The sequence below is a fragment of the Centropristis striata genome, chromosome 22, assembly GCF_030273125.1.
Source record: "Centropristis striata isolate RG_2023a ecotype Rhode Island chromosome 22, C.striata_1.0, whole genome shotgun sequence".
In the NCBI taxonomy this organism is placed as follows: domain Eukaryota; kingdom Metazoa; phylum Chordata; class Actinopteri; order Perciformes; family Serranidae; genus Centropristis; species Centropristis striata.
The window spans coordinates 31,652,568-31,721,456 of record NC_081538.1 but is presented as its reverse complement, the minus strand read 5'-3'; the positions used below and the strand labels follow the sequence as shown (position 1 = coordinate 31,721,456).

Genomic DNA, 68,889 nt, shown 5'->3' with positions numbered 1-68,889 from the left:
TCTGTCTCTCTAAGCTCCTCCACCTGTCTGTCTCTCTAGGAGCTCCTCTAACCTGTCTGTCTCTCTAGGAGCTCCTCTAACCTGTCTGTCTCTCTGCAGGACTGGGTAAACTGGATCATCCGGCTCTGATGCAGCAGTGGTTCCAGTTGGTCCAGCAGAAGAACTCTCTGGTCCGCTTTGAATCTGAACTCATGATATTGTGAGTTTCTGAGCTTCTCGACAAGAAACTTTTTAGTTTTGGTCCAATATGTTGACATCCCATAATTTATTCTGTAATTTATGGACAAACTAAGCACAAGAATGTATCAACAGACTATAATAAAGTTCAGGTTCAAGTTCAGGATCAGGATCAGGATCAGGATCAGGATCAGGACTGTGTGGATCAGGATCAGGTTCAGGATCAGGATCAGGATCAGGTTCAGGATCAGGATCAGGGTCAGGACTATGTGGTCCAGGTTCAGACTCTGGTCTCTGCTGTGTTTCAGTGCTGGGGAGCTGGAGCTGGAGGACCGGCAGAGCCGCCTGCAGCAGGAGCTCCGAGAGCGCATGGCGGTGGACGGTAAGACCAGATCACTGCAGGTCCTGGTCCAGGACCTGGACCTGGACCTGGTCCTGGTCCTAGACCTGGACCTGGACCTGGTCCTGGTCCTGGTCCTGGTCCTGGTCCTGGTCATGGACCTGGTCCTGGACCTGGTCAGGGTAACAAGGTGTGTGTGTGTGTGTGTGTGTGTGTGTGTGCAGACCACCTGAAGGAGGAGCAGCAGCTCCTGGAGGAGCGTCTGATCCTGGAGGAGATGTTGGAGGTGGTGGAGCAGAGGAACTCTCTGGTGTCTCTGCTGGAGGAGCAGAGGCTGCAGCAGCGCCAGGAGGACCAGGACCTGCAGGAGGTCATGGAGCGCCAGGGACTGGGCCTCAGCTGGACCTGAGCCGGTCTGGACCTGAGCCGGTCTGGATCAGTCTGGACCAGTCTGAACCGGTCTGGACCAGTCTGAACCGGTCTAAGCCGGTCTGGACCTGAGCCGGTCTGGACCAGTCTGAACCGGTCTGAACCGGTCTGAACCAGTCTGGACCTGAGCCGGTCTGGACCAGTCTGAACTGGTCTGAGCCAGTCTGAACCGGTCTGAACCAGTCTGGACCTGAGCCGGTCTGGACCTGAGCCGGTCTGGACCAGTCTGAACTGGTCTGAGCCGGTCTGAACCGGTCTGAACCGGTCTGGACCAGTCTGAACCGGTCTGAACCGGTCTGAATCAGTCTGGACCTTAGCCGGTCTGGACCGGTCTGGACCTGAGCCGGTCTGAGTGAGGAGGTCTCTGCCAGGTTTCGTCTGGTTTTGGATCTTTGGACCTGATGAGAACCGACCTGGAACAGAAACAGATGAACCGAGGGAACAGAGCCGGTCTGAAATGGACCCGAGGTCCATCAGAACAGTCTGAGGACCAGAACCAGCAGCAGTAGAACCGTGTGGTGGTGAAGGGGGGCCAGCGGGGACTAAAGGTTAATAACTGCAGGAACTGGTCTCTGATCCAGTATTCACCTCAGAATCATCATCTCACCCTTTGAATGCTTTCTGTTTTTTTAAAGATTTGTTGGGTTTTATTGAACAGAGTGAAGGGGGAGACCTTAATGATGTCATCAGACAGGCTCCGCCCCCTCCTCTCATTAAACTGACATCATTAATTAGTAATGAGTCATTAAACGTTCAGCAGCTTATTAAAATCATTCACACATTTAATGTTTGTGCCAAAGCCGTGAAACCAAACTTTACCTGTTTGCCTTATTTCATCCAACAATAACTGTATTATTATTATTATTATTATTATTATTGTTATTATTATTGTTATTATTATTATTATTATTATTGTTATTGTTGTTATTATTATTATTATTATTATTATTAACCCTCTGGGTCCACCTTAATTTAACCCTTTCATTCCCTTCGGGCACTTCCAAAAAAACGTGATAAAAACTTTACAGATTAATATTTTCTTCTACTTTTTTCTGTTTAAACCTCTTAAACAACTTCCTCCCCGATCAAAAAACTTCCAAACATTCAAAGACTTTGATGATTTTAACCCTTTAAATGCCAGTTTGATTACATGAAGTCACTGATGGTTTTTATGAAAAAACACAAACATATAGTTTTTTATCATATAATAAATAGTTTTTGGCTGTTTTGATCAGGACTGAAGTTGATTGAAAGATTTAACCCCAAAAAGTTTAAAAAAAGATATCAGTAATATTTTTAGAGGTTTTTTTAGAAGTGGACATGTGCCATAAAGGGGTTTTACTTCTTAAATCTGACACAAAAACTAAAAATGCATCAAAATCAAATTTTGTTCTTTATCTTTGATATATCCAAGTCTGTGATAAAAACCACTGCCCCAGCCAAAAATATGGAAAATAACTCAATTTTTGTGTTTTTTCTTTGAAAACAGTGACATCATGTAATCAAACTGGTACTTAAAGGATTAAAATCCTCAAAATCTTTGAATATTTGGTAGTTTTTTGAGCCGGATGGAAGTTGTTCAGAAAAAAGTAGAAAAAATGATTAATCTGTAAAGTTTTTATAGCAGTTTTTTGGAAGTGGACATTTTCAGCTTGAAGGGTCTGAAAGGGGAGTAAATTTGTACACAGCGTATAATTATTATTATTATTATTATTATTATTATTAATAACAGTTTGAAGTCATGTGACTGATGATCTGAACAACAAACAGCCTTCTGACTTTTATCCTGTTGTGAAATAAATGATTTACATCTGATGTCTGTCGTTTCTGTTGTTTCTTCTATATATGATTATAGATACACATAATGATATATGTTTATATTTAGACTCTTTAACCCTGTGGAGTCTCTAAAAGCTCCAAATAATCAGACTTGTTGCCTCCATCAGAGTATAAAACAAAGCAGCGTGGAGCCCTACTGTACATTTACCTCTAAAGTTCTGGCTGTAAACTCCATGAGGCCAGTTTCAGTTTGATGATGATATACCAAGTAAAACTGGAGACAAGCTCAAATAGATTTAGTATCAAATGATAGAACTGGATGGAACCCTCTGATATGGTAGATTTGACACCTTTGCTCACATTTGACACATTTAACATTCTTTATTGAGCATGATAGTGTTTTGAAAGTTAAAAAAAAGGTTCAAAATCACATTTTATGTTGGACTAAAGGACTAAAAAAGAGACAAAGTAACAGGCAGGATGACTCCATAGAGTTAAACAGGTGAATGTTTCTACAGTTGGTGCTGTGGTTCCTCTTCCTCCTCTTCCTCTTCCTCTGCAGCGGTCGGTTTGTTGTTGCAGCAGACGATGTTTCATCAGGAACGACTTCACATCGTCTGCTGCAACAACAGACACGTTGGTTTCTTCATCACAGTGAAACTTTAAGCAGCTTGTTGATCTCGTGTTGTTCTGATAATATTACTGTCATCAACAACGCCACAATGACCAAATATGGACATTGTCAACATGCTGCAGTAAAGTTGATATTGTAAACAAATATTCATAGAAACAGACTTTCTGACAGGAATCTAGAAATATCATGTTTTCTCTGTTATTTAGAATGAGACATTCAATGACTTCATCTTTTTTAGGCGTTTTTAAACATTTACATTTCCATCAGATGTCTGTCGTTTCTTTTCTTTCTTCTCTGACAAACACACCGTTGAAACCAGAAGTTTACGTTCATTATATAAAAAGACACGTGTGCTTTTTTCTGACATCAAACAATCACTTTCTCTGTTTTAGCTCGTTTGGATCACACAAAGTATTTCTATTTGATAAATAGAATAATGACAGGAGGATGTTTTAGACCATTTTTTTATTGCTTTCTTCAAAGTCAGAAGTTTACGTACACTAACATTATTATGCCTTGAAACAATGTGGAAAGCCCAGATGATGATGTCATGTCTTTGGAAGCTTCTGATTGGCTGATTGACAACATTTGATTCTTTGTGTAATAAGTCAAAAGAAACCAACCAAGACATCAGGAAGAGAAAGTCTGGTTCATCCACCATCATCTGTTCAAATAATTATACCCAATATAATATAAAACTTCATTCTATAAGTATAAACACCACGGGAACGCCAGGAAGGAGACGGTTCTGTCTCAGAGATCAACCTGTTCATCAACCCAAGAACCAACGCAAAAGACCTTGTTGAGATGCTGGCTGAAGCTGGTAAGAGTGTGTATATTATATTATATTATTATATTATTATTATTATCCAGTGAAACGAGTCCTGAGACTGGACTGTTTCATTCTGCCACCAAGAAGCCGTCACTCCAAAAGCCACATAAAGAGCCAGATCAGAGTTAGTAAATGTCCCGAGGATGTTTGGAGTCCTGCTGTCTGATTCAACTCAATCTGACTGTTGGCCATCATGGCGTCGTTCTGTCGGGAGGAAGAAGGGGAAGAACAGCGTCCAGACTGAGGAACAAACATGGAGCAGAATACAGCAGCATGCTGGTGGTTGTGTTGCTGCAGGGGGAACTGGTGCACTTCACCAAACAGAGGAAGAACATTCTGTGGAAATAGTGAAGCAACATGTGAAGACATCAGCAGGGAAGTTAAAGCTCTGATGCTCCACATAGAAACTCCTTCTAATGACCAACATGCTCTAAAATCACCTTGTGCATTAGAAGAGTAGTCATAAAAAAGGGTTTTATTCAAAAAGTAAGAAATGAAAAGAAAAAATGAGGATGTATGATGATCAAAAACAAGTTATTTGAGTAAAACCTGGAATACTGAATGATGAAATTAATTTACTGCAAAGATATAGAATATAAAAACTGGTACATATCGGGTCACTTTAGACCATGTTGGGCATCAAAGAGTTAAAGCTTGGTGGGTTTTCCAAATGGACAATGACCCGAAACATACTGACCAACTGGTTACAAAGTGGCTTCAGGGTAACAAAGTGGCCCTCACAAAGTCCTGATCCCAAGAAGAAGAGTTCTGGACTCCAGACCGGTTCCATCAGGAGGAACGGGACCAAGTCCTGATCCCAAGAAGAAGAGTTCTGGACTCCAGACCGGTTCCATCAGGAGGAACGGGACCAAGTCCTGATCCCAAGAAGAAGAGTTCTGGACTCCAGACCGGTTCCATCAGGAGGAACGGGATCAAGTCCTGATCCCAAGAAGAAGAGTTCTGGACTCCAGACCGGTTCCATCAGGAGGAACGGGACCAAGTCCTGATCCCAAGAAGAAGAGTTCTGGACTCCAGACCGGTTCCATCAGGAGGAACGGGACCAAGTCCTGATCCCAAGAAGAAGAGTTCTGGACTCCAGACCGGTTCCATCAGGAGGAACGGGATCAAGTCCTGATCCCAAGAAGAAGAGTTCTGGACTCCAGACCGGTTCCATCAGGAGGAACGGGACAAAGTCCTGATCCCAAGAAGAAGAGTTCTGGACTCCAGACCGGTTCCATCAGGAGGAACGGGACCAAGTCCTGATCCCAAGAAGAAGAGTTCTGGACTCCAGACCGGTTCCATCAGGAGGAACGGGACCAAGTCCTGATCCCAAGAGGAAGAGTTCTGGACTCCAGACCGGTTCCATCAGGAGGAACGGGACCAAGTCCTGATCCCAAGAGGAAGAGTTCTGGACTCCAGACCGGTTCCATCAGGAGGAACGGGACCAAGTCCTGATCCCAAGAGGAAGAGTTCTGGACTCCAGACCGGTTCCATCAGGAGGAACGGGACCAAGTCCTGATCCCAAGAAGAAGAGTTCTGGACTCCAGACCGGTTCCATCAGGAGGAACGGGACCAAGTCCTGATCCCAAGAAGAAGAGTTCTGGACTCCAGACCGGTTCCATCAGGAGGAACGGGACCAAGTCCTGATCCCAAGAAGAAGAGTTCTGGACTCCAGACCGGTTCCATCAGGAGGAACGGGACCAAGTCCTGATCCCAAGAAGAAGAGTTCTGGACTCCAGACCGGTTCCATCAGGAGGAACGGGACCAAGTCCTGATCCCAAGAGGAAGAGTTCTGGACTCCAGACCGGTTCCATCAGGAGGAACGGGACCAAGTCCTGCCGACTGCTGGACCAGCTGCTGGAAGGATCCAAACCTTCTGAGCCAGTTTAAAGTCAATGCTACCAAATATTAATGAAATGTATGTCAACTTCTGACTTTCAAGAGACTAATTAAAACTTGTCTAAAATCTCTCTCATTATTCTGCCATTTAGCAAATAGAAATCATTTTGATAATCCTTATTGACCTAAAACAGGAAAAGTTTAATCTGGTTTAATGACATTTAGTGAATGTAAACTTCTGGTTTCAACTGTATATATTATTGATACATATAATGATATATATTTATATTTAGACTCTTTAAACAGGTGAATGTTTCTACAGTTGGTGCTGTGGTTCCTCTTCCTCCTCTTCCTCTTCCTCTGCAGCGGTCGGTTTGTTGCTGCAGCAGACGATGTTTCATCAGGAACGACTTCACATCGTCTGCTGCAACAACAGACACGTTGGTTTCTTCATCAGAGTGAAACTTTAAGCAGCTTGTTGATCTCGTGTTGTTCTGATAATATTACTGTCATCAACAACGCCACAATGACCAAATATGGACATTGTCAACATGCTGCAGTAAAGTAGATATTGTAAACAAATATTCATAGAAACAGACTTTCTGACAGGAATCTAGAAATATCATGTTTTCTCTGTTATTTATGTGTATCAACAGACTAAAATGAGACTTTCAGGCTGTTTGAACATTTCACCATTTCTATGACTTTTTTTAGGTAAGTAAATAAATTTGATACATAAAGCGCTTTTCACAGGGAAAAAAACACAAAGTGCTTTACAAGGGTATAAAATAACATACAACAAGAAAACATAGTTAGAGCCTGGACGTCGGTTATAATAGTTTTGGATTTTTCATTAGTTTTATTTTTTTTTTATTATTTTTTTTTTAAACAATATATTTATTGACATTTTCTTACATAACAAAACAAAACAAGATTACAAATGGACTATACACATACACATCACAAACATCCACTTCTCAGCCACAGAACATTTCATAATTCAATGCCCTATACAAGTAGGTACATGAAGTCATTAATCCTGATTTAAGGTTTACTTAACTGACTGTTTATTCTTCTTCATTGTCAATTGTCAGATCAATACCGTTAACAAACACTTTAAACGGTTCCCATATTTTTTCAAACAAATCCTGCCTTCCTTTCCGTATGTATGTCACTCTCTCCAAAGGAAAAGTTGTGAGCATTTGCCTCACCCAATACATAGCATTCATTACATTACATTACATAGCATTCATTACATTACACTACATTACACTACATTACACTACATTACATTACAATACATAGCATTCATTACATTACATTACATAGCATTCATTACATTACATTATAATACATAGCATTCATTACATTACATTACACTACATTACATTACAATACATAGCATTCATTACATTACATTACATAGCATTCATTACATTACATTATAATACATAGCATTCATTACATTACATTACATAGCATTCATAACATTACATTATAATACATAGCATTCATTACATTACATTACATAGCATTACATTACATTACACTACATTACACTACATAGCATTCATTACATTACATTACATTACAATACATAGCATTCATTACATTACATTACACTACATTACATTACAATACATAGCATTCATTACATTACATTACATAGCATTCATTACATTACATTATAATACATAGCATTCATTACATTACATTACATAGCATTACATTACATTACACTACATTACACTACATAGCATTCATTACATTACATTACATTACAATACATAGCATTCATTACATTACATTACATTACAATACATAGCATTCATTACATTACATTACATTACATTACATAGCATTACATTACACTACATAGCATTCATTACATAACATTACATAACATTACATTACAATACATAGCATTCATTACATTACATTACATTACACTACATAGCATTCATTACATTACATTACATTACATTACATTACATAGCATTACATTACACTACATAGCATTCATTACATAACATTACATAACATTACATTACAATACATAGCATTCATTACATTACATTACATTACATTACATTACATAGCATTACATTACACTACATAGCATTCATTACATAACATTACATAACATTACATTACAATACATAGCATTCATTACATTACATTACATTACATTACATTACATAGCATTACATTACACTACATAGCATTCATTACATTACATTACATAACATTACATTCATTACATTACATAACATTACATTACATTACATAACATTACATTACATTACATTACAATACATAGCATTCATTACATTACATTACATTACATTACATTACATTACATAACATTACATTACATTACAATACATAGCATTCATTACATTACATTACATTACATAACATTACATTACATTACAATACATAGCATTCATTACATTACATTACATTACATTACATTACATAACATTACATTACATTACAATACATAGCATTCATTACATTACATTACATAGCATTCATTACATTACATTACATTACACTACATAGCATTACATAGCATTCGGTCTGCTGGTCTTTTCCCAAAACATTGCAATGGCTCTTTTAGCGTGTAACAGACACATATCTATTAATATTCTTTCACTTTTGTTGTATTTGTGACCTTTTGGATAAAGTCCTAAGACAAAAAGTGGAGGATCCATTGAAATGCTTTTTTTTTATTGCCTCTTTAACCTCCTCCCAAAAAGATTTTATCTTAGTGCATTGCCACACACAATGGAATAATGTCCCTTTCACCTCAGTACATTCTGTACACACATCCGGGATATTCCTATTATATTTATTTAATTAACTGGTGTGATATAAGTTCTCATCAACCACTTCTACTGCAATAGTCTAAATCGAGTGTTGATTGATTGGGTGTGAGCCTTATTACATATAGATTGCCAGTCCTCTAATGATATGTCTGTACCCAGATCTTCCTCCCACGCTTCTCGTTTATGATCTGCATTCTCAGCCGAATTTGATAAAAAATAGTTATGTAGCTCTGCTATAGCACCTTTACTTAAGCTGTTTTTAGATACAATTTTTTCCAAGTTAGAAATTGGAGGTCTGGTTAAAAGACTATTTTGGCTCGTCCTAATGTAATTCCTAAGTTGGAGGAATTTAAAGAAATGTTTTTTATCTATGTCATATTTATGCCTAATTTGTTCGAATGATAACATGTCATTGGAGTTGGGCATATACAGATCTTGAAGTTTTTCTAGTCCCTTTAATGCCCACTTTCTAAATACGGCATCTGCTCTTCCTGGTATAAAACGCTGATTTCCCCAAATAGGAGTGTACTGAGATAATTGACTAGTTTCTACAGTACATTTTTGTACTTCAAAGCATACTTACCATATTTTTGACAATCGGGTTAGTGGTTTGTTTTATCAATTTTGCTGCTGTCTCAGAGTAAAAATACAGGGGTAAAGGCAAACGCAAACCTTCATCTTCCATTTCTTTCCATTGTGGAATATCTCTTGTTGCAAAATAAAATGTAATAGTCCTTATTTGTACTGCCCAATAATACCATGTTATATTTGAACACTTTAAACCACCATTACTATGTGGTAAGTGTAACAGGGATAGTCGAATTCTAGCTTTGTTGTTTTGCCATATGAAACCAGTAAATAACTTTTTAATTCCCTTAAAAAAAAACCATCAGGTGGAGACAACGGAATATTCTGAAATAGGTAAAGTATCTTAGGGAGGATGTTCATTTTTATAATGTTGATTCTACCAATCAAGGATAAGGGCTATTAATTGACTCTGTTATTTCTTCTTATTTATTTATTAGAAATTTTAGAAATGTATTGCCGCATCCAAATCTTTCCATGATATTAAAGAGATAAGGCCACTCCACCTTATGGAAAGCTTTCTCAGCGTCTAAAGATAGGAGGGCCTTATATTATAAGACATTATAGAATCCTTGGCGTCCCTGAATGAACCCATTTTGATCTCTATGAATTATACTAGGTAATATTTCTTGAAGCCGTCTTGTTAAAACTTTGCACAAAATTTTGAGGTCAGAATTTAATAGGCTTATTGGTCTCATATTATTTTTGGGCTTTCCTGGTTTTGGCAAACAGTGTTATTACTGCACCGGTCATTGATTTTGGTAAACTACCACTTTGGAATGCTTCCAAAAACATTTCTAGTAATGGCTAGTAATTTACCTCATGTATGAATTATAGCATTTTAAGTAGCCATTTATTTTTATACTTATTTATTACATCACATGTCCTTGTTCTTGTTTTTGTCCGTGTTTAGCTCGGTATGTTTTAAATGTTTTTACTCATGTTGTTTTGTGTTATGATTGTCATAACTATGCACCTTATGCAGTGGCACTTTACAATTCGTTGTATAGTGAACTATATAATGACAATAAAGACTATTTGATTTGATTTTGATTTACCGTGTGTTCCTGCATTTTGAAATAGAAACACTGAATTATGTATGAAAAAAGTTGACAAAGAGGAAAACGAAGGACATTTTCAGTATAATTTTAGTTAGTTTTGTAACCACACAATACAGTTTGTTAGTTATCATTTAAAAAAAAACTCGTTTTTATTTTTATTTCAGTTAACGAAAATGTTTTTTCAATTTTAGTTTTCGTTAACTATAATCACCTTGGTTGGACGTCTAGTTGACCAGGTAAGTTTTCTGCTCAGCCGTTTCCTGATCGCATTAAAACAGTCTAAGAGTCGAGATAACTTAAAAACTTCACTCGGTTTAAATGAGAAACAGAGTTGGATGTCCGCATATAAATGATAAGAAATGTTAAAACTGTTTATGACCTGTCCTAGGGGCAGCAAGGACAGAGAGAACAACAGGGGCCCCAGAACTGAGCCCTGTGGGACCCCACAGGACAGAGGGGAAGAGTCGGAAACAAAATCACCAACAGAGATCGTAAAACTTCTAAAAGTAAGACAAGAAGAGGGATAGCTTCATTCTCTAATCAGATCCAACAGATCTGGAACACTGATTGGTTTAGAACCAGAACCGTGTGAGATGGATAGGGGCCCCAGGATGAATGTATTCTAAAACTGTTGTTTTTATAAAAACAGACGGTAGTTCTGGTTCTCTGGGTTCCTCTGACCCGGTCCACCATCAGTCCGTCTTGAAAAAAGGAAAGAAACAAGACGACTTTCCTTAAAACACATTTTATTTTTTCTTCTGCCCCGAGAACATTTACAGACAGAACAAAACCAAACAGTCAAATTATTGACGGGGTTCTTGGAGTTCTGGTGGTTCAGACCGGGTTCTGGTGGTTCAGACTGGTTCAGACTGGGTTCTGGTGGTTCAGACTGGGTTCTGGTGGTTCTACAGACTGGTTGTGCTGCTGGCGTCCACCTTCAGGTCCTTGGCGACGAGTCCGGCGGTGACCGGGTGCATGGCGGCTCGGTGAGCCTGGAACATTCGAAGCGCTTCGTCGCGGTACTTGTCGAAGTTAAACACCTCTCTGAAAGAAAACAGAACCTCGTGAGAGACAGAAAAACAAACATTCAACGTGTGAAACTACGTCACCATATCTAGTGTATAGTAAATCAATCAATCAATCAATAAATCTATTGATATGATCACCTGAAGAGCGGCCTGGTGAACTTCATGCGGCCCTGCTCCGTGGCCATCTTCATGGCCAGGGGGACGGCGTCCTCCCACCTGGACCGGACACACAGCCTCAGCCACCTGCAGGGACAACAGCCAATCAGGAGGCTTCCAGCCAGGGAGGAGGCGGGGCTTAAAACATACCTGTCAAGTATCCCGTTTTGGCCGGGAAAGTCCCGTATTTTACCCTTCTGTCCCGCATTAGTATTTTCCGGTAAATCTCCCGTATTTTATCCGGCCCGGGTTCGAATCCGACTAGGATAATTTTCCCTCCGTCTCTCCCTTTCACTCTGAATATCTCTCTATCAATAAAGCTGTAAAATGCCCAAAAAATATCTTTAAAAGCTGGAGGTAGTCAGCGTGACGTCCCCAGAGGGTTTTGACTACCTGATTAATCAGGTGAGTCTGATTATTGTTGTCAGACACACCCGGATGAATCCGTTTGTCCGATAAAGTCAGACAGGAAACAAAGCAGCTGCTGAAGTTCAGTAGTAGAGCAGCTGTAGTTTATAAGTGGTTGGCGGGTGATTTTATCTTTCTGTACACCTGTCTTAACCTGTAAGGGGTCCTGGAGCTGGTTGGGGGGCGGGACGGCTCGCGGCGGGCGCCGGAAAATTTCCTATATTTTCAAATCCAAAACTTGCCAGGTATGGTTTAAATCCTGGACTCTTACCTGGAACGGATCTCTGAGTTCATGCTGGCGTTGAGATCATAAACCTCCTGCATCCTCTTCACATGGGTCAGGGGGAGCGGGTCCTGGGGACACAAGACCAAGAGGACTGAAGTGGACTTTAAGTGAAGTGGACTGAAGTGAAGTGGACTGTGGTGAACTGAAGTGGTTTACCTCATGCAGCAGGAGGGACAGGAACTCGATGACCTGGTGGGACGACAGCGTCTTCAGGTCGGACTCTGAGAAGCTGCTCAGGTCCTGGTCTTTGGCCTGAAGGGGGACGGAGGTTAGACTGAGACCACCACAGAAACAGAAACCGGTCCAGGAGAAACCCGCTTCATTTAGACAAGTCTCGCTAATTTAAGTAACCGCAGTAATTTACTTATACCGCTCGGTAACCGCGGTAACTTACTTATACCGCTCGGTAACCGCGGTAACTTACTTATACCGCTCAGTAACCATGGTAACTTATACCGCTCAGTAACCATGGTAACTTATACCGCTCAGTAACCATGGTAACTTATACCGCTCAGTAACCATGGTAACTTATACCGCTCAGTAACCATGGTAACTTATACCGCTCAGTAACCATGGTAACTTATACCGCTCAGTAACCATGGTAACTTATACCGCTCAGTAACCATGGTAACTTACACCGCTCAGTAACCATGGTAACTTACACCGCTCAGTAACCATGGTAACTTACACCGCTCAGTAACCATGGTAACTTACACCGCTCTGTAACCATGGTAACTTATACCGCTCAGTAACCATGGTAACTTACACCGCTCAGTAACCATGGTAACTTACACCGCTCGGTAACCATGGTAACTTATACCGCTCAGTAACCATGGTAACTTACACCGCTCAGTAACCATGGTAACTTACACCGCTCTGTAACCATGGTAACTTATACCGCTCAGTAACCATGGTAACTTATACCGCTCAGTAACCATGGTAACTTACACCGCTCAGTAACCATGGTAACTTACACCGCTCTGTAACCATGGTAACTTATACCGCTCTGTAACCATGGTAACTTATACTGCTCAGTAACCATGGTAACTTACACCGCTCTGTAACCATGGTAACTTATTCCACTCCGTAACCATGGTAACTTACACCGCTCAGTAATCATGGTAATGTGGTTAACTGAGGAGCTAACTTTAGCAGTCTGTCAAATCATTCCCAACGGGCCGAAACAAAATCCCCAAAGACAGATCCACCAGGTCTCTGATGGTCTCTGGTGGTCTCACCTGGATCCACCTCTGGCTCAGAGCGATGCAGGCGTCAGCCAGCGTGGTGTCGTACCTGAAACACAGGACGGACAGGTGAGACAGACAGGTGAGGCCCTAACAGGTGAGACAGACAGGTGAGGCCCTAACAGGTGAGACCCTGACAGGTGAGGACCTTCACTCACTGAGGTTTGACCGGGGGCATCCCAGGGGTGAACATCCAGGCGTTCCAGTCCACCTTGTTCAGGATGTCCACCTGAGAGACGAGACACAGGTCACAGTTAACAGACAAATGAAAACAACCAATCAGGATCCAGAACCTCGACAGGTGTCTCACCTTGTCCTTAAAGTAGGTGAACAGGTAGTTCTTCCACTCGTCGGTGGTCACGCTGCCGTACGCAAACATCTGGATGTAGGACTTCACGAAACCCATGAACACCTCTGAGGACAAACCCACAGGTGAGTCAACACTGAGGACCGGACACTCCCAGGTGTGTCTAAGGTGTGTTCAGATCTTACCTGGCCCCCCCATCAGCTCCTCCAGGTGGTACAGCAGAGCGAAGCCTTTCTCATACGGCACCGAGGAGAAGGCGTCATCAGGGTCCACCTCCTGCAGGCTGGGGACCAGGTTGGTCAGGGGGTTGTTGGCCCCAAAGGTGTTCACCTGGGGGAGGACAGACAGGTGAAGACAGACAGGTGAGGGAGGGGACAGACAGGTGAGAGAGGGAGGACAGACAGGTGAGAGAGGGAAGACAGACAGGTGAGGGAGGGGACAGACAGGTGAGTGAGGGAGGACAGACAGGTGAGGGAGGGGACAGACAGGTGAGGACAGACAGGTGAGGGAGGGGACAGACAGGTGAGGACAGACAGGTGAGGGAGGGGACAGACAGGTGAGGACAGACAGGTGAGGGAGGGGACAGACAGGTGAGAGAGAGGACAGACAGGTGAGAGAGGACAGACAGGTGAGAGAGGACAGACAGGTGAGTGAAGACAGACAGGTGAGAGAGGACAGACAGGTGAGTGAAGACAGACAGGTGAGTGAAGACAGACAGGTGAGAGAGGACAGACAGGTGAGTGAAGACAGACAGGTCCAGGTCTCACCGAGTCCTGCAGGTCTTTCCAGCCCCCCATAGCTTTGAACTGTCTGAAGTGTTCGCTGATCATGCTGCGTCCGATCATCCGCTCCAGGTAGACGGTGTGACCCTCGTTCAGCCTGAACAAACAAACAAACAAACAAAACAAACAAAACGTCATCCAGTCATGTCTTCATGTTGTTCGTGTTGTTGTTTGTTCGTTCATGTTTTTTGTTCACATTGTTTGTTTATGTTGTTTGTTTATGTTGTGTATTCATGTTGTTTGTTTGTGTTTGTTTGTGTTGTTGTTCATGTTGTTTGTTTGTGTTTGTGTTCATGTTGTTGTTTACCAGAAGTGCTCCCAGGTCTTATTGGTCACCAGGTTTCCGGTCCAGCTGTGGGAGATCTCGTGAGCGATCACCTGACGGGAGATCAGCAGGTAAACAGGTGAGCAGGTAAACAGGTGGACAGATAAACAGGTAAACAGGTAAACAGGTGGAAAGGTGGAAAGGTGGACAGGTGAAGTGTTGATACTCACGTTGGACAGAGACTTGTCCCCCGCCAGCAGCGTGGGCGTGGCGAAGGTGAGACAGGGGTTCTCCATGCCGCCGTACGGGAACGAAGGAGGAAGAACCAGGATGTCGTACTGACCCCAAACATACGGACCAGCCAGGTCCTCAGCTGTCCTCAGCATCAGCTCAGTCTGAGGGACAGACAGGCAGACTAGTCAGGACAGACAGACAGGGGGACAGACAGGTCCTCAGCATCAGCTCAGTCTGAGGGACAGACAGACAGACTAGTCAGGACAGACAGACAGGCAGACAGACAGGCAGACTAGTCAGGACAGACAGACAGGCAGACAGACAGACAGACTAGTCAGGACAGACAGACAGACAGGGGGACAGACAGACAGACAGGAGGACAGACAGACAGACAGACAGGTGTCTCACCTCAGAGAACTCGAGTGCTGCTTTGTCCACCAACTCTTTCTCGGACCAGACTCGGGACCTCGGGCCGATCTCCCTGTCGACCAATCAGAGCACAGAATCACTGTTAACCTGCCGATGACATCATGACGGTGACATCACGGACAGGTGAGAGGGGGCGTACCTGCTTTCCATAGCGCCGACCACGATGGCGATCAGGTAGGACGGCATGGGCACCTGAGGTCAGAGGTCAAACATCAAAGCGTTAAACTGTGACATCATCAGCATGGTTTAACAGGTTTAACCCTTTAATGACAGTAGAAGAAGAACTGACCGGCTGTCTGAACCGGTAGATGATCCGGCTGTTGTCCTCAGGATCCACTTCCTGTCCGTCTCTCATCGCGCTCATCACCGCCACCAGGTCCTTAGGGACAGACACCTGGCAGACAAAACACAGGGCATGATCAGACCCAAAACACACCTGGCAGACAAAACACAGGGCACAAACAGACCCAAAACACACCTGGCAGACAAAACGCGGGACGACAGGGTTAGGGAGGGTTCCTTTCACAATTGAACCGATACGGTACCGATTCCCAGGTACCGGGTATCGGTACTCAACGGTACCAATTTTCGGTACTTTTGCGTTTGTTTATGTGGTAATAAATGTTTATTTGTGTGAGTGAGTGAGTGAGTGAGTGAGTGAGTGAGTGAGTGAGTGTGTGTGTGTGTGTGTGTGTGTGTGTGTGTGTGTGTGTGTGTGTGTGTGTGAGTGTGTGTGTGTGTGTTACCTGAGCGTAGTACGTGTGTTTGACTGACGGTGTGTCCTGACAGGGAATCATACTCCTGCAGTGATGAGCCTGACAGACAGCACACAGGGACAAATTACCCACATTACCATTACTATCAATATAAAAACATGTCCTGTGGGTTATTTTGCCCTGCTGGAGACCTTCAGGCAGGAAGACAAAAACAAGAGTGAAGAAACTTATTTACTTAAACATGATTATTTTCATTAAAGCTAATTTACACTTATATAATAATAATAATAATAATAATATCTAAAATAATCTGCAGTAATCAGATTACTTTACAACCAGTAACATGCTTTTATTCTGAAGTTTATAGATCAAAACAGAAATAAACTCATTCATGAAACGTGAAGCGTGATGTCACCAGTCGATGACATCACGGCGTCCGACCTGCAGACGTTTCATATTAAAGTTCATAATAAATCTTTTATTTATTCTTATTTTGAAAAGCGGCTGCAGGTTATTGAGCCAGAGAAGAAGAGTGAGGTCACCTGACACTGGCTGAACAGGTACGGCTGCTTCTTTCCCGCCGTCTGCGCAGGAGAGAGCCACTGCAGCGCATACGCAGCCGGAGACGTCTCGTAGACGACCTGCACCACCACCTGCTGCCCCCTGCACACACACAGGCTCTTATTGTGAAGGGCTGGGACACACACAGGCTCTTATTGTGAAGGGCTGGGACACAACATGCTCTTATTGTAAAGGGCTGGGACACAGCAAGCTCTTATTGTGAAGGGCTGGGACACAACATGCTCTTATTGTAAAGGGCTGGGACACAGCACGCTCTTATTGTGAAGGGCTGACACGCACGCTCTTATTGTGAAGGGCTGGGACACACACAGGCTCTTATTGTGAAGGGCTGGGACACACACAGGCTCTTATTGTGAAGGGCTGGGACACACAACACGCTCTTATTGTGAAGGGCTGGGACACACAACACGCTCTTATTGTGAAGGGCTGGGACACACAACACGCTCTTATTGTGAAGGGCTGGGACACACAACACGCTCTTATTGTGAAGGGCTGGGACACACAACACGCTCTTATTGTGAAGGGCTGGGACACACACAGGCTCTTATTGTGAAGGGCTGGGACACACACAGGCTCTTATTGTGAAGGGCTGGGACACACACAGGCTCTTATTGTGAAGGGCTGGGACACAACATGCTCTTATTGTGAAGGGCTGGGACACAACATGCTCTTATTGTGAAGGACTGGGACACAACATGCTCTTATTGTGAAGGACTGGGACACAACATGCTCTTATTGTGAAGGACTGGGACACAGCACGCTCTTATTGTGAAGGACTGGGACACAACATGCTCTTATTGTGAAGGACTGGGACACATCACGCTCTTATTGTGAAGGACTGGGACACAACACGCTCTTATTGTGAAGGACTGGGACACAACACGCTCTTATTGTAAAGGGCTGGGACACACAACACGCTCTTATTGTGAAGGGCTGGGACACACAACACGCTCTTATTGTGAAGGGCTGGGACACACAACACGCTCTTATTGTGAAGGGCTGGGACACACAACACTCTCTTATTGTGAAGGGCTGGGACACACAACACGCTCTTATTGTGAAGGGCTGGGACACACAACACGCTCTTATTGTGAAGGGCTGGGACACACAACACGCTCTTATTGTGAAGGGCTGGGACACACAACACGCTCTTATTGTGAAGGGCTGGCGGGACACAACACGCTCTTATTGTGAGGGCTGGGGACACACACACGCTCTTATTGTGAAGGGCTGAGACAGTAGGAGGAGTGTGTACCTGTTGAGGTCAAAGGGCAGCGTGACCTCCAGCGGTGAACCCTTGAAGGTGTGTTTAGGGCCCGTAGTAAACTTGGCCGTCTGTCCGTTGGCGCTGACGGAGACGATCGTCAGATCTCTGGAGTCTAAAGTCTGAAACACGTCAACATTCACCAGTCAGCATCACCTGACCCAGGGTCAAAGGTCAACCAGCTGGTAGACACCTGGAGACCAGGGTCAAAGGTCAACCAGCTGGTAGACACCTGGAGACCAGGGTCAAAGGTCAACCAGCTGGTAGACACCTGGGTCAAAGGTCAAAGGTCACAGTAACACATTCTCCGTTCAACATGTTCACAGTTTATCTTTATGGTTCGTATTTATAGTCGACATATTAATAATTTATCTTTACGACTCGTTTCTGATCAATAAACTAAAAGTTTCAACTTCAAGTCAAAGTCCAAAAAATTCAACAACGTCACAACAAACAGGTTTAATTATTAATATAATAATATTATATATATTATTAAAGATAATTATTAAGATATTAAACAGAATATAACCAACAGTTTAACTGACTGATTATTGATGATTTATTAATGTGATTATTGTTATTATAGTTACTAAATCAATAACTGACACCAGACAGATTTACAGTTTCCTCACATTTGATCCTGTTTATAAACAAGTTTAACATATTTAATGAGTTCATTAATTCTCTAAAGATTTAACTTTAACAGTTAAAATAACAAAATGAAATATTAATAAAACTGACGTCAGATTTAATGATCAAAACATTAATAACACTATATTATATTATGTTATATTAAATTTTATCATTTTATATTATAACATACATTATATTTTATTAAATCATAACATATTATATTACATTATATTAAATTATATTATACAGATTTCTGTTCATTGAACTGACTTCATGTCAAACTTTATTCATAAACATTGTGACTTAAAGTTGGTCTTAAATCAACAACATAAAGAAGTAAAGTATTAAAAATGAAGCCGAATTACAGCCTGAACTCTAAATAATCATAATTATTTTTGTTTATTAACTTCTGAATCACAGATTTGATGATTTCAGCTGATTTCAGTAGAATTCTGATTATTTCTGGGTGATTCTGCAGCATCTAACGGGGCTCCGCCAGACTCCATTAAAAAACATCGTCATTTAAAGTTTGTCTTAAATTAAATGAACAATATAAAGAAGTAAAGTATTAAAAATGAAGCCGAATTACAGCCTGTAGTCTAAACCATCAGACTGTTTTAATTTTATTAACTTCAGAATCACAGATTTGATTGTTTGAGCTGATTTCAGTAGATTTCAGATTATTTCTAAACATCATGATTTAAATCAATAATATAAAGAAGTAAAGTATTAAAAATGAAGCCGAATTACAGCCTGGACTCTAAATAATCATAATTATTTCTGTTTATTAACTACAGAATCACAGATTTGATGATTTGAGCTGATTTCAGTAGATTTCTGATTATTTCTGGGTGATTCTGGAGCATCTAACGGGGTTCCCGCCGGACTCCATCCGGGTTTCAACTGATTTAAGCGCTGCGGCCTTCAGGGACCTGAGACACGGTCAGAAAGCAGAGAACTGCTGATGGCTAGCGGCTCCGGTACCGTACCAGCGTGTTGAACCGGTCCTCCAGAGCCTCCACCGTCAGCGCCACCGAGCCGCTGATCACCTGCCGGGGGAAGTCCACGCGCAGCTTCAGGTTCAGGTGTCTGGTGACGCAGCGGGCGGCGGAGGAGAAGCTGCAGGGGTCCACGGGGGCCATGTTGTCCGGGATCAGGAGACTCTACCGGGACACTGAGGCTCCGCTCCACCCGGCCCCCCTCTATATACCCACAGGAACATCCGGGACCCGCCCTTCACAATAAGACACGCAGCGGAAACACCGGCTTTTATTCTGAAACATCGAGAAGTTCTACAATGTATTCTATCTATTTGTTTAATAAATATTTTTATCGTTTATTTTGTTTTTTAATTGCTCAGTTGTTTTATTGCTTTTAATTTAATTGTGTAATGATTTGTTTTAATCGTTTAACAAAATAAAACACGTTTTATTTATTATAAATTTATTATTAAATTGTTTTATTTATTATTATTTATGTATCTCCTATTATTAATTAATTTATTATTAAATGGTTTTATTTATTATTTATGACGTATTTCCTATTATTCATGTATTTATTATGAAATTATTTTATTTATTATTCATGTATTTATTATTAAATAGTTTTATTTATTATTAAGCAGTTTTATTTTGAGACGGTTACATTTTTCCCCATTTTTTTTATTATTGCACAATTTACTTTTTTACTATTAAATATATTTACTGACACGCTGGAACCTGTTTTTGATGTTTTAAAGTATTTGTATTAATATTTATAATTTAAATGTTATAAAAATGATCGTGTGAGTCGTGATGCGTTTACTGTAAAAACGAGATAACAGCATCGCGAGTTAAAGTTCATCAGATTTTACTTGATTTCTCTGCAGATTTCTGATAAATTGCCATAAAGTGAAACAACCATCAGGAGGTTGTCGGTTCAGATCCACTGACCCTCGTGGTGCGTTCACTGTCTGTAAAGGGTTACCTGCAGAGTGGTTTGATTTATTATTCATTTATTATTGAATGTTTTATTTATTTATTATCAAATGTTTTTATTTATTATTCACTCATTATTAAAAGGTTTTATTTATAATTCATTTATTTATTAAATTGTTTTATTTATTATTAATCCATTTATTACATGATTGATTTATTATTAAATGGTTTTATGTATTATTCATTAATTTATTATTAAATGTTTTATTTATTATTAAAAGGTTTTATTTATAATGCATTAATTTATTATGAAATGGTTTTATGTATTATTATTCATTAATTTATTATTAAAGTTTTATTTTGAGACGATTAAATTCATAAATAGGAACCTTTATCCAGTTATTATTAATTTACATATTTAACTTGATAAATGTAAAAGAAGAAGAAAAAAATCAACGAGTCTCAAACATCAACAACAACATTTATTTTATTTTTATTTTATAAGTTAAACATTTGGAACAAAATCACGACAATCAAACATCGAGATGTTTTCTCAGAGAAAAACTTTAGATTCATCAGGAACAACAAGAGGAATGAAGAGAACAACAACAACAACAACAACAACAACAACAACAACATGACACGGCTAGAGATAATACTTTCATCATATTAATATTAATAATAGTAATAATAATAATATAACATCTATCTGAAGTCCTCGGCGGAGAACATGATGGAGACAGTTATAGATAATATAATAATATTAATAATATTATTGTTATTGTTATTATTATTGTTATTATTATTGTTATTGTTATATAGCATCTATCTGAAGTCCTCGGCGGAGAACATGCCCTTGGCGCGGCGGAGGATGGAGTCCTTGGAGGCGTCGTACGGATGCTCCTTGGACGGGATCTCCAGCACGGCGGGGATGGAGGTCATGTGACCGTCGATGGCGTGGCGGATCATCTCGGCGATGAACTGATTGATCAGGATGATCCCGATGTCTTTACGGGACAGGAAGCTCCTGGGGACAAACAAACAACAACACAGTCACTAACAACAACAACTAGAAGAATAAAAACATAACATCAATAAATAATAATTACTAGAAAATAATAACTACAAAAATGAAGAAATATCTTTGTAAGAGCGATCTGAAAAAACTGTTAAATATATTTTTCTACAGAAATCTTCCTGTGTTTTTAATATGGGAGCCAATGAGGCTGTTGGTGGTGTTGGTGGATCATCTGTGCGTCCTACGCCCAAACTATAACTCTGACAGCTTTACCAGAGGATTGTGAGGGAGAAGACTAATTTTCCTACGTTTCTATGTATAAATTATTTCTGTAGAGTGGAATTTGCGGCCTGGAGCGCAGTTTTCAAATTTATTTTTTGACAGTTTTACCTCTCCCTCTACACTCTGGTGATGATGTCACACACTGTGACACGAACATTCCGTGCAATACACACCCATTATAATCTCAGAATTTCTCCAAAAATGATCATGGTCATTGAACAGGGATTGATAAAAAACTATATGACCTATCGAAACGTGGATTACTACACCGATACACAAGACTTGTGTCTACTGTTTAAAGTTTAAATGGAGTCTCTAGGTGAAATTATGCCGGAGAAGTAGACGTTTGAAAATCTCCAATTATTGTTCTTTTTCGCTCATTTTCTTTCGGCCGTCCCATTCATTTCAATGCTAAATTTTGGGCAGTTTTTCGCAACTTATGTTGCGAAAAATTCGTATTCTGTAGAGGAAAGTAATAGCACACCGATCCCGATCAAACCGCACGTTTTGATATATAATTTGTCCTGCAACTCTTCAAGTTGTAGGACTAGTAGCGGGACGAAATTGCGTCCGGAAGAGGAAGAAGAAGAAATCCACAGTATAACAGTAGTGCAGCACTGGTCCCTGCAGATATTGCTGGATGGGACCAGTGCTAATAATAATAATAATAATAATAATAATAATAATAATAATGTAGTTCAGTATGTTTGTCCGATCGCTGCCGTTATGATTAATTAATTAATGATTATGACATTAATCTAAAACGATCAGATCTTTTATTGTAACTTATATATATTATATATTGTTATTATATAGATATTGTTGCACACTGAACATGTTTTATTTTGGTAAAAAACTGTTTTGTTCATTTTCTAGATGTAATTCTAACATCATTTATTAAAAAAACCTTCAATAAATGCAGTAAAACTATAATCTATTGGACATGAACATGTTTATAGAATATTCATCGTGTTTCATCTGGTAAATGTCCGTATTAAACACTGAGATATTAACAGAAATATTATATAATATAAAATATATAAATAATATATAACTAGACTCTTCATCTTTTTTCACCATTCAAATTGTTTCATATTTTTGTCGACATGTGAGTGATATAATATAAAAGTCTGGTTATTGTTCATATTCCTCATCTATTATTCTCTATAAATAAAAACACGCCTCTTTTTATTCTTATGAATTAATAATGTAAATTAAAACAGTCACTGAGAATTAATATATAAATATCTGTTGTTTACTATTTAATATTAATCTAAACAGCTCATTAATGTGTTTACATGATAAAACTATAAACAGATCAAATGTGTTTGTTGATATTCTGTTTGTTACGAACACGAAAACTATTAAATTTAATATTCATTAATAAACATTAAGAGGGACAGAAATATTAAACTAATTATGATGAAGTTTATAAAACATCACTAATAAAAAGCTTCATTAGTTAGTTAATTAATATTATTATTATTAATAATATTATTTATTATGATTGGGAAGTGAACAAATTAACTCTTTAATTCCCTGATTCCTGGAGGTCAAAGGTCACCGACAGAGACTCAGAACCACCAGAGAACCATTTTAGAGTCACTTTGTGGCTTTTTGATTGATTTCTGGTCTTGTAGACCAGCTGGTCTGGTTCGGGGTCTGGGTTTAGGGTCTTAGGGGGTCAGACGGGTTTTAGGGGGTTCTGGACTCACTTGAAGGTGTCCTCGATCTCCGTGATGCTGGTGTCCTTCTCCACCACCAGGAAGTTCGGTTTGCGGTTCTTGTTGAGTTCCCCGACCCCCCCGAGCAGGAACCCGGTGCAGGTGTCCTCGTCCCCGATCACCGCGATCAGCTTCCCGCGTCCGGCCATCGGATCGATGCTTCTGATCGGCACAGAGAGTCTGGAGTCTACGGAGAACCAGGAGGATCCGGTTTACGGAGAACCAGGAGGATCCGACAGATACAGAACCAGGGGGATCCGGGTCAGGCGGGGATCGAACCTTTGATCAGCGGGGATCCGGTCTGTGATGGATCCGGTCTGCAGGGTTCAGGTTCTGGTCTGGAGTCTGCAGGGTTCAGGTTCTGGTCTGGAGTCTGCAAAGGTCAGCTGACTGTCAGCTGATCTTACATCACCGCTGCTCTGACGTCAGCACGTAAAAACCCCTTCAGGTGTCGTCTGTAAATCTCACTCACTTTAAACTTTAAGGTTTTTTTCACATTTAATCCGTTTTTGAACCGATCAGCAGCTTCGATCAGCTGTTTGTTTACATGTAAACATATTAAATGCATCAACAACAACAACAACGACAGTAATGTGTTTTATTTATTTTCCGTCTCTGTTTTTTCCCGACGGTTCCTGAACGCCTCAAAAGTCACGTGAGAAGTCACAAGACGGAAATGACGCTGAGCGACAGTTTATAAAGCAGCAGAAGAAGAAGATGGTGAGTTTAATGTTTGTTGGTTTTATTATGTTATTAACACGAGACTGACCGTTATTAGCAGCTAACAGCTGGTAACTCATAGCAACCAGTTTACTGACGCTGCTAGCCGTTAGCCTGTTAGCCTGTTAGCCGTTAGCCTGTTAGCTCCCGGATCAGTGAGATAAACATCGATGCAAACTCATCAGCTAAAAGATTAAACGCTCTAAATGTGAATCATTCTGCCAACTTCAAGTCTAGTTTTGAGTTTATCTAGCTAAAAAACTCCAAAATCATATTAATAAATGCTCCTTTTGACCAATAAATCATGTTTGTAGTCTGATTTAGACTTAATAGGCCGTTTTATCTTCATTCATAATCAGGTTTCAGCTCATTTATGATGTTTTTCTCTCTTATTTTAACAACAGTGGCTCTTTTTTAAATTGTGACAGGATAGGATTATTTTTTGTTTATATTTGGTCAAATGTACTTTAAATTGAACAGCAGAGCATACAATTAATTTAAAATAATTTAAACAGTGAAAATAATTGAGTGGTCTATTACCATTTTTGTTATTGTGACAAATACGTCACATCCGGTTTTTGATTTTCAGGTTAAAAGCCCGATATGACTTATACGTCTCAGCGGAATTTTTGTTACTTGTTTTACATTATGTTACGTTACGATGCGTTACGATGCGTTACGATGCGCTGCGTTGCGTTGCGTTACGATGCGTTACGATGCGTTACGATGCGTTGCGTTACGATGCGTTACGATGCGTTGCGTTACGATGTGCTACGTTGCGTTACGATGCGTTACGTTGCGTTGCGTTACGATGCGTTACGATGCGTTACGTTGCGTTGCGTTGCGATGCGTTACGATGCGTTGCGTTACGATGCGTTACGATGCGTTACGTTGCGTTGCGATGCGCTGCGTTGCGTTGCGTTACGATGCGTTACGATGCGTTACGATGCGTTGCGTTACGATGTGCTACGTTGCGTTACGATGCGTTACGTTGCGTTGCGTTACGATGCGTTACGATGCGTTACGTTGCGATGCGTTACGATGCGTTGCGTTACGATGCGTTGCGTTGCGATGCGTTACGATGCGTTGCGTTACGATGCGTTGCGTTACGATGTGCTACGTTGCGTTACGATGCGTTACGATGCGTTACGATGCGTTACGTTGCGTTGCGTTACGATGCGTTGCGTTACGATGTGCTACGTTGCGTTACGATGCGTTACGATGCGTTGCGTTACGATGCGTTACGTTGCGTTGCGTTACGATGCGTTACGATGCGTTGCGTTACGATGCGTTACGATGCGTTGCGTTACGATGCGTTGCGTTACGATGCGTTACGATGCGCTACGTTACGTTACGATGCGTTGCGTTACGATGCGTTACGATGCGTTGCGTTACGTTGCGTTGCGTTACGATGCGTTACGATGCGTTACGTTGCGTTGCGTTGCGATGCGTTACGATGCGTTACGTTGCGTTGCGATGCGCTGCGTTGCGTTGCGTTACGATGCGTTACGATGCGTTACGATGCGTTGCGTTACGATGTGCTACGTTGCGTTACGATGCGTTACGTTGCGTTGCGTTACGATGCGTTACGATGCGTTACGTTGCGATGCGTTACGATGCGTTGCGTTACGATGCGTTGCGTTGCGATGCGTTACGATGCGTTGCGTTACGATGCGTTGCGTTACGATGTGCTACGTTGCGTTACGATGCGTTACGATGCGTTACGATGCGTTACGTTGCGTTGCGTTACGATGCGTTGCGTTACGATGTGCTACGTTGCGTTACGATGCGTTACGATGCGTTACGATGTGCTACGTTGCGTTACGTTGCGTTGCGTTACGATGCGTTACGTTGCGTTGCGTTACGATGCGTTACGATGCGTTGCGTTACGATGCGTTACGATGCGTTGCGTTACGATGCGTTGCGTTACGATGCGTTACGATGCGCTACGTTACGTTACGATGCGCTACGTTACGTTACATGTCATTTAGCTGACGCTTTTGTCCGAAGCGACTTAAAATAAGTGGTCCAACCTGAAGGTTCTAGTTCTAGACCACAGGAGTCACAGAAGCCAAGTAGATCCTCAGAAATTAAAGATGCTCTAGATAATTACAGCTTAAACTATAGTTTTAAAGGCAGAAGAACCCAGAAACTAGAGAATAAAACGCCTTTTAACAGGTCAGCCGAGTCAAATCAACTAGAATCAAATCAAATCCAACAATAGAGCCAGAACAAACAGAAGAGAAACATTAAAGCATAAACTTTACCAGAAACCAGAAGCCAAGTAAAAATGCACTTTTATATTCATTTGTTCAGGAAATTTGTTCAAAACAGGTTAAAATCCAATAAAGGACATTAATGGATTAGAATTGTTAAACGGGTTTAAACTTAGCCACGTAACAAAAATAAGCTTTTATAATTAGCTGCTGTGGGTTCCTATGGGTTAAAACTATGAGAAGTTTTGGTTCTGAGCTGTAAAGAGTTAATATCTGTAGAGGAATATTAATAATATTAATAATAATAATAATAATAATAGTTGATCCTCTCTGATGAATTCAAGCTTGATTCAGGTTTTTCTCCTCAGACAGTTTAATGTCAGCAGAGTTTATATCTAATATAATAAATATCTAACAGCAGATTAAAGATGATAGTTTAAACCAGATTAAATCACAGATATTAAATAATAATGTGAACAATGTGAAGTGTCGAGCTCGTCACATGTTCAGCTGTTGACAGTCATAAAAACTTCACAGTAACTTAAACTTTGACCCCAAAGTGGAGATAAAAACAAGATAAAAACAAGATAAAATGAGATAAAATGAGATAAAATCAGCGTGTGGTTGGTGAGTTTTAGTGTGTAAACCACATCAGACTGTTCAGATTTATCTGGAGGAACAAAACCAGATCCATCATTAAAAAACAGATTATGTAACATACGAAACATTAAATAATACTTTCAAAATAAAATGCCAAATTCATTTGATTATTGAAAAAGACAAAATATGGAAAACTGTTTATATATATATATGAATCATCAGTGGAGTTTTATTACTGGGAGGAGGAGCCTGTTTTCCTTTCTATAACTCTGGCATGAATAACGTGTAGATTAGAGCTTCATGATTATGGCCAAAATGATAATCACGATTATTTTGATCAATATTGTAACCACGATTATTAATCACGATTATTCATATGTATTTTTACTGCACTACTTTTAAACAAACAATAGGAACAGTTTTTAGTGTCTGGTGCTTGTTGTAAACAAACAGAGATCGCTCAGTGAAGCACATACACACTGTACTGCTACAGAGCTAACTGTTAGCCTGTTAGCACATACACACTGTACTGCTACAGAGCTAACTGTTAGCCTGTTAGCACATACACACTGTACTGCTACAGAGCTAACTGTTAGCGTGTTAGCACATACACACTGTACTGCTACAGAGCTAACTGTTAGCCTGTTAGCACATACACACTGTACTTCTACAGAGCTAACTGTTAGCCTGTTAGCACATACACACTGTACTGCTACAGAGCTAACTGTTAGCCTGTTAGCACATACACACTGTACTGCTACAGAGCTAACTGTTAGCCTGTTAGCACATACACACTGTACTGCTACAGAGCTAACTGTTAGCCTGTTAGCACATACACACTGTACTGCTACAGAGCTAACTGTTAGCCTGTTAGCACATACACACTGTACTGCTACAGAGCTAACTGTTAGCCTGTTAGCACATACACACTGTACTGCTACAGAGCTAACTGTTAGCTTGTTAGCACATACACACTGTACTGCTACAGAGCTAACTGTTAGCCTGTTAGCACAAACACACTGTACTGCTACAGAGCTAACTGTTAGCCTGTTAGTATTATCCCTTCCGGCTCTGCAGCTGGGAGAGACTGCTGCAGGAGGACTGGGCCGCTTTGACTTGTTCTTACTCTTCTTACCGAGCCTCCGGCCCCCGCAGCTCGTTAAGAAGAGCCTCCGGCCCCCGCTGCTCGTTAAGAAGAGCCTCCGGCCCCCGCGGCTCGTTAAGAAGAGCCTCCGGCCCCCGCGGCTCGTTAAGAAGAGTAAGAACGAGTCTCCAAAAGTCTCCAATAACACCAGAAAAAGTTGCTGGATTTGTCTCCAGTTGCTTTTTTGAAAAAAAGTCTCTAAGGGGGTCTGAAAAGTCGCTAAATATAGCAACAAAGTTGCTGAGTTGGCAACACTGCTTCACCAGCTTTTACAAATGGCGTGCTGTTGTGGCGTCGAGTTCTACGTCACATCCTGCTTATTTATTATTATTTATTTAGGAGGAGAGACGCATTTTAAAATGGAAATATCGCCGACGATCAGGTTAATTTAATCGTGGCGGCCAAAATCGTGACACGATTAAAATTCGATTAATTGTGCAGCCCTAGTGTATATTGTCAATTGTTATTGTGAATAATAACATTTAAAAAAAGACAAGCTAGCTGTTAGCCTGTTAGCTCTGACTGGTCTCTCTCTGTTGTTTCAGACCACGGCTGCTCTGACTGCAGGTCTGGACCGGATCCCTGACCAGCTGGGATACCTGGTCATCAGTGAGGACGGAGTCCTGGCCGTGAGTCACACACACAAACAAACAAACAGTAGATCAAACAAACAGTAGATCAAACAAACAAACAGTAGATCAAACAAACAAACAGCAGATCAAACAAACAAACAGCAGATATTCAGCTTTCAGTCGTTTTAACTTTCTGTTCAGCAGAAAGTCAAAAGGAAACATTGTTGTTGTTATTGTGACCCCTGACCCCTGACCTCTGCAGTCTGCAGGTGAGCTGGAGAACGACGAACACACGGCAGGTGTGATGATGCAGATGGTTCGAACAGCGAGTCGGTTCAGGTTACCAGGATCAGCTGAGCCGCCTTTCAAACGCATGTCAGGTAGGAGGCCCCGCCCCCAACATGCCACTGGCCCCGCCCCCAACATGCCACTGGCCCCGCCCCAACATACAACTAACCCGGCCCCCAACATGCCACTGGCCCCGCCCCCAACATGCCACTGGCCCCGCCCCAACATACAACTAACCCCGCCCCCAACATGCCACTGGCCCCGCCCCAACATACAACTAACCCCGCCCCAACATGTCAATGACCACGCCCCCAACATATAGTCCCGCCCCTACATGCAACTGGCCCCGCCCCCAACATCTAGCCCCGCCCCAACATGCCACTGACCCCGCCCCAACATACAACTAACCCCGCCCCCAACATGCCACTGGCCCCGACCCAGCATACAACTAACCCCGCCCCAACATGTCAATGACCATGCCCCCAACATCTAGCCCCGCCCCAACAGGCAACAGACCCTGCCCCCAACATCTAGTCCCGCCCCCTACAGGTCACTAACTTTTTTGTCATTTTCTGTGTATTTTGTTTTTTGTGTATTTTATGTTTTGTCATTTTTTTGTGTCTCCCCCTGTGACTCCTCCTCCTCCTCACCTGTGCTCCTCTTCTTCTCTCTCAGTGATCCTGGAGGACTTTGTTTACACGGTGACGGTTTCTGGTCAGAAGGTATTCGTGGTGAAACGTCAGAACAACCAGCAGGAGCCAATCAGCGTGTAGAGACGAGGTCAGAGGTCATCGGAGCGAGCGTCGACTGTTTGTTTAATAAAGTTTTATATGTTTGAATGATGAAATAAAATAACGAACCTACTGCTGCGACTCGTCTGGTTTATTATTGTTAAATTATTATAATCAGCTGACTTTCATATTAAAATTTACTTTACTAGAATTATTTTATTTTGAAGGTCAGATTTTCCTGAATTTATCTCAATTGACTTCCTGTCAGTAACATAAAATATAATTTATCCATAAATTATTCAGAACCAAACAGAAACATAACTACTTATTTATATTCGATTTTTCTTTGAAAACAAAATAAATTATATCTTTTTTTTTGTGCCATTTTGTGTTTGTTTTTTTGGTCATTTTGTGTCTTTGAGTCCAGAGGGTTAAACAAGAAGTTTGACAAAAAAATATTCTGACAAAAAGTTGATTTAGAGTTTCTGACGTTACGTGAATGGTTTGGGATCGATAAAGAATATCTTCTATTATTTAGTATTTAAATGCATCACAGTTAATAGTAATTAAATATTTGACTGTTATTTGATTTTTTTTATGAAAACACAAAAGCTGAGAAGAAAAAAACCCTTTATTGCATCATCGTTTCCTGTTTCTTCTTCACATTTCTACGGAATGACAATGGCTACAGGCTCCGCCCACTCACAGGTAACAGTCACCTGTAGGTAACCCCGCCCCCTCAGTCACCTGTAGTTAACCCCGCCCCCTCACAGGTAACAGTCACCTGTAGGTAGCTCCGCCCCCTCACAGGTAACAGTAACCTGTAGGTAGCTCCGCCCCCTCACAGGTAACAGTCACCTGTAGTAAATCCCGCCCCCCCACAGGTAACAGTCACCTGTAGTAAACCCCGCCCCCCCACAGGTAACAGTCACCTGTAGGTAACCCAGCCCCCTCACAGGTAACAGTCACCTGTAGTAAACCCCGCCCCCCCCACAGGTAACAGTCACCTGTAGGTACCTCCGCCCCCTCACAGGTAACAGTCACCTGTAGGTAACCCAGCCCCCTCACAGGTAACAGTAACCTGTAGGTAGCTCCGCCCCCTGACAAGTAACAGTCACCTGTAGTAAACCCCGCCCCCTCACAGGTAACAGTCACCTGTAGTAAACCCCTCCCCCTCACAGGTAACAGTCACCTGTAGGTAACCCCGCCCCCTGACAGATAACAGTCACCTGTAGGTAGCTCCACCCCCTGACAGGTAATAGTCACCTGTAGGTAACCCCGCCCCTGACAGGTAACAGTCACCTGTAGGTAGCTCCACCCCCTGACAGGTAATAGTCACCTGTAGGTAACCCCGCCCCCTGACAGGTAACAGTCACCTGTAGGTAGCTCCGCCCCCTGACAGGTAACAGTTACCTGTAGTAAACCCCGCCCTCCCACAGGTAACAGTTACCTGTAGGTAGCCCGACCCCCCCAACAGGTAACAGTCACCTGTAGGTAGCCCGACCCCCCCACAGGTAACAGTAACCTGTAGTTAACCCCACCCCTTCACAGGTAACAGTCACCTGTAGGTAGCCAGGCTCCCTCACAGGTAACACTCACCTGTAGTTAACCCCGCCCCTTCAGTCACCTGTAGCAAACCCTGCCCCCCCACAGGTAACAGTCACCTGTAGTTAACCCCGCCCCCTTCAGTCACCTGTAGGTATCCCCGCCCCCCTCAGTCACCTGTAGTTAACCCCGCCCCTTCAGTCACCTGTAGCAAACCCCGCCCCCCCACAGGTAACAGTCACCTGTAGGTATCCCCGCCCCCTTCAGTCACCTGTAGGTATCCCCGCCCCCTTCAGTCACCTGTAGGTATCCCCGCCCCCTGACTTCCTGTCACATGATTGAGTTACAACATGCGTATTAAAAGAAAAAAAGAAAACAACAGAAGAGCTCAGAGTCCATGACATCACTTCCTGCTACAGGTATAATTTAAAAATCTTCTTCTTCAGTCTGTACACCTCGATGACATCACAGCTTCCTGTCAGGTGGTCTAGCGTTTGGACAGCTCATTGGACAGCCAGTCGAGTCCCTCGTACAGACCTGTACCCTGGGTCGCACAGGTAGCCTGGGCATGCCACTGGACAGGTGAGACAGGAAGAATACAGGTGAGACAGGTAGAATACAGGTATAATACAGGTGAGACAGGTAGAATACAGGTGAGACAGGTAGAATATAGGTGAGACAGGTATAATACAGGTGAGACAGGTAGAATACAGGTAGAATACAGGTGAGACAGGTAGAATACAGGTGAGACAGGTAGAATATAGGTGAGACAGGTAGAATACAGGTGAGACAGGTAGAATACAGGTAGAATACAGGTGAGACAGGTAGAATACAGGTGAGACAGGTAGAATATAGGTGAGACAGGTATAATACAGGTGAGACAGGTAGAATACAGGTAGAATACAGGTGAGACAGGTAGAATACAGGTGAGACAGGTAGAGACAACATCAACATCTTGATCACTGATGTATTAATCACTGATGTATTGATCACTGATTACTGATGTATTGATCACTGATGTATTGATTACTGATGTATTAATCACTGATGTATTGATCACTGATGTATCACTGATGTATTGATCACTGATTACTGATGTATTAATCACTGATGTATTGATCACTGATTACTGATGTATTAATCACTGATGTATTTATCACTGATGTATTGATCACTGATTACTGATGTATTAATCACTGATGTATTGATCACTGATGTATTGATCACTGATGTATTAATCACTGATGTATTGATCACTGATTACTGATGTATTGATCACTGATGTATTGATCACTGATTACTGATGTATTAATCACTGATGTATTAATCACTGATGTATTGATCACTGATTACTGATGTATTGATCACTGATGTATTAATCACTGATGTATTGATCACTGATCACTGATGTATTGATCCTTACAGTTCTGCTGCGCAGGCTGTGCAGGCCCAGTTTGTCGGTGAGTTCACTGACTCCCATGGCGTTTGGAAGATCCTGTTTGTTAGCAAACACCAGAAGAACCGCCTCCTTCAGCTCGTCCTCCTGGATCTACAGAGAGTCACATGTCTGATGACGTGATACAGCTACAGAGTCATGTGACTGATGATGTCACACTGATAATTAAATGAGCTCACATAGAACAGAGAGGAAACAAAATGGCGTATTTCTATAATGAATCATGTAATCTCTTAAGCTAACATGCTAACAGAACTCACTTCCTGTTTGTGTTACTCACCATCTTAGAGAGTTCCTCTGCCGACTCTGTTACTCTCTCTCTGTCGTTACTGTCCACCACGAAGATCAGACCCTGCACACAGGTCAGAGGTCACTGCCCTGTTCTACTTCCTGTCAGTACTGTGTCGTTTACGAAGGTAAGACATTTACATCAATATATATTTAAGTTTCATTAATAAAATCAATAAAGTGACTTTGTTCATTTTACTTTCTGAAACATTCAGTTTTTAATGTCCGAAACGTTTATTTAATCTTTATTTTATTAACAACAAACAAGAAACACATTAACATTTAAATTATTTATTTATTTTTATAACAAGTATAACCAGCAATAAGGTATTCTGTTTGAACCGGGCATGCTGAGCCAACATCTGGTTTGGTGACCTTAGAATTACATCTCTGCTTTTTGCAGATGATGTGGTTCTTTTGTCTTCCGAGATAAGTGGAGGAGTTGGATGGATGGATATTTAAACCGAGAGACGCTAACAACAACATCAACGGTAGCAACAACAACATGGATTTAATTCATTTAAATACAATAAACATTTCTGGTTGTGTAGCTGTGTGTAGCTGTGGGTGTGTACCTGTGTGTTCTGGAAGTAGTGTCTCCACAGAGGACGGATCTTGTCCTGACCACCGACGTCCCAGACTGTGAAACAGATGTTCTTGTACTCGACCGTCTCCACATTAAACCCTGAACACAAACAGGCTTCAGCTCAACACTGTAAAACATTAATAAACAATAATTTACAGATTTATTACAGGTTTGTTACAGGTTTGTTACCGATGGTTGGGATGGTGGTGACGATCTCTCCCAGCTTCAGTTTGTACAGGATCGTTGTTTTTCCAGCTGCGTCCAAACCGACTGAAACCAGAAGATACCAGACAGAGAATCAGACGAAAAGTGTAGAAAACTGAACCACTAGAGAAAAAACAACTTAAAACTTCAAAATCTCAAACAGCTGAAAACTGAGTTTGACCTACAGGGGAACATAGGACCTTTTTACTTTAAAAAAGGGTCCTATGTTCCCCTGTAGTATTGCTACAGAGGAACATACCCAAAAAAGGTCCTATGTTCCCAGTTTTTCCCAAAAAGGGTCCTATGTTCCCCTGTAGCAATACATACCAGGGAACATAGGAGGTTTTTTGGAAAAACTGGGAACACAAACACAGACGTCAGCTCCACACTGTAAAACATTAATAAACAATAATTGTATTGCTACAGGGGAACATAAGACCCGGTATGTATTGCTACAGGGAACATAGGACCCTTTTTGGGAAAAACTGGGAACATGGGACCCTTTTTGGGAAAAACTGGGAACATAGGACCTTTTTTGGGAAAAGGGTCCTATATTCCCCGGTATGTATTGCTACAGGGGAACATAGGACCCTTTTTTTAGAAAAAACCTCCTATGTTCCCCGGTATATATTGCTACAGGGGAATATAGGACCCTTTTTCGGAAAAACAGGGAACATAGGAGCTTTTTTCTAAAAAAGGGTCCTATGTTCCCTGTTTTTCCAAAAAAGGGTCCCATGCTCCCCGGTGTGTATTGCTACAGGGGAGCATAGAAACCTTTTTGGGGAACATAGGACCTTTTTTAGAAAAAAAGTCCTATGTTCCGCGTCCCGGGAGCACCAGGATGACCCCGTTAAAACAGCCAAATATTTAACTCAAACAGCTTCATACAGCAGCTGTTAACCAGCAGGAAACTGTTGTTTCTCACTTTAAACCTGAACACATAAAGATTAATAACAGCTGACAGCATCATCACCTCTTAGCTCTTAGCCTCCTGGAGCTAGCTTTGTTAGCATCTATCTGTACTATTTTCAGCTCCAGTTTTAGTTTAGTAAGTGAACACAGCGTCCAATATGTCTGACTGGACATTAATATCAGAGGGTTCAGACTAGTTAGCCTAGCCTTGGAGCTAGTTAGCCTAGCCTTGGAGCTAGTTAGCCTAGCCTTGGAGCTAGTTAGCCTATCCTTGAAACTAGTTAGCCTAGCCTTGGTGCTAGTTAGCCTAGCCTTGGAGCTAGTTAGCCTAGCCTTGGAGCTAGTTAGCCTAGCCTTGGAGCTAGTTAGCCTAGCCTTGGAGCTAGTTAGCCTAGCCGCTCACCCATCAGGATCCTCATCTGCTTCTTCCCGAAGAACTTGGAGAACAGAGACGAGATGGTCAGGCCCATCTTCACCAGGAGGAGAACCGGAGCTCAGACTAGAGAAGAACCGGAGCTCGGACTAGAGAAGAACCGGAGCTCGGACTAGAGAAGAACCGGAGCTCGGACCAGAGAAGAACCGGAGCTCGGACCAGAGAAGAACCGGAGCTCGGACCAGAGAAGAACCGGGGACAGACCGGGGGACAGACCGGGAAACAGACCGGGGACAGACCGGAGCTCCTCCTCGGTGCCACGTCCAGGCCAACGCGGAACAAATGACGTCACTGCGTTAAAAAAAAAGCGTGCTGCATTCATGGACCCCTGGAAAGACGGGAGATTCAGGACGCAGCATTACATTACATGTATGGAGTATTAAAATATGTTTATATCAAAATTACTGTAGTTAACGAAAACTAACAAAATAACTAAAACTAGATTTGAAAAAACATTTTCGTTAACTGAAATAAAAATAAAAACGAGAGTTTAAAAAAAAAAGATAACTAACTGAAACTGTATTGTGTGGTTACAAAACTAACTAAATTATAGTGAAAATGTCCTTCGTTTTCGTCTTTGTCAACTTGTTTCATCCGTAAACCTTTTTGGTTGATATGAAATCTATTTCATCTATCTGGTTTTATGACTTAATAAACTTATTGGGGCTGAGATGGATCAGACAAAGGAAATAAAGGAAACATTTATTGTGACCTTATTGAATCTGGACCCAACAAATACCCCATTACAAAAAAACTACAACTAATAAAAACTAAACTACAACTAATAAAAACTAAACTAAAACTAATAAAAACTAAACTACAACTGATAAAAACTAAACTACAACTAATAAAAACTAAACTACAACTGATAAAAACTAAACTAAAACTAAGTATTTTACGGAAAATAAAAATTCATTAAAACTAGCAAACTCACTCTAAAAACTCAATAAAACTAACTGAATCTGAAAACAAAAATTCACAACGAAATTAAAAGGAAAACTAATGAAAAATCCAAAACTATTATAACCTTGCTCACAGTGTCTCTAAAAATGTAAGAACATTTTTAAAAAGATTATAAATTCATATTAAACAGTGACTTTAGATTGTATATGTTATAAAGGGTCAAAGAAAATATTTATCCAATGCTCTTCGATTTTTGCTCTGAGCTGCACCATGTTCATGAGAATCACCCGTATGGATATATTTGGTCATTTTGTGTCTTTTTTGATCATTTTTTGATAATTTAACATCTATTTTTGGTCATTTTGTGTCTTTTTTTCTAGTCATTTTTACATCTATTTTTGGTCATTTTGTGTCTTTTTTTTTTTGTCATTTTTGGTCATTTTGTGTCTTTTTTAGTCATTTTAAATCTATTTTTGGTCATTTGGTCATCATCCATCCATAAATATAAAATAAAGTATTTTTTATGTCCTAAATATTGACAATTCGCCAGTCCGACATGAACAAACAAAACAAACAAGTTGAGTTGTTGTTTTTCCTGACTGTTTTGAACGCAGCATCAGGTTCCCGCCCCTCCTCCGGCTCCTCTTCCGGTTCAGATCAACATGGCGGCTGCTGGCTGACAGTTTATTTCAGTGTTTTCAGATCAAATAAACTAAATTAATCCGGATCTCTGAGTCCGTTCAGGCCGGCGGTCCCGGTAAACCGGTACACGGTAAGAACCGGGAGGAGAAGTGTTAATGTTCGAAGATTAAACTTCGTGTTCAGAGTATTTGTTTATTTTACAGCGTTAAGTATTAATTAATACGAGTTCAGCTTTTCTTTTAATTGTTTTTATTTTCTTTAGTTTATTAAAAATGTTTCTGTTATTTATTTTTAATACTATTATTTTCCTTTAAATATGTAGACACATTTCTAATTGTCAATATTTAGTCATGTAAACATGTTTTTTTAAATTATTTTATTTAGATTTATTTGTAATATTGATTTTGTATATTGTGATTTAAACATTCTCATTATTTATATAAATATAAAATTAAATTTTATTTAGTTATTGTCAGTAATGTGAATGTTTTGTTAACCCTCTGGAGTCTGAATCCATTTCATCCTGCCTGTATTCACCACTTAATAAATGTTTAAATGCCATGTTGGTATATTTTTTTCACCTATATGACCTGAAAATAATTTATTTTTTTATTCTGACTTACTGGATCAACATTTTGAACCAAAAAGGAAAAACAAAGAAAAACCAACATAAATGTGATCTTGTGATTGTGTGATCATGTCATCAACTCTGGTTTTTATTCTACTGGGACTCTGTTTGATTTGGCTCTTTGTGTTTAGCGTAATAATTTTGGTCATTTTGTGTCTTTTTGGTAATTTTGTGTCTTTTTTTATCATTTTGTGTCATCTGTTTGTTTGTTTTTTGGTCATTTTGTGTCTTTTTTAGTCATTTTGTCTTTTTTAACTCATTTTGTGTCTTTGTAAGTCTTTTTGTGTCTTTTTTTGCTTGTTTTTACGTCTGGATGTCATGACGAAGTCATGCTTTGGAGCTTTTGGAGACTCCAGAGGGTCTAAACATATTCTCATTATTTATATATATTTAAAATACATTTTTAATGAGTTATTGTCAGTAATGTGAATGTTTTGTTAATGAAGTTTAGGTTTGGTGTGAAAATAATAATTTCATAGTTCCTGTTTTTCCATAATCCGATGACTGATCATCTCAAATGTTTTGACCAGGTTCAGACCAGCCGGAACCGGTCCTGGTGCTGACGGATCCGGACTGACCGGACCTGCAGACCCCCATCGTCATGGAGAAGTTTGGGATGAGTTTCGGGGGCGGTCCCGGCAGGAAGGAGCTGCTGGACACCATCGAGTCCCAGAAGAAGCAGCTGGTCCAGTACCAGAGCCGCTTCAAGGACGTGGTCCGGGCCTACAAGAGTCTCCTGAAGGAGAAGGAGGCCCTGGAGGCCAGTCTGAAGGTCCTGACTGTAACCCAGGAGGTGGACCTGAACCAGCACGGCCAGCACGCTACCGCCGCCTCCGACCTCCCGGACGACGGCTGCTCGCTGCACAGCGAGGACAGTGTGGACACGGCGGCGTCCGTGGACACGGCGGCGTCCGTGGACACGCCCACTGAGACCACCAGAGGGGACCAGAGCGAGGAGGACCCGGGAGAACCAGGAAAGTCCGGCTCAATGGTACGTTTTCAAAACTCAAAATCATAAACATTTATTACCCACATAGTAATGACACGAATTCCTCTGTTTGGGTAGAAGCCGTACGAAGTATTTAAAGTTGTACGAAGTCTTTGAAAGTCGTACGAAGAGGACGATTGGACTCTAACACAATGACTTTCTTCCCGTAGACTCTGACGCGGTCCGACGGCGAGGCCGACAGCGGCGTGGCAGCGCCGGAGCAGCAGGCCACGCCTCCTCTCAGCACGGAGGCGGACCGCCGAGTCGCCCAGCTGAAAAACCAACTGAGCACGCTCACCGGCGCCCTCGCCACGGTGACGCAGGAGAAGTCTCGGATGGAGGCGAGCTTCCAGGCCGACAAGCGTCAGCTGAAACAGGAAGTGGAGGAGCTCCAGGACCGTCTGGGCGCCGCGACCTCGCAGCAGGAGGCGGAGCTTCGAGCCCTGCAGCAGCAGCTGGCGGAGAGCCGCGCTCGCATCATCACGCAGCAGCACGAGCGCGAGCAGGAGCAGGGCGACCACGTGCAGCAGCTCCGCGAGCTGCAGAGGATCCTGCAGCAGGAGAGAGACCTGCGGCAGGACGCCGAGCTCCGCCTCCAGGACGCCGCCGCCGCACTCCTGGTGACATCACAGGCCGTGGACCGGGAGGCGGAGTCTGAGGCGCACCTGAACCAGGCGAGGGAGGAACGAGACCAGCTGAGGAGACGACTGCAGGCCGCCGAGGAGGACCAGAAGAGACCTGATCCCAGAGTGGACGAACTGCAGCGACAACTGACGGAGCTGAAGAGCCACCTGGAGCAGCAGATCCACATCGAGACCAGGAAGGTAAGACTAGACCAGGTCCACATCGAGACCAGGAAGGTAAGACTAGACCAGGTCCACAACAAGACTAGACCAGGTCCACATCAAGACTAGACCAGGTCCACAACGAGACCAGGAAAGTAAGACTAGACCAGGTCCACATCGAGACCAGGAAGGTAAGACTAGACCAGGTCCACATCAAGACTAGACCAGGTCCACAACGAGACCAGGAAGGTAAGACTAGACCAGGTCCACAACAAGACTAGACCAGGTCCACATCAAGACTAGACCAGGTCCACAACGAGACCAGGAAAGTAAGACTAGACCAGGTCCACATCGAGACCAGGAAGGTAAGACTAGACCAGGTCCACATCAAGACTAGACCAGGTCCACAACGAGACCAGGAAGGTAAGACTAGACCAGGTCCACAACAAGACTAGACCAGGTCCACATCAAGACTAGACCAGGTCCACAACGAGACCAGGAAAGTAAGACTAGACCAGGTCCACATCGAGACCAGGAAGGTAAGACTAGACCAGGTCCACATCAAGACTAGACCAGGTCCACAACGAGACCAGGAAGGTAAGACTAGACCAGGTCCACAACAAGACTAGACCAGGTCCACATCAAGACTAGACCAGGTCCACAACAAGACCAGGAAGGTAAGACTAGACCAGGTCCACATCAAGACTAGACCAGGTCCACATCGAGACCAGGAAGGTAAGACTAGACCAGGTCCACATCAAGACTAGACCAGGTCCACATCGAGACCAGGTCCACATCAAGACTAGACCAGGTCCACATCGAGACCAGGAAGGTTAGACTAGACCAGGTCCACATCAAGACTAGACCAGGTCCACATCAAGACTAGACCAGGTCCACATCGAGACCAGGAAGGTAAGACTAGACCAGGTCCACATCAAGACTAGACCAGGTCCACATCAAGACTAGACCAGGTCCACATCGAGACCAGGAAGGTAAGACTAGACCAGGTCCACATCAAGACTAGACCAGGTCCACATCAAGACCAGGAAGGTAAGACTAGACCAGGTCCACATCAAGACTAGACCAGGTCCACATCGAGACCAGGAAGGTAAGACTAGACCAGGTCCACATCAAGACTAGACCAGGTCCACATCGAGACCAGGAAGGTAAGACTAGACCAGGTCCACATCAAGACTAGACCAGGTCCACATCGAGACCAGGAAGGTAAGACTAGACCAGGTCCACATCAAGACTAGACCAGGTCCACATCGAGACCAGGAAGGTAAGACTAGACCAGGTCCACATCAAGACTAGACCAGGTCCACATCGAGACCAGGAAGGTAAGACTAGACCAGGTCCACATCAAGACTAGACCAGGTCCACATCGAGACCAGGAAGGTAAGACTAGACCAGATCCACATTGAAACCAGATCCACATTGAGACCAGGAAGGTATGACTAGACCAGATCCACATTGAAACCAGATCCACATTGAGACCAGGAAGGTAAGACTGGACCAGATCCACATCGAGACCAGGAAGGTAAGACTAGACCAGATCCACATTGAAATCAGATCCACATTGAGACCAGGAAGGTAAGACTAGACCAGATCCACATTGAAATCAGATCCACATTGAGACCAGGAAGGTATGACTAGACCAGATCCACATCGAGACCAGGAAGGTAAGACTAGACCAGATCCACATTGAAATCAGATCCACATTTAGACCAGGAAGGTATGACTAGACCAGATCCACATCGAGACCAGGAAGGTATGACTAGACCAGATCCACATCGAGACCAGGAAGGTAAGACTAGATTAGATCCACATTGATCTAAACCAGCTCAGGTTTTTGGTTTCCTAGACATTGTTTTGGGACTCTGATCCAGGTCTTGCAGGTCTTGCAGGTCCAGGTCTTCTCCTGACCATGTGGTTGTTTTCAGGGCTGCGAGGCGGAGGAGCGGGCCGGCGAGCGCGCCCAGGCGGCGGAGGTTCGGGTCGCCGGTCTGGAGCAGCGAGTCTCCGAGTTGTCGGAGCTGCTGGGTTCCTGCGAGAAGACGAGGCAGCGCGACCAGCAGGCGGCTCAGAGGCTCCGGGACCGGATCCTGCAGCTGGACACCGAGAACAAAACGCTCGCCATCGCCGCCACCGCGTCCCGCCGGAGGAGCTCCGCCGCCGACCTCGCCGGCGCCGACGAGTCGCAGCTGGACGTCTCCGCCCTGAAGGAGAAGATGGAGAAGGTGAAGAAGCTGCTGCTGCTGGCGGCGCAGAGGAACCCGGAGCAGAACATTCAGAACATCCTGGACGCCTCGCCGGAGCCCGGCGGCGGCGGCGGCGAGAAGACGGCGGCGTTCTACCAGCAGGAGCTGCGGCAGGTGCACTGAATTTACTTTTTACAGTTATTTATTGTTTTCTTTTACTATTTTAAACTTGTTTCTAAATTGTTTTTTGTTTTTTATTAATGTTCTTTTTTAGAGTTGTTTTTTAGCATTTTTTTAAAACTGTTTTTAATTTTTTTTAAATATGAATTAATTAATATTTAAAATTTTGCTTAAAGGTGCGGGACGAGTTTGAGCGCTACAAGCTGCGAGCGCAGGTCGTTCTGAAGAACAAGAACGCCAAAGATGGCTGCCAGGCGAAGGAGCTGGAGGAGGTGCGGGACCAGCTGGCCGAGCTCAAGGAGAAGTACATCAACCTGCGTATCCATAGCGACGAGGCCGAGACCCGCCACCGCCACCAGCTGGAGGAGGGGCAGCAGCACGCCGCCGCGCTGCAGCTCGCCCACCGGCAGGAAGCGGAGCGGGCGGAGTCGCTGCACCGCGACGACCTGCTGCGGCTGGAGGCGGAGCTCCACAAGCAGCGAGAGAGGACCATGGCGCTGCTGCACGAGAAGGACCGCGAGCTGGAGAGGCTGCGGGCGGCGGCGGCGCCCGGAGACAACGCGGCCTGTTTACAGGTGTGTATACTGGTATTTTTAATGGTGTTTACAGGTGTTTTTAATGGTGTTTACAGGTGTTTCTAATGGTCTTTTTAATGGTGTTTTTAATGGTGTTTACAGGTGTTTTTAATGGTGTTTACAGGTGTTTCTAATGGTCTTTTTAATGGTGTTTTTAATGGTGTTTACAGGTGTTTTTAATGGTGTTTACAGGTGTTTTTAATGGTGTTTACAGGTGTTTTTAATGGTGTTTACAGGTGTTTACAGACGACGACCACGAGAGCGCCGAGGGTGACATCATCAGCCAGGCGCTGCGGCGGGCGGCGCCCAATGAGCCCACGCTGCTGCTTTACGCTGAGCAGCTCGCCAGGAAGGAGGTGGAGGCAGGCGGGCTGCGGCGCCAGAAGAACCGGCTGGAGGAGGACGTGCACCAGCTGCAGGCGAGGGTCATCGCCAACGCCGAGCGCCACGAGGAGGAGACGGCCGAGCTGCGAGGGCGACTCGACAAGCTGATCCGAGACCAGAACCGAGAGGGCGCCAACATGGAGTACCTGAAGAACGTCATCTATAAGTTCCTCACGCTGCAGGACGCCAGCGGGCGCCAGCAGACGCTCAACGCAATCCTGACCATCCTGCACTTCAGCCCGCAGGAGAAGACGCACGTCCAGCGGCTGCAGAGCGCCACCTGGTGGACCAACACCAGATAATAGACCTGCAGAGCTCCACCTGGTGGACCAACACCAGATAATAGACCTGCAGAGCGCCACCTGGTGGACCAACACCAGATAATAGACCTGCAGAGCGCCACCTGGTGGACCAACACCAGATAATAGACCTGCAGAGCTCCACCTGGTGGACCAACACCAGATAATAGACCTGCAGAGGGCCACCTGGTGGACCAACACCAGATAATAGACCTGCAGAGCGCCACCTGGTGGACCAACACCAGATAATAGACCTGCAGAGCTCCACCTGGTGGACCAACACCAGATAATAGACCTGCAGAGGGCCACCTGGTGGACCAACACCAGATAATAGACCTGCAGAGCGCCACCTGGTGGACCAACACCAGATAATAGACCTGCAGAGCGCCACCTGGTGGACCAACACCAGATAATAGACCTGCAGAGCGCCACCTGGTGGACCAACACCAGATAATAGACCTGCAGAGGGCCACCTGGTGGACCAACACCAGATAATAGACCTGCAGAGCTCCACCTGGTGGACCAACACCAGATAATAGACCTGCAGAGGGCCACCTGGTGGACCAACACCAGATAATAGACCTGCAGAGGGCCACCTGGTGGACCAACACCAGATAATAGACCTGCAGAGGGCCACCTGGTGGACCAACACCAGATAATAGACCTGCAGAGCTCCACCTGGTGGACCAACACCAGATAATAGACCTGCAGAGCGCCACCTGGTGGACCAACACCAGATAATAGACCTTTAAATGATTAAAACCTGGATGGAGTCTGGTTCTGAGGGTAAAGTTAATATTATATGAATTTTACAATTCCACACTGTCATTTATCAGACAATATGAATGAAGTTCTGTGTTTAACTTCTATATTTAACTCATATGTATATTTTTGATTCTGAAGTTGAAATTAAACTATTTTTCCTTCTTCAAAAACTTCTGTCGTTTATTCGTCTGATGACTGTTAATAATAATGGAGTCTGGTGCAGCAGAGCTTTAAATCAATGTATAGTTTTGTTTTTGTTTTTCTACAGTTTTTTTTAAGATGTTTAAAAAATATTTTTACTATAGTTTGTACATTTTTCAAAAATAGAATGTTATGCTTTTAACCTGTAGCATTTTGAGATTTCCTGTAATGTAAAGTGCATTACAAATGAAATGTATTATTATTATTATTATTACATTTTTCAAAACCATTTTTAAACAATTTATTTAAAAGTTTGTTTTTTTAAAACATTTTTTATGAAGTTCTTTTTTAGAGTTTTTAGCATTGTTTGTTTTTAAACTCTTTTTAAAGTTTTTTAAATATGTTTTAACAGTTTTTTCTTTAACTGTATTTTGTACATTTTTGAAAACCATTTAAAAAAAATGTATTTAAAAGTTTGTTTTTTTAAAACTTTGTTTTGTAGTTTTTTTTAAAACATTTTTTATAAACGTTCTTTGAGAGTTGTTTTCCGTTTTTAGCATTGTTTGAACAAGTGTTTAAACTGGTTTTTGTAATATACTTTCACCTTTTTTTGACACAAAGTTTCCTGATGTAGATCATTGAAGGTATTTGTCCAGTTTTATGTTGAATCAGTTCGCATTAATCAGGATGAATATTATCTGAGATTTAATGAGAATAAACGGATCTAAAGGAGCTGAAATAACTCCATGACCATAAAATGATGGTTTTCTTAATGGATTCTGGTGCAGCAGATTATTAACCAACAGGATTCTTTTAATAAAAGACTCAAAGTTTCAGAAAAAACTGTTTATTATGAGGACACGATCAATACATCGATCTGATCAGAAATAATAAATACCCAGGAAGTCCTTTTCACATCTAAACTAAATACTTATAGAATATTTTAACAATAATAATAATAATAACATTCAGTCCAGTCTGATACAAAAATAACACATTTGTTACATTATTAAAACAATTATTTTAAATAAAAAAACAAAAAGTTTTAAGCTTTAACCACAGATGTGTATCAGTGTGTCAGTGTACCCTCAGTAGCGTCTGCAGGTCTCTGGGCAGCGAGCTGATGATGTCACTGATGACGCCGTCCAATCGGAGCAGGACGCCGTCCTTCACCGTCAGCTGCTGCCGCCGCGCCTTCACCAGCTTCTCTCTGAGCTTCAGAACCAAGTCGACGAGTTCCACCTCAGACTTGTCTCGAGTCCAAGTCACCAGGTCCTGACAGACAGAGTGCAGGGTCACAACACACCAGTTTACTGGTGTTTACAGGTGTTTACAGGTGTTTACTGGTGTTTACTGGTGTTTACAGGTGTTTACAGGTGTTTACTGGTGTTTACTGGTGTTTACAGGTGTTTACAGGTGTTTACTGGTGTTTACTGGTGTTTACAGGTGTTTACAGGTGTTTACTGGTGTTTACAGGTGTTTACAGGTGTTTACTGGTGTTTACTGGTGTTTACAGGTGTTTACTGGTGTTTACTGGTGTTTACAGGTGTTTACTGGTGTTTACTGGTGTTTACAGGTGTTTACAGGTGTTTACAGGTGTTTACTGGTGTTTACAGGTGTTTACTGGTGTTTACTGGTGTTTACAGGTGTTTACAGGTGTTTACTGGTGTTTACAGGTGTTTACAGGTGTTTACAGGTGTTTACTGGTGTTTACTGGTGTTTACAGGTGTTTACTGGTGTTTACAGGTGTTTACAGGTGTTTACTGGTGAACTCACAGCGTCACTGATGACCTCCAGGTGAAGACTCTCCAGTTTCTGCGTCATCTCTTTGTGCCGTTGGCGAAACCATCCATCAAAGTTTGGAGACCTGAAGAACTTCCTGTCAGCAGATCAGAAAATATCAACGACAACATAATCAACGACTAAAAGAAGGAAAGAAAAGTCTCCCAGTTCTCATAGGTCTCTAATTAAAAACAATATTTATTCTGTTTATTGACTGTAACTAAAAGTTCCTTCAGGACAAACGCCATAAACAAACTTTATTCTAAAAGTTACGACTTAGTTAACGACGTGATGAAGAAGGCGTCTGGCACCTCCTCACCTGTACAGACCCACCCAGTCCTCACCTGTACAGACCCACCCAGTCCTCACCTGTACAGACCCATCCAGTCCTCACCTGTACAGACCCATCCAGTCCTCACCTGTACAGACCCACCCAGTCCTCACCTGTACAGACCCATCCAGTCCTCACCTGTACAGACCCATCCAGTCCTCACCTGTACAGACCCACCCAGTCCTCACCTGTACAGACCCATCCAGTCCTCACCTGTACAGACCCATCCAGTCCTCACCTGTACAGACCCACCCAGTCCTCACCTGTACAGACCCACCCAGTCCTCACCTGTACAGACCCACCCAGTCCTCACCTGTACAGACCCATCCAGTCCTCACCTGTACAGACCCATCCAGTCCTCACCTGTACAGACCCATCCAGTCCTCACCTGTACAGACCCACCCAGTCCTCACCTGTACAGACCCATCCAGTCCTCACCTGTACAGACCCATCCAGTCCCCTCTGAGCCCCGAGGTGAGCTGTGGTCCTGTGTGGTCCAGCGTCGACATGAACTCGTCCTGACTGAACGGTCGAATCTGAGGAGGAGTCTGAACAAACAAACACCTGTCAACACCTGAGACCCAGTGACATCATCACTGTGAGGTCATCACCGTGAGGTCATCACCATCCATTTCCTGTTTACCTTCCACGGAGTCACCGACCTCTGCAGGGGCATCAGGCTCGCCATGTAGCGCTCCTGTCAGACAAGATACAGGGTTTACACACATTTTTGGTAATTTTGTGTCGGAGCAATCTGATTGGCTGTTGCTGTCGGAGCGATCTGATTGGCTGCTGGCTCACCAGAGGGATGATGAAGCTCTGAGTGAGCTCCAGCAGGTGTCTCCTCAGGATGGCACTCTGAGCCTCCGACGGCCTCTTCCTCTGGATCCCCTGAACACACCGCCAATCAATCAATCAATCAACCAACCAACCAACCAACCAATCAATCAATCAATAATAATAATAATAATAATAATAATAATAACGTTCTGACCTTGAGCAGTCTCTTTATCAGGATCTTGTCTTTGTGCAGAAACGTCTTGAACGACGTGTAGATACCTGCAGGAAGTTGACACGATGATAATAATTATAATAAATACCTGTCATACAGGAACAGGTAAGGTGACTCAGGTGAGTAAAGACTCAGGTGAGTAAAGACTCAGGTGAGTGAGGACTCAGGTGAGTGAGGACTCAGGTGAGTGAGGACTCAGGTGAGTAAAGACTCAGGTGAGTAAAGACTCAGGTGAGTGAGGACTCAGGTGAGTGAGGACTCAGGTGAGTAAAGACTCAGGTGAGTAAAGACTCAGGTGAGTGAGGACTCAGGTGAGTAAAGACTCAGGTGAGTGAGGACTCAGGTGAGTGAGGACTCAGGTGAGTAAAGACTCAGGTGACTTACCTGGTTTGGTGTCGAGGGTTTTCAGTTTGGACAGTTTCTTCACCTTCACCTGTTTGGGTACATCACCTGACCGACAGCAGACACACTTATTATTATTATTATTATGATTATTATTATTATTATCATTAATATTATGATGATGATGATTATTATTAATATTAATATTATTAATATTATTATTATGATTATTATTATTATCATTAATATTATGATTATTATTATTATTATTATTATTTACTCTTACCTGCCATCTTGGTTTCTCCCAGTCGGACGACGTGCGGCCAGTTCTGAAACGTCTTGATGAAGAACGGGTTGGTGACGCCCAGGACCACGTTAGGCCTGACAGGTGAGACAGGTGAGACAGACAGGTGAGACAGTAGGGACAGACAGGTGGACAGACAGGTGTGACAGGTGGACAGACAGGTGAGACAGGTCACACAGACAGGTGGCAGACAGAAAGACTGTCGAGGGTCCTTCCTCCAGAGTCGGGTCCTCCAGAGCTGAGGCCAGAGAAGTTCCTAGTAGAACCACTAATGGAGCCTTCAGTCTGCAGCTGTGTGTCATTGTGTAACTGGACGTCCTGATTAAATTCAGCTCCACAATTTAAAAACCAGTTCACAACATGGATGTGTCTTTAATATCAGCACTCTGACACATATTATATAATTATTATTATATTAGTGGAAATGGAAGAAGATGCTTTAAAGTTGAATCTCCACGATTTATCAAGTAAAAGCCACAAAGTGATTAAACCTGAATATTTCACTGATCCTGGATGAATTTAGCCGCCACTTAGTTTCATAAAAGCAGCGGAGCATAACTCACCATGGAGATGTGATCTGGGATTTATTTTATTTTATTTGACAGTACAGTACAATAATAGTTATTTATAGATAACAATGAGGGATAATAGCGGACTGTCCGTCTGTTATCACAATAAACAAATCTATAACTCTATGAATGGCATAGCAGCGAATACTTTACACATCGTACATCATCATCCGACACATATTTATGAATTAACATTAGTAATCAATTAACTTAACTGGTAATGTATCAAGATGATGTTTACTGTCTTTTAGCTAAATATTCAGGCATTTGTTTATGGATATTGTTTGTACGACTTTGAACACAAGTTTTGTAAGTTATGTGACAACAAATATTCAGTGTAAACTGAAAATACTTATTTAAATGCATATTGCGCGGCCGGCGTCGCTGTTTCTACGCTCGCCAGGTAGACTGATGTGCACAATGCATTATGGGTAGTCGGAGCACACGGAGGATAAACACATGCATCCTTGGAATTTGGGTAAAAGAAAGACTCTCGACGGAAAATCCTTCAAATTCAGCGTTTGAGGATCCTTCCTTGACTTTGGGATACAGCCACAGACAGGTGAGACAAACAGACAGGTGGGTTCAGACAGACAGGTCTTACGGGGCCTGGGTCCTGGTGGTGAACTCTCTGAACTCGCTGTCGTGGACGGTGAAATACGGACGGAAGTCGCAGCAGAACTTCAGTGGACTGATGCAGCTGAGAGAGAGACACACACGGTTACCACCGTTACCACAGCAACCACACAAACACCGCCCTCCCATTGGTCGCCAACAAATTCTCTGACAAGGTTGAGATACCTGACGAGAGCCAGCACGGTCTCTGAGGAGACGGTGGGAGACGGCGCCATGACGACCACGGGTTCCCCCAGCAACATGAGCTCCCAGAACATCTGGAGGTGGACCAGCACCGACTGGAAACACCTGCAGGGTCAGAGGTCAGGGGTCAGAGCTAACAAAAATAATAACACAGTAATAAGTTTTATAAATGGTGTTTCAACTACAGTCCAATACCCGGAATGAGGCGGTCTCACTCGCCGAAACGCCCCTAATCTGAATATGAGCCGTCCTAGCGGTCTTTGACGGGACTTTTTTAGTCCCTGTAGAAGAGCAGGGCCGTTTTTCTCTCCTGAAAAAAGCCTGGTTGCTGATTGGATAGAACGCTAAGCAGGATGTGACGTAGTACTGGACGCCACAACAACACGCGCCATTTGTAAAAAACTTAGCAACTTTGTTGCTATATTTAGCGCCTTTTCAGACCCCCTTAGCGACTGGAGACAAATCCAGAGACTTTTTCTGGTGTTATTGGAGACTTTTGGAGACTCGTTCTTACTCTTCTTAACAAGCTGCCGGCCTCCGTGGCTCTTCTTAATGAACCACGGGGGCCGGCAGCTCTTCTTAACGAGGCGCGGGGGCCGGCAGCTCTTCTTAACGAGCCGCGGGGGCTGAAAATATCCTCCATATTTCTGTAATAATAAGAGCAGCGGGACCGACCTGAAGAGGTCGAGCTCGTGGATGGTAGGCAGCAGCGTCGGAGCAGGCAGCAGGTTCTGAGGACACAAATTAAACTTTATTACAGTTATTATTATTATTATTAATATAAATATGAGAAGTTATTAATAATAACCTCTCTAGCAGCTGGTTTGACTGGACTTCCTCCTGGTTTGTCTGTTTTTGAAGGAATCCGAACCTGAAAAATAAAAACAAACAAAAATTTAAAAACAAACGTAAAAATAACTTTAAAAAGATAAGGGCATAAGACCACGCCCCTCTCACCTGTAAGACCACGCCCCTCTCACCTGTAAGACCACGCCGCCACTCACCTGTAAGACCACGCCCCCTCACTCACCTGTACGACCACGCCCCCTCACGCACCTGTAAGACCACGCCCCTCTCTCACCTGCAAGACCATACCCCTCTCACCTGTAAGACCACGCCCCCTAACTCAGCTGTAAGACCACGCCCCCTCTCACCTGTAAGACCACGCCCCTCTCTCACCTGTAAGACCACGCCCCTCTCACCTGTAAGACCACGCCGCCGCTCACCTGTAAGACCACGCCCCCTCACTCACCTGTAAGACCACGCCCCTCTCTCACCAGTAAGACCACGCCCCTCACTCACCTGTAAGACCCCACCCCCTAACTGACATTTAACCACGCCCCCCTCACTCACCTGTAAGACCACGCCCCTCACTCACCTGTAAGACCACGCCCATCAGCGGCAGGTTGAGGGTCAGCCCAGGTACGGGAGCAGGCCATTGGTCGATCTCGTTACACACTGTGACAGAAAGACGACTGGTGAGATTTTAGTGGCGTGATGTCATAATTACTAGGTCCCTGTAAGCATGACATCATCATCACCTGCTTCCAGACATGGCGCCAGTTTCTCAAAGAACTCCGGAGCGACGATCTGCAGCAACGAGTGGAACAGGTGAGGGTATGGATACCTGGACACCAGCACCAGAGACTGGAAGAGAACAGGTGAGAAAACACGTGTGAACAAGTGAGAACAGGTGAGAACAGGTGAGAAAACAGGTGAGAACAGGTGACACAGGTAAGAAAACATGTGACAACAGGTGAGAACAGGTAAGAAAACAGGTGAGAACAGGTGAGAAAACAGGTGTGAACAGGTGAGAAAACACGTGTGAACAGGTGTGAACAGGTGAGAACAGGTGAGAAAACAGGTGTGAACAAGTGAGAACAGGTGAGAACAGGTGAGAAAACAGGTGTGAACAGGTGACAACAGGTTAGAACAGGTGAGAAAACAGGTGAGAACAGGTGACACAGGTAAGAAAACATGTGACAACAGGTGAGAACAGGTAAGAAAACAGGTGAGAACAGGTGAGAAAACAGGTGTGAACAGGTGTGAACAGGTGAGAAAACACGTGTGAACAGGTGTGAACAGGTGAGAACAGGTGAGAAAACAGGTGTGAACAAGTGAGAACAGGTGAGAACAGGTGAGAAAACAGGTGTGAACAGGTGACAACAGGTTAGAACAGGTGAGAAAACAGGTGAGAACAGGTGACACAGGTAAGAAAACATGTGACAACAGGTGAGAACAGGTAAGAAAACAGGTGAGAACAGGTGAGAAAACACGTGTGAACAAGTGAGAACAGGTGAAAACAGGTGTGAACAGGTGAGAACAGGTGAGAAAACAGGTGAAAACAGGTGAAAACAGGTGAAAACTGGTGAAAACTGGTGAGAACAGGTGAGAACAGGTGAGAACAGGTGAAAACTGGTGAAAACTGGTGAGAACAGGTGAGAACAGGTGAGAACAGGTGAAAGCAGGTGAAAACAGGTGAAAACAGGTGAAAACAGGTGAAAACTGGTGAAAACTGGTGAGAACAGGTGAGAACAGGTGAGAAAACAGGTGAGAACAGGTGAGAAAACAGGTGAGAACAGGTGAGAACAGGTGAGAACAGGTGAGAACAGGTGAGAACAGGTGACCTCTGACCTTCTGGAAGTATCCTCTCTTGACAGAAACGTCCTTCACTTGTCTGAAATAGACGAAACCAAAGAAATGGGACGATTCACTCTGCAGAGACACAAGACACAAAATGTTAATGTTTCCTGTCTCACCCTTCCCGTCTCACCCTTCCCGTCTCACTCTCCTACCTGCAGGGTGGGGGGGGCGTCCCGGTTGTAAACGTCTTCTCGGCTCCTCGCCGCTCGCCGTCCGACCGACTGGCGCAGCCGGAAGCTGAACTGCGTGTCCCCGAGGCATCCTAGGAAATGAACAGGTGACACTCGTGACCTTTGACCTGTGGCTGACAGCAGCTGTTTACCTGAGCAGAGCGGAGTTTACCTGAGTATGAGTCGGGGAAGGACAGGTAGCAGATGCTGGTTTTCTGACAACAAATCACAAACAAAAGTCATAATGTTACCAAAAGTGGCACAAAAATTTCATAAAATGACCAAAAAAAGACACAAAATGACCAAAACCAGATGTAAAATGACCAAAGAAGAGAAGTTACCTCCTTCTCAGTGAGCTTCACGTCCTGAGGATACACCAGCTGGAACAACAACACAACAAACAACAACAACACTCTCAGATTTATGCTCCTTTAGTAATATATCAAATAAATCTAGAATAACATGAAGTTTTATTCATCTCACAGATTTCTGTTGAATCCAAACTTAACAAAAAGGATTTTATTCTGTTCAACGGTCTCTGATTCATTCTGCTGCAGGAGATTTTAATAATTTATAAGAGCTGGAAACACATAAAGACACATAAAGTCTGTATCACAGCATCTTCATCATCATCATCATCTTCATCATCATCATCCTCAGCAGTTTTTAATATAACACACTAAATGCTGTTAATAATCCAGCTGTAATGTTTGAACCTGTCAGACTGGAACCAGGTCACATTCACCATGCTGAACATTTAACCTTTAACCTTTTATTTACCTGCTGACAGGTGATAAAGCGTCACTTTATGGATCATAATAAATCCTGATCATATAATGTTCCCTTCGGCTGTAATGACCCGGTCCGGTCTGACAGAACCGGGTCTCTGTGGTCCTGGACCCGTCCTGCAGCCTGCCCATCCTCTGGTCCGGATGCTAACGATGCTAAGCTAACAGCCTACCTGAGTCTGGTCCGGATGCTAACGATGCTAAGCTAACAGCCTACCTCTATGGCTTGTCCGAGCTCCAGGTCGAAGGTGACGACACACACACACTCCAGCCAGCAGGAGAAGCGCGTCCACGGGCCCCGGGTGTCCGGGTCCGGGGCCCCCGGGCCCCCCGGGAACCCGGAGCCGTCCAGCGGGTTCATCACGACCGGATCAGAGCTCCGCCGGCAGCGGCCCTCCTCCTCCGGGCTCCGCTGCTCCGTCACAGTCCGGAGAACTGCTGGAGCCCCCTGCTGGGGAGGAGGACCAGGTTATTGTTATTATTATTATTATTATTATTATTATTATTATTATTATTATTATTATTATTATTATTATTATTATTATTATTATTATTATTATTAGAGCTGGAGCCCCCTGCTGGGGAGGAGGACCAGGTTATTGTTATTATTATTATTATTATTATTATTATTATTATTATTATTATTATTATTATTGTTATTATTATTATTATTATTATTAGAGCTGAAGCCCCCTGCTGGGGAGGAGGACCAGGTTATTGTTATTATTATTATTATTATTATTATTATTAGAGCTGGAGCCCCCTGCTGGGGAGGAGGACCAGGTTATTGTTATTATTATTATTATTATTATTATTATTATTAGAGCTGGAGCCCCCTGCTGGGGAGGAGGACCAGGTTATTGTTATTATTATTATTATTATTATTATTATTATTATTATTATTATTATTATTAGAGCTGAAGCCCCCTGCTGGGGAGGAGGACCAGGTTATTGTTATTATTATTATTATTATTATTATTATTATTATTATTGTTATTATTATTATTATTATTATTAGAGCTGAAGCCCCCTGCTGGGGAGGAGGACCAGGTTATTGTTATTATTATTATTATTATTATTATTATTAGAGCTGGAGCCCCCTGCTGGGGAGGAGGACCAGGTTATTGTTATTATTATTATTATTATTATTATTATTATTAGAGCTGGAGCCCCCTGCTGGGGAGGAGGACCAGGTTATTGTTATTATTATTATTATTATTATTATTATTATTATTATTATTATTATTATTAGAGCTGAAGCCCCCTGCTGGGGAGGAGGACCAGGTTATTGTTATTATTATTATTATTATTATTATTATTATTATTATTATTATTATTATTATTAGAGCTGGAGCCCCCTGCTGGGGAGGAGGACCAGGTTATTGTTATTATTATTATTATTATTATTATTATTAGAGCTGGAGCCCCCTGCTGGGGAGGAGGACCAGGTTATTGTTATTATTATTATTATTATTATTAGAGCTGAAGCCCCCTGCTGGGGAGGAGGACCAGGTTATTGTTATTATTATTATTATTATTATTATTATTATTATTATTATTATTAGAGCTGGAGCCCCCTGCTGGGGAGGAGGACCAGGTTATTGTTATTATTATTATTATTATTATTATTATTATTATTATTATTATTAGAGCTGAAGCCCCCTGCTGGGGAGGAGGACCAGGTTATTGTTATTATTATTATTATTATTATTATTATTATTATTATTATTATTATTATTATTATTATTATTAGAGCTGAAGCCCCCTGCTGGGGAGGAGGACCAGGTTATTGTTATTATTATTATTATTATTATTATTATTATTAGAGCTGGAGCCCCCTGCTGGGGAGGAGGACCAGGTTATTGTTATTATTATTATTATTATTATTATTATTATTATTATTATTATTATTATTAGAGCTGAAGCCCCCTGCTGGGGAGGAGGACCAGGTTATTGTTATTATTATTATTATTATTATTATTATTATTAGAGCTGGAGCCCCCTGCTGGGGAGGAGGACCAGGTTATTGTTATTATTATTATTATTATTATTATTATTATTATTATTATTAGAGCTGGAGCCCCCTGCTGGGGAGGAGGACCAGGTTATTGTTATTATTATTATTATTATTATTATTATTATTATTATTATTAGAGCTGAAGCCCCCTGCTGGGGAGGAGGACCAGGTTATTGTTATTATTATTATTATTATTATTATTATTATTATTATTATTATTATTATTAGAGCTGAAGCCCCCTGCTGGGGAGGAGGACCAGGTTATTGTTATTATTATTATTGTTATTATTATTATTATTAGAGCTGGAGCCCCCTGCTGGGGAGGAGGACCAGGTTATTGTTATTATTATTATTATTATTATTATTATTATTATTATTATTAGAGCTGGAGCCCCCTGCTGGGGAGGAGGACCAGGTTATTGTTATTATTATTATTATTATTATTATTATTATTATTATTAGAGCTGGAGCCCCCTGCTGGGGAGGAGGACCAGGTTGTTATTATTATTATTATTATTATTAGCTGGAGCCCCCTGCTGGGGAGGAGGACCAGGTTGTTATTATTATTATTATTATTATTATTATTATTATTATTATTATTATTATTATTATTAGAGCTGGAGCCCCCTGCTGGGGAGGAGGACCAGGTTGTTATTATTATTATTATTATTATTATTATTATTATTATTATTATTATTAGAGCTGGAGCCCCCTGCTGGGGAGGAGGACCAGGTTATTATTATTATTATTATTATTATTATTATTATTATTATTATTATTATTATTAGAGCTGGAGCCCCCTGCTGGGGAGGAGGACCAGGTTATTGTTATTATTATTATTATTATTATTATTATTATTATTAGAGCTGGAGCCCCCTGCTGGGGAGGAGGACCAGGTTATTGTTATTATTATTATTATTATTATTATTATTATTATTATTAGAGCTGGAGCCCCCTGCTGGGGAGGAGGACCAGGTTGTTATTATTATTATTATTATTATTAGCTGGAGCCCCCTGCTGGGGAGGAGGACCAGGTTGTTATTATTATTATTATTATTATTATTATTATTATTATTATTATTATTATTATTAGAGCTGGAGCCCCCTGCTGGGGAGGAGGACCAGGTTATTATTATTATTATTATTATTATTATTATTATTATTATTATTATTATTATTATTAGAGCTGGAGCCCCCTGCTGGGGAGGAGGACCAGGTTATTGTTATTATTATTATTATTATTATTATTATTATTATTAGAGCTGGAGCCCCCTGCTGGGGAGGAGGACCAGGTTATTATTATTATTATTATTATTATTATTATTATTAGAGCTGGAGCCCCCTGCTGGGGAGGAGGACCAGGTTATTATTATTATTATTATTATTATTATTATTATTATTATTATTATTAGAGCTGGAGCCCCCTGCTGGGGAGGAGGACCAGGTTATTATTATTATTATTATTATTATTATTATTATTATTATTAGAGCTGGAGCCCCCTGCTGGGGAGGAGGACCAGGTTATTATTATTATTATTATTATTATTATTAAAGCTGGAGCCCCCTGCTGGGGAGGAGGACCAGGTTATTGTTATTATTATTATTATTATTATTATTATTATTATGATATATGGGTGAGGAGGTGTTTGATATTGGAGGGCGATCTTGTGGGAAGCCAGTGTAGGATCTGAAGAGAGTTTTCATCAGAGTTCTGAATGAACTGAAGTTTCTGGAGTTTGTTGTTACAGAAATCAAACCGAGAGTTTAGAACAGATGAAGACTTGAGGATTAATGTGACGAGATCAGGAGGTCAGCTGGTTGTCACGGAGATAAACAGAGAAACCTTGAGACTTGTTGACTGGAACCTTGAGACTTGTTGACTGGAACCTTCAGACTTGTTGACTGGAACCTTCAGACTTGTTGACTGGAACCTTGAGACTTGTTGACTGGAACCTTGAGACTTGTTGACTGGAACCTTGAGACTTGTTGACTGGAACCTTGAGACTTGTTGACTCGGCGCTGAGACCTTCAGTCTGTCAGTATAAAGAGACTCGGGGAGCCTGGATCTGGACTCTGGACCAGAAGATGAGGCGGGTCGAGTTGCTCGCTGTCAGGCTGAAGAAGATGATGGTGGTGATGATGATGATGATGATGATGGTGATGATGGTCTCTGCTGCTCCTCTTCCTCCTTCACTCAGCAGGTCAGATTAAACACGTTTCATATTTAATATATTTAATATTTCAGTTCTTAAAGCTGTTTTTTTCTGTGCAGACGAGTCGACGTGAACTCGACGATGACGCAAAACTCCAGCAGGTCAGATACACTTTATATTATTATTATTATTATTATTATTATTATTATTACTATTATTAATCACAGACTTTATTATAACAAAGGAAAATATCTCGTGTTTCCATCATTAAACACAATAATAAAACATATTATTTAATTTTAGTTTAATATTATTATATTTTATTATGATTTTATAGTCATAGAAAAAAATTATTAGACCACCTTGTTTTCTTTAATATCTTGTTCGTTTTAATGTCTGGTTCAACTAAAGGTTAATTTATAATGACAACAACAAAAATATCTGATAAGAGTTTAATTTAAGAGCTGATATCTAGACATTTAACATGGTTTTATTCATAATAACCTAAATCATTATCAATTGTGTCTTTTTATTGGTCATTTAACGATTATAATTAAATAAAACATGTTTAACTTTTCAATTTTTATTTTAAAACATGAAACAAAGATTCTGTTTCCTGATTGGTCGACAGGTTCGATACTCATCACCATGACAACGTCACAGAGGACAACCTCCCAAGGTCACAATAACACACAGACAGACAGACAGACACACACAGACACACACAGACACACACACACACACACACACACACACACACACACACACTGATGTATTATGTATTTTCCTCTTCAGACTTTTAAACATCTCGATGGACTTCTCCATGAGCAGGTAGCTTTAACTCACCTGTTTATATTAACGCACCTGTTTATATTAACTCACCTGTTTATATTGACTCACCTGTTTATATTGACTCACCTGTTTATATTAACTCACCTGTTTATATTAACTCACCTGTTTATATTGACTCACCTGTTTATATTAACTCACCTGTTTATATTGACTCACCTGTTTATATTAACTCACCTGTTTATATTGACTCACCTGTTTATATTGACTCACCTGTTTATATTGACTCACCTGTTGACTCACCTGTTGATTCACCTGTTTATATTAACTCAGCTGTTTATATTGACTCACCTGTTTATATTAACTCAGCTGTTTATATTGACTCACCTGTTTATATTGACTCACCTGTTTATATTAACTCACCTGTTTATATTGACTCACCTGTTTATATTAACTCACCTGTTTATATTGACTCACCTGTTTATATTAACTCACCTGTTTATATTGACTCACCTGTTTATATTAACTCACCTGTTTATATTGACTCACCTGTTTATATTAACTCACCTGTTTATATTGACTCACCTGTTTATATTGACTCACCTGTTGACTCACCTGTTGATTCACCTGTTTATATTAACCCACCTGTTTATATTGACTCACCTGTTTATATTGACTCGCCTGTTTATATTAACTCACCTGTTTATATTGACTCACCTGTTTATATTAACTCACCTGTTTATATTGACTCACCTGTTGACTCACCTGTTGATTCACCTGTTTATATTGACTCACCTGTTGACTCACCTGTTGATTCACCTGTTTATATTGACTCACCTGTTGACTCACCTGTTAATTCACCTGTTTATATTGACTCACCTGTTGACTCACCTGTAGAATAGTGTATTCTGAAGACTGTGTGCTCGCCACGTGTCTCACGGCGAACCTCGGCTCGTCGCTGCAGCGTGGCGGCGATCAGACGGCGGGGGGCGCTACCAGTGACCCGCTGGGCTTCGGCAGGAAGTGACATCATCATCATCATCATCACACTCACTGTAGCCGCTGAGGCTCATGGGTAGTGTAGTGTCCAGAGACAGACTCCATTAAAGAAATAAGAACACGGCAGTCTGAAGCTCTGTGATTGGATGTGTGTCAGAGTGAAATGCACCCTGGGAGTTGTAGTTCTCAGGCCAACAACTGTCAATCAACAGAAACAATGTGAAGCTGATTCACCAATAAAATGTCTTTCACTTTAAACTGAGATCTGATTCATTCAACATGAGGTCAGAGGTCAAAGGTCACACAGGCCTGAAGCTGAGAAACCAATAACGACAATAATAACAATGATAATTAAAGCTGTGAGAACACGACAGAACTACAACAACGACACCTCCAAACTGAGTTTACGACAAATGGGCGATGAGTTGTGAAAGGGGGTGTGGCTAGTGTAAATGGGCGGAGCAAACTAATTAAGCAGTCTCACTCAAGACTGTTGACTAGTTGTGAAAAGGGGGCGTGGTCAATCAAAAGGGGCGGTGTAATCGATGACCAGTTGAACAGGGACTCTCTGCTGAGTACACGTCTCTACGACAACAGTTCATTAGTTACGAAAAGGGGGCCTGGTCAATCAAAAGGGGCGGGACTTTATGAAATATTGTTATGTGGAGGTTTTCAGTGATCAACCTTCATAATGCCTGACTGAGCCTGATGATGATGATGATGATGATGATGATGATGATGATGATGATTATCCATCAATTTTCCTCCACTCATCCGGGTCCGAAAGGCCTCCTTCTTCAGCCTGAGGGCCTCCTTCTTCAGCCCGACGGCCTCCTTCTTCAGCCCGACGGCCTTCTTCTTCAGCCCGAGGGCCTCCTTCTTCAGCCCGACGGCCTCCTTCTTCAGCCTGAGGGCCTCCTTCTTCAGCCCGACGGCCTCCTTCTTCAGCCCGACGGCCTTCTTCTTCAGCCCGAGGGCCTCCTTCTTCAGCCCGACGGCCTCCTTCTTCAGCCCGAGGGCCTCCTTCTTCAGCCCGAGGGCCTCCTTCTTCAGCCCGACGGCCTCCGTCTTCAGCCTGAGGGCCTCCTTCTTCAGCCTGAGGGCCTCCTTCTTCAGCTGGACGGCCTCCTTCTTCAGCCCGACGGCCTCCTTCTTCAGCCTGATGGCCTCCTTCTTCAGCTTGATGGCCTCCTTCTTCAGCTTGATGGCCTCCTTCTTCAGCCCGAGGGCCTCCTTCTTCAGCCCGAGGGCCTCCTTCTTCAGCCCGAGGGCCTCCTTCTTCAGCCTGAGGGCCTCCTTCTTCAGCCGGACGGCCTCCTTCTTCAGCCTGAGGGCCTCCTTCTTCAGCCCGATGGCGTCCTTCTTCAGCTTGATGGCCTCCTTCTTCAGCCCGACGGCCTCCTTCTTCAGCCCAACGGCCTCCCTCACCGCTGGTGTCCACCAGCAGGTTCTTGGGTTGCCGCCACAACACCGACGGCCTTCAGGCCATAGCTCCTACCAGCCGCATCAACAATTGAGGCTTTGAACATGGTGAACATGTTGAACATGTTCACCATGTTCAACATGTTCTTCACTTCACTTTACCATTGTGCCTCTGTGGATCGAGTCAAATGCCTTTTTGAAGTCGATGAAGCAGAGAACAGCAGTCAGGTTGACCCTCCTCACCTCTTCAATCACTCTCCTTAGTGCCAGGATCTGTGCCACAGTAGTTCTCCCCTCTCTGAAGCCATTTTGATTATCCGATTCAGGATCATACGGTTGTAGACCTTTGCGGTGATGCAAGTCAGGCTGATGCCTCGGTAGTTGTCTGGCTTCGAGAGGTCCCCTGCTTTAGGCACTGGAATGATGTTAGACAGGGACCATATTTCAGGCTGTTTGATGTTCATTAGTGCCAGGTTGCAAAACTCCAGGATGAGGTCATCAAGGTCACAGTTCTTTAAGACCTCTGGGGGTATGCCACCCGGCCCAGCACTCTTGCCCTCCCTCACGGTGGATTTTGCCTTGGCAAGCTCACTGGCCGTGAAGGGACCATCTTCGATGTCCAGGTCCTGGAGGATTGTCGGCACATCCTCCTCAACTCCATCCGCTGCTGTTCCCAGGAGTCTCTGGAAGTGGCCAAACCAGGTAGTCACCCTCTCCTCAGGGCTGTGTCCCTCTACCTGTCCCTCTTTAGCTCTCTTCCGCCCAGTCATGTCATTGATGACCCTCCAGGCCTCCCCACACTGCTGCTCACCATGCGCTAGCTGCACCCTTCGCACACTCTCCATCAGTTCCTTTCCCATGATGGTATCATATGTACTGAAGAGAAACTGCTTGGCTTCATTCAGTACAATACGTCTCTCCACGGTTGGTTCGCACACAAAGCTGAGCCGTGCTTCCTCCACCCTGTTGCGTGCAGCAACAACCTCCGGATGTCTGGACCGCATGGATGTTCTGGCTCTGTCCAGCACTGGCACGAACAGCCTAGTTGCCTCCTCATTCGCAACAATGAATCTCATGTATTCACTGTTGGGCTCAGCTCCCATGTCCAGCTGATGAAAGCGCCTCCTGACCTCCTCCGTGTACCTGGCTTGCAGGCCAGGATCAGCTGTGAATGCCTTCCAGTTGCGCCGGATCTTGGGGCTTGCTTGGGGACCCTGAGGCTCAGTCGCACCCTCATGGAGACCACGCGGTGGTCAGATCCCACAGAGCTGAATGTGCTGTACGGTTCAGCATTCAAGATGGAGCTCCTCCACTTTTGCCTCACAAGTATGTAGTCCAGCTGACGTACAGTACCTGTGGCTCGGTCTCGGAAGGTCCATCGCTTGCCTGCTCTCTTCCTGTACATGGTGTTCGCTGCCAGGAGCTGGTGTTCCATGAGAAGAGCAGTAAGGTGCGTGCCATTACGATTGGTAGAGTCGTGGTAAGGGAAGGGTACGTCCTCTGGACCGAGCCTTGCATTGAAGTCACCCAGGATTGCCAGGAAGTTGTGCGCTGGGATGTCTCGGACCGATGTTGTGAGGTCCTCATAGAACTTCTCCACCTCCTCAGATGGTGCCACGTTGGTGGGTGAGTACACGACTATGACTGTTGTTACTGGGTTGCCAGAGAACTCTGCGATAAGGATCCTGTCGGTGTGATGGTAAACCCGACGGAGAGCCTTACGTGCCAGAGAACCCAGCATTAGCCCTACGCCCCCTGTTGCAGCCTGGGCCTCGTTTCGCCACACAGATGAAGTGATGAGCGTGCATCTCACCACTCTGTGGTACACGATCCGGTCTTCAGTGTGTACTCTTCTGTGTTCCTGGATTCCCCGGATCTCCACTCCCTGCTCCTGAGCACAGTGTGCTAGCTCCACCAGTCTAGCTTCTTCTCTCACTGTACATGCGTTGAAGGTTCCCATTACAAATGGTCGCCGACAACGCAAGAGTGCATTGGATGGGGTGCTGTGATCGGACAGGACCCTCCCTTGCGGGTTTAAGGTCCTGTCGTCATAATGTCCTCCCAGAGGAGGACCAGTACCACCATCTGTTGCGGTGTTCCAGCGGACTCCCGCCGCTGGAAGTATAGGATTTAGGATGACTTTGTTCTCCATGGTTGGCTTTACTATGCTGATTAAGGACCGTGGGGCGCAACTCCTCGCAGTCCTGGTTTTATTTCAGAGTGTCCTTCTCCTAGATGGGTTGCCTTCCATGGCTATGAGCCCCATCTGCCCATGCTATTTACCCATAGCTGGGACAGTGGTTGGCAAGGCGTCAGGGCGTGTCCACACACAGGTGGGCCTGCACACCTCACCTCTGGGGCCCACTGCTGCTCCGAGATCCCCTACATTTTAGTTTAGTGTCCGCAGGGACACGTATCCGTGTGTGGCCACGAGGAGGCACTGCAGGAGTCTTGGTGGTGGAGAGGCCCCTGTAGTCCAGTCCTGTCCCCCTGTAGTCCTTACCGTCCCCTTGTAGTCCAAACTGTCCCCCAGTAGTCCTAACTGTCCCCTGTAGTCCTAACTGCCCCCTGTAGTCCTAAGTGTCCCCCTGTAGTCCTAACTGTCCCCCTGTAGTCCAAACTGTCCCCCTGTAGTCCTAACTGTCCCCCTGTAGTCCTAACTGCCCCCTGTAGTCCTAACTGTCCCCCTGTAGTCCAGTCCTGTCCCCCTGTAGTCCAGACTGTCCCCCTGTAGTCCTAACTGTCCCCCTGTAGTCCAGTCCTGTCCCCCTGTAGTCCTATCTGTCCCCCTGTAGTCCAGTCCTGTCCCCCTGTAGTCCTAACTGTCCCCCTGTAGTCCTAACTGTCCCCCTGTAGTCCTAACTGTCCCCCTGTAGTCCTAACTGCCCCCTGTAGTCCTAACTGTCCCCCTGTAGTCCAGTCCTGTCCCCCTGTAGTCCAAATTGTCCCCCTGTAGTCCTCTGTCCCCTGTAGTCCAAACTGTCCCCCAGTAGTCCTAACTGTCCCCCTGTAGTCCAGTCCTGTCCCCCTGTAGTCCAAACTGTCCCCCTATAGTCCTAACTGCCCCCTGTAGTCCTAACTGCCCCCTGTAGTCCTAACTGTCCCCCTGTAGTCCAGTCCTGTCCCCCTGTAGTCCAAACTGTCCCCCTATAGTCCTAGCTGTCCCCTGTAGTCCTAACTGTCCCCTGTAGTCCTAACTGTCCCCCTGTAGTCCAGTCCTGTCCCCCTGTAGTCCAGACTGTCAGTAGTACTTCCAGTGAGTACTTGTGTTGTATTTGTACTTCAGTAATACTTCCAGTGAGTACTCGTGTTGTATTTGTACTTCAGTAGTACTTCCTGTGAGTACTCGTGTTGTTTTTGTACTTCAGTAATACTTCCTGTGAGTACTTGTGTTGTATTTGTACTTCAGAAATACTTCCTGTGAGTACTCGTGTTGTATTTGTACTTCAGTAATACTTCCTGTGAGTACTCGTGTTGTATTTGTACTTCAGTAATACTTCCTGTGAGTACTTGTGTTGTATTTGTACTTCAGTAATACTTCAGTAATACTTCAGTAATACTTCCTGTGAGTACTCGTGTTGTATTTGTACTTCAGTAATACTTCAGTAATACTTCCTGTGAGTACTCGTGTTGTATTTGTACTTCAGTAATACTTCCTGTGAGTACTTGTGTTGTATTTGTACTTCAGTAATACTTCAGTAATACTTCCTGTGAGTACTCGTGTTGTATTTGTACTTCAGTAATACTTCCTGTGAGTACTCGTGTTGTATTTGTACTTCAGTAATACTTCAGTAATTCTTCCTGTGAGTACTCGTGTTGTATTTGTACTTCAGTAATACTTCCTGTGAGTACTCGTGCTGTATTTGTACTTCAGTAATACTTCCTGTGAGTACTCGTGTTGTATTTGTACTTCAGTAATACTTCCTGTGAGTACTCGTGTTGTATTTGTACTTCAGTAATACTTCCTGTGAGTACTCGTGTTGTATTTGTACTTCAGTAATACTTCCTGTGAGTACTTGTGTTGTATTTGTACTTCAGTAATTCTTCCTGTGAGTACTCGTGTTGTATTTGTACTTCAGTAATACTTCCTGTGAGTACTTGTGTTGTATTTGTACTTCAGTAATACTTCCTGTGAGTACTTGTGTTGTATTTGTACTTCAGTAATACTTCCTGTGAGTACTCGTGTTGTATTTGTACTTCAGTAATACTTCCTGTGAATACTCGTGTTGTATTTGTACTTCAGTAATACTTCCTGTGAGTACTCGTGTTGTATTTGTACTTCAGTAATACTTCCTGTGAGTACTTGTGTTGTATTTGTACTTCAGTAATACTTCCTGTGAGTACTCGTGTTGTATTTGTACTTCAGTAATACTTCCTGTGAGTACTAGTGTTGTATTTGTACTTCAGTAATTCTTCCTGTGAGTACTCGTGTTGTATTTGTACTTCAGTAATACTTCCTGTGAGTACTCGTGTTGTATTTGTACTTCAGTAATACTTCCTGTGAGTACTCGTGTTGTATTTGTACTTCAGTAATACTTCCTGTGAGTACTTGTGTTGTATTTGTACTTCAGTAATACTTCCTGTGAGTACTTGTGTTGTATTTGTACTTCAGTAATACTTCCTGTGAGTACTCGTGTTGTATTTGTACTTCAGTAATACTTCCTGTGAGTACTCGTGTTGTATTTGTACTTCAGTAATACTTCCTGTGAGTCAGCTGCTGGTTTAGAGTCGTGCAGCTCGTTGGCCTACTTATCCTGCTCATTAATGCTCTGTAAGCCCCGAGATAATCACACACACACACACACACACATACACACACACACACACACACACACACACACACACACACACACACACACACACACACACACACACACACACACACACACACACACACACACACACACACACACACGCTCCCAGTGGCGGTGACAGGACGTTCTCTGAGGAAAGTTGAACAATAAACTGCAGCAGAACCATGAGGACGTGAGGAGAGGAGGGCGAGCGACAGCGACTGTGTGTGCAGCGACAGAGAGAGAGAGAGGTGAGTCCTTCCTGGTGATGCGGTCTGTTATGTGGTTTACAGGTTTACAGAGATCCGGTCCATCATCTGGAGACCTTTAAGAGGATTGAAGACACTAATGGAGGAGATGGAGGTCTCCATGGAGAAACTGGAGCAGAAAAACAAGACCAGTTCCAGAAAAAACACAAAGCAGGATTCATTTAACGAGAGCAAAGAAACACAGAACAGCGTTCTAAACAGCTGATCTGACCGACGGTAACCACGACGACATCATCTGAAACCAGTCTGATGACATCACTGACTCAGCATTCTTTGGTTTGAATCTGCTCTGAGCTCAGTTTTTCTACCCGGAGACACGAACTCAGGCCCGTTTACACCAGGACGCTTTGGGTAAAAACCACTAAATATTTAATGTGAAGCCTTCGTTTAGACGGTGACGCCGTTTTAAAATGTGTAAAACTGAGATCCTCTCCTCCGTAGCGTGTCGTCTACACTGACAAGACACAAAACTCTGATCTGATCTGCTCACGTCACGTATGTGTTTACGTCACATACATGCTCCAGGACAGGAAATAAAGAAACGTGGGATTATTTCCATGGTGGGACCTTCAAGCTGCTCTGGCAGCTCTAATAAACTTACAGGAGTCTTTCCACCAAATGTCCAGGATATGTACAGATAGTATTAGTGAACAGAGAAGGATCTGGAATTACCTCCATCACATTCTGGATGCAGCGATTGGTGGGAGGAGCCAGACGGCTGTGAACGAGACCTGGGAGATCTAGTGATGGAGGAGAACTTTGTGGAAGGAGTAGCTGATGAAAATGTGTGGCGTGAAAACTTCCACATGTCCAAAGATGCTCTTATGGCTTTAAGTGATGCTGCCTGGCTGCATACAATCACATTCACACACTTTAGATCACCGTATCAGCAGATTTCCTCCTGAAAACACTCGAATAAACCAGAATAAAAAGAGAAGACGAGACGCCACTTTAGTCTTCTGTTCAGACCGTCACCATGGAAACGGAGCCTGATAATTCAACAGTCCAAACAGAGTCAGACCACAACATTTATATTTATAATAAAAACTGTGAACATGAATCTGCTCTGATTCATATTTCAGTATATAGTGTATAAGTTACCGCTGGGCTTAATATTCTTGTTTGTTCCTCCTTGTTTGTTTTTGGTCTCACAAACACTAAAAAGGTTTCAGATCGACCGGCTCGGCCGTGACGAGTGTGCTGAGACTTCTCTAAGGGTTTCAACAAACGGTTTTCAAATTAATCGGCAAAAACACGACCCGATGTAACCCTATGCACATAAACAAACAAACTTCAGGTTTTCTAATCGTCAACAAATCTTTTTATCAAACGAAATGCAGGAAACGCTGGACAAAATATTTGTTGATTAATAGAAATATGTAGATTTATAGATTTTATTAATGTCTATCTTGAGATTTGTCTTGTTTTGTCTTATAAGTTAATTCATATAGATTTTCCAGAATTTTCAGGATTGTTTTTTTAGACAATTTATTCAGAGAAATTATTTGTTTTCTCAAGATCAAAGGATTAATATTTTGTTATTTTGAGATAAAGTGGTAAAGGTTCATTTGTTGCAAGTTTTTATTTCTTTTTATTTTAAATAATCAGGATGTGCTGCTTCTGTTTTCTCAAATTCTTGATAACAATTAAAAAAAAAAAATTTTTTAGATAACGCAGCTTGTTTTCTGGCGATGAGTTCATTTTTTCCGTCTCTAAAACAAAACAATGCATGTTTTGAGATATGATTATTTATAAGAGAAAATTACTTTACTTACATTTCGATTGGATGACATCATCACTAGAGTGCAGAGGGAGATGGGCCTCAGATACCACTCTACAGAAATGATTATAGATTATTCATTAATTATAAATATTATTAATTATAAATATAAATAGATATAAACGTAGTAAAACGTGTCTTCTCCCTCACATTGGTGTGTTAGAGCTGTCAGAGTTATAGTTTTATATAGTAATCTAATAATGTTTCTAGTTTATATTATTATTACTGTTTATCAAATCTGTAGTGTGACTGTGTGTGTGTGTGTGTGTGTGTGTGTGTGTGTGTGTGTGTGTGTGTGTGTGTGTGTGTGTGTGTGCAGGACGATGTGGGGACGCTGCAGGCTGCAGCTGTGGCAGCTGGCTCTCAGGTTATCCTACCACGTGGTCACAGGTGAGAACTGGTCGCTGCTGATTGGTTGTTGACATATTTATATATAAATTCAGTTTAAAGGAATTTAACCCTCGTGTTGACCCTAAATCATTTTCAACATACCATCAATAAAGGTTCACTTTCATAGAAATGCTTAAATGTTCAGCATATGAGCCCCTCTGCATCCTTCATAGATAATGTCAATTTAAACTTTCTTCATACATTTTTACGTGTTTTATATCTTTTTATAGCAGCCGTGCTGAGGCAAGCACACTCAGAATGTCTAAAGAAAGTCCAGGAAGACGTTAGTGGAACCGTGTTCTCACAGCGTTAACCAGTTTAAAACAGCGATCTTTAACTGAAACTGTCCAACATTGGACATCTTGTCTCTTGTCTCCTCAGCCGGCCTGTGTCTGGGAGGGTCGGACATCTTGGCTTCGGTCAGAGAGAACAGTCCGACAGGTGAGTTCATCTCTGACATCACCATCACCGCTGAACCGGGCGCCAACGCCGTCCGGCTGTGTCTCACCGGGGACAACGCCGACTGGTTCTACCTGGAGGGACGCACTATCAGACTGAACACATCCGCCGCCAGAGTCCTCGACCGTGAGGTACACCTGGTCTTTACCTGCTCACCTGGTCTTTACCTGCTCACCTGGTCTTTACCTGTTCACCTGGTCTTTACCTGCTCACCTGGTCTTTACCTGCTCACCTGGTCTTTACCTGCTCACCTGGTCTTTACCTGCTCGTCTGATCTTTACCTGTTCACCTGATCTATACCTGTTCACCTGATCTTTACTTGCTCACCTGTAGTTTGTTTCTGCATGTGTTTGTGTCTCAGGTTCAGGGATCAGTTCTTATAGCAGAGCTCACCTGTTACGAGGATGATGTCATACAGGTAAGTAACCTATCCAACAGTAACTAAAGCAGATCTGTTTGTTTTTATTTATTTTAATAAGTATTAACGTGTTTCCTCAGAGTCAGTACAGGATTCTGGTGGAGATTGTGAATGAAAATGACAACAGACCAAACTTCCTGAAGGAGACGATTCAGCCATTCACCATCAGTGAGGTAAAACCATCAGTGAGGTAAAACCATCATAAGGTAAAACCATCAGTGAGGTAAAACCATCATAAGGTAAAACCATCATAAGGTAAAACCATCAGTGAGGTAAAACCATCAGCGAGGTAAAACCATCATAAGGTAAAACCATCAGTGAGGTAAAACCATCATAAGGTAAAACCATCAGTGAGGTAAAACCATCAGTGAGGTAAAACCATCATAAGGTAAAACCATCAGTGAGGTAAAACCATCATAAAGTAAAACCATCAGCGAGGTAAAACCATCAGTGAGGTAAAACCATCATAAGGTAAAACGATCAGCGAGGTAAAACCATCATAAGGTAAAACCATCAGCGAGGTAAAACCATCAGTGAGGTAAAACCATCATAAGGTAAAACGATCAGCGAGGTAAAACCATCATAAGGTAAAACCATCAGCGAGGTGAAACCATCAGCGAGGTAAAACCATCAGTGAGGTAAAACCATCATAAGGTAAAACCATCAGTGAGGT

At 42.8% G+C, this 68,889-nt stretch overlaps 10 protein-coding genes across 11 annotated transcripts in view; 5 read left to right on the top strand and 5 right to left on the bottom strand.

Moving 5' to 3' along the window:
• The window catches only part of mical3b (microtubule associated monooxygenase, calponin and LIM domain containing 3b), a 32,633-nt gene extending 30,255 nt beyond the window's left edge, over positions 1-2,378 (top strand). Inside the window, exons 34-36 of the mRNA XM_059326021.1 lie at positions 100-199; positions 486-559; positions 742-2,378. Coding sequence (XP_059182004.1) covers positions 100-199; positions 486-559; positions 742-926 — 359 coding nt within the window. The 3' untranslated portion in view covers positions 927-2,378. The remainder of the gene's footprint in view (positions 1-99; positions 200-485; positions 560-741) is intronic.
• Positions 2,379-11,236: 8,858 nt separating this feature from the next.
• Positions 11,237-20,037, bottom strand: lta4h (leukotriene A4 hydrolase). Its single transcript, XM_059325960.1, has 18 exons — positions 19,831-20,037; positions 18,200-18,330; positions 16,905-17,025; positions 16,393-16,461; positions 15,936-16,040; positions 15,786-15,838; positions 15,626-15,698; positions 15,214-15,378; positions 15,026-15,096; positions 14,704-14,815; positions 14,122-14,266; positions 13,940-14,043; positions 13,788-13,858; positions 13,624-13,678; positions 12,542-12,637; positions 12,371-12,453; positions 11,674-11,778; positions 11,237-11,551 (listed from the first exon to the last, which is right to left on the bottom strand). Exons 1-18 carry the CDS (start codon positions 19,981-19,983, stop codon positions 11,413-11,415), a joined length of 1,851 nt encoding a protein of 616 aa, XP_059181943.1. The 5' UTR covers positions 19,984-20,037; the 3' UTR covers positions 11,237-11,412.
• Positions 20,038-21,226: 1,189 nt separating this feature from the next.
• Positions 21,227-24,177, bottom strand: atp6v1f (ATPase H+ transporting V1 subunit F). The gene is made up of 2 exons (XM_059326014.1): positions 23,773-24,177; positions 21,227-21,784 (listed from the first exon to the last, which is right to left on the bottom strand). Exons 1-2 carry the CDS (start codon positions 23,928-23,930, stop codon positions 21,583-21,585), a joined length of 360 nt encoding a protein of 119 aa, XP_059181997.1. The 5' UTR covers positions 23,931-24,177; the 3' UTR covers positions 21,227-21,582.
• A 269-nt stretch (positions 24,178-24,446) lies between these two features.
• On the top strand, positions 24,447-30,185 carry lamtor4 (late endosomal/lysosomal adaptor, MAPK and MTOR activator 4). Its single transcript, XM_059326015.1, has 4 exons — positions 24,447-24,501; positions 29,007-29,090; positions 29,296-29,413; positions 29,997-30,185. Exons 1-4 carry the CDS (start codon positions 24,499-24,501, stop codon positions 30,092-30,094), a joined length of 303 nt encoding a protein of 100 aa, XP_059181998.1. The 5' UTR covers positions 24,447-24,498; the 3' UTR covers positions 30,095-30,185.
• A 1,671-nt stretch (positions 30,186-31,856) lies between these two features.
• On the bottom strand, positions 31,857-35,763 carry LOC131960734 (ADP-ribosylation factor 4). Of its 2 annotated transcripts, XM_059326010.1 has the most exons (7): positions 35,613-35,749; positions 35,447-35,566; positions 34,117-34,197; positions 33,917-34,026; positions 33,334-33,405; positions 33,021-33,146; positions 31,857-32,171 (listed from the first exon to the last, which is right to left on the bottom strand). In XM_059326010.1, exons 2-7 carry the CDS (start codon positions 35,511-35,513, stop codon positions 32,085-32,087), a joined length of 543 nt encoding a protein of 180 aa, XP_059181993.1. In that variant the 5' UTR covers positions 35,514-35,566; positions 35,613-35,749; the 3' UTR covers positions 31,857-32,084. The 2 variants fall into 2 exon arrangements, with proteins under 2 accessions (XP_059181993.1, XP_059181992.1); XM_059326009.1 differs by having other exon boundaries at positions 35,447-35,763.
• A 1,069-nt stretch (positions 35,764-36,832) lies between these two features.
• On the top strand, positions 36,833-44,254 carry gcc1 (GRIP and coiled-coil domain containing 1). The gene is made up of 6 exons (XM_059325950.1): positions 36,833-37,151; positions 38,180-38,640; positions 38,808-39,461; positions 41,366-41,797; positions 41,980-42,378; positions 42,615-44,254. The coding sequence occupies exons 2-6, from the start codon at positions 38,251-38,253 to the stop codon at positions 43,062-43,064; spliced, it is 2,325 nt and encodes a 774-aa protein (XP_059181933.1). The 5' UTR covers positions 36,833-37,151; positions 38,180-38,250; the 3' UTR covers positions 43,065-44,254.
• A 544-nt stretch (positions 44,255-44,798) lies between these two features.
• dennd6b (DENN/MADD domain containing 6B) lies at positions 44,799-53,127 on the bottom strand. The gene is made up of 19 exons (XM_059325987.1): positions 52,945-53,127; positions 52,281-52,319; positions 52,112-52,154; positions 51,922-52,031; positions 51,761-51,841; positions 50,668-50,773; positions 50,505-50,584; positions 49,935-49,997; positions 49,802-49,857; positions 49,109-49,231; positions 48,912-49,007; positions 47,721-47,815; positions 47,477-47,542; positions 47,075-47,139; positions 46,882-46,971; positions 46,724-46,777; positions 46,519-46,628; positions 45,744-45,846; positions 44,799-45,242 (listed from the first exon to the last, which is right to left on the bottom strand). The coding sequence occupies exons 1-19, from the start codon at positions 53,086-53,088 to the stop codon at positions 45,045-45,047; spliced, it is 1,722 nt and encodes a 573-aa protein (XP_059181970.1). The 5' UTR covers positions 53,089-53,127; the 3' UTR covers positions 44,799-45,044.
• Positions 53,128-56,909: 3,782 nt separating this feature from the next.
• On the top strand, positions 56,910-58,937 carry zgc:193726 (uncharacterized protein LOC561161 homolog). Its single transcript, XM_059326018.1, has 5 exons — positions 56,910-56,945; positions 57,017-57,058; positions 57,529-57,576; positions 57,693-57,728; positions 58,584-58,937. The coding sequence occupies exons 2-5, from the start codon at positions 57,039-57,041 to the stop codon at positions 58,711-58,713; spliced, it is 234 nt and encodes a 77-aa protein (XP_059182001.1). The 5' UTR covers positions 56,910-56,945; positions 57,017-57,038; the 3' UTR covers positions 58,714-58,937.
• A 2,242-nt stretch (positions 58,938-61,179) lies between these two features.
• Positions 61,180-62,504, bottom strand: LOC131960451 (craniofacial development protein 2-like). Its single transcript, XM_059325678.1, has one exon. It carries the CDS (start codon positions 62,257-62,259, stop codon positions 61,180-61,182), a length of 1,080 nt encoding a protein of 359 aa, XP_059181661.1. The 5' UTR covers positions 62,260-62,504.
• Positions 62,505-67,272: 4,768 nt separating this feature from the next.
• cdhr5-rs (cadherin-related family member 5, related sequence) overlaps positions 67,273-68,889 on the top strand; it is a 19,096-nt gene continuing 17,479 nt past the window's right edge. Inside the window, exons 1-4 of the mRNA XM_059325961.1 lie at positions 67,273-67,339; positions 67,721-67,929; positions 68,160-68,216; positions 68,297-68,389. Coding sequence (XP_059181944.1) covers positions 67,273-67,339; positions 67,721-67,929; positions 68,160-68,216; positions 68,297-68,389 — 426 coding nt within the window. The remainder of the gene's footprint in view (positions 67,340-67,720; positions 67,930-68,159; positions 68,217-68,296; positions 68,390-68,889) is intronic.

Bases quoted from the DNA above. Each gene is read 5' to 3' on its own strand.
- lta4h (XM_059325960.1), bottom strand. From the start codon at position 19,983: ATGGCCCCCGTGGACCCCTGCAGCTTCTCCTCCGCCGCCCGCTGCGTC. The intron at 15,699-15,785 runs GTACGCCCCCTC...ATTGGTCGACAG, and splicing joins GTCGGCGCTATGGAAAGCAG to GGAGATCGGCCCGAGGTCCC. The intron at 13,859-13,939 runs GTGAGACACCTG...CTCGTCTCTCAG, and splicing joins TCACCTACTTTAAGGACAAG to GTGGACATCCTGAACAAGGT.
- atp6v1f (XM_059326014.1), bottom strand. From the start codon at position 23,930: ATGGCCGGACGCGGGAAGCTGATCGCGGTGATCGGGGACGAGGACACC. The intron at 21,785-23,772 runs GTGAGTCCAGAA...GTTTGTCCCCAG, and splicing joins GAGATCGAGGACACCTTCAA to GAGCTTCCTGTCCCGTAAAG.
- lamtor4 (XM_059326015.1), top strand. The intron at 29,091-29,295 runs GTGAGTCACACA...TGACCTCTGCAG, and splicing joins GTGAGGACGGAGTCCTGGCC to TCTGCAGGTGAGCTGGAGAA. The intron at 29,414-29,996 runs GTAGGAGGCCCC...CTTCTCTCTCAG, and splicing joins GCCTTTCAAACGCATGTCAG to TGATCCTGGAGGACTTTGTT.
- LOC131960734 (XM_059326009.1), bottom strand. From the start codon at position 35,513: ATGGGCCTGACCATCTCGTCTCTGTTCTCCAAGTTCTTCGGGAAGAAG. The intron at 34,027-34,116 runs GTAACAAACCTG...GTTTGTGTTCAG, and splicing joins CACCACCATCCCAACCATCG to GGTTTAATGTGGAGACGGTC. The intron at 32,172-33,020 runs GTAAGGATCAAT...TCACCTGTCCAG, and splicing joins ACAGCCTGCGCAGCAGAACT to TGGCATGCCCAGGCTACCTG.
- gcc1 (XM_059325950.1), top strand. From the start codon at position 38,251: ATGGAGAAGTTTGGGATGAGTTTCGGGGGCGGTCCCGGCAGGAAGGAG. The intron at 38,641-38,807 runs GTACGTTTTCAA...TTCTTCCCGTAG, and splicing joins CAGGAAAGTCCGGCTCAATG to ACTCTGACGCGGTCCGACGG. The intron at 41,798-41,979 runs GTGCACTGAATT...TTTTGCTTAAAG, and splicing joins ACCAGCAGGAGCTGCGGCAG to GTGCGGGACGAGTTTGAGCG.
- dennd6b (XM_059325987.1), bottom strand. From the start codon at position 53,088: ATGAACCCGCTGGACGGCTCCGGGTTCCCGGGGGGCCCGGGGGCCCCG. The intron at 49,998-50,504 runs GTGAGTGAGGGG...TTTATTTTTCAG, and splicing joins TGATGGGCGTGGTCTTACAG to GTTCGGATTCCTTCAAAAAC. The intron at 46,778-46,881 runs GTGAGCCAGCAG...CTTGTCTGACAG, and splicing joins AGAGCTTCATCATCCCTCTG to GAGCGCTACATGGCGAGCCT.
- zgc:193726 (XM_059326018.1), top strand. From the start codon at position 57,039: ATGACGCAAAACTCCAGCAG. The intron at 57,577-57,692 runs GTCACAATAACA...TTTCCTCTTCAG, and splicing joins ACAGAGGACAACCTCCCAAG to ACTTTTAAACATCTCGATGG. The intron at 57,729-58,583 runs GTAGCTTTAACT...ACTCACCTGTAG, and splicing joins ATGGACTTCTCCATGAGCAG to AATAGTGTATTCTGAAGACT.
- LOC131960451 (XM_059325678.1), bottom strand. From the start codon at position 62,259: ATGGAGAACAAAGTCATCCTAAATCCTATACTTCCAGCGGCGGGAGTC.